Genomic DNA, 59,771 nt, shown 5'->3' on the forward strand with positions numbered 1-59,771 from the left:
GTTATTTCTCGTATTTATAAAAAATCTTTTATAAATATATGTCTAGAAATACTTCGACTCAAAGTTACAAACACTAAAAGTCACAAGAATTTTATTATTTAAAATTATTACATATCAATGAAACGAGCTCGAAAGAATTATTTGACACGCATTGATAATGTGAATCGCATATCGTTGCAGATGATAATGACAGTAAAAACATTTTATCGGTTAATTTTCGTCAAGTTTTGATATCGTAGAACATTATTATTCACTTTACGAGCACCCGTTATGTAACAATAATGTTCGAATTTAATCGCTGGAGTCGTAAAAAATGTTGCCAAGTTTTAGACTGACTACTTTTATACTACAGTCATTCGTGCATATAACTTTTACCATTGTAATAATAACAGCTGGATAAAGCAACGTTAAAGTAACATTTATTCTTTTTAATATCAAATATATACGTAGTAATCTTTTAAATGCATAATTTAATGCAAACAATGAAATTTAAATTTGTTAGAAAGAAATTTCCACAATACCAAATAATATTTGGTACAGTACCAAACATTTTTTAAAATATTATAACATAATTGTTATTATTTCCTCGTAAATTCAAAGCACAGTTATCTCTATAGCTGTATATTTCCCTATAAGAAAACCACTACTATTCCTCTACGTATTATAATACATGCTAATCGATTACGTATCCTAACCTCTAAATGCGCCATTTTGGTTTCAAAAAACGTCCTTCCATTACGAAATTAATCGTGGCATATTTATGTTTACGTTTATATAACTGCAAATTTACGTACAAACACTAAATTATTTTCATTTTGTACTATGCACAAATAATTAGCCAATAAATGTAAGAAAACCACCGTATGCTGTCTTCTACAATGTTTTATGGTTTCTCAATCGCACCAAATAGTGCACTCCGCAATTTTATAAGACTCACGAGATGGACCCGAGGGATACCATGGATTAAGGGCGAATGCTTCTCGATTCCGTTTGTAGACTATGTAGTAAAAAGTCTGACCAATAGTCCGAACATTTCTTATCCAAGCCCATTCTCGTAAACTTCTAAACGTATCTACGGTCGTAACTTCGTAATCGTGTGCCCTGAGCTCTATTCGAAGGTTTCGAGGTACATTTTCTTTTATTGCACTCCATTCAAAGTTACAGAGGAAAAAACGAATATATTTCTTGCGAATGGTATTCGTCGTAAAAAAATTTTAAAATATTTCGTAAATCGATATTTAACGTAAGCAAGTATAAAATTTGATTCTTATTGTTAAATATCTTTGAAACTATTGAGTGGACCAAGAATGAGCTGAATATAATCTTTATTGTTAAATATCTTTTAAACTATTTAGTGGACCAAGAATGAGCTGAATATGATCTTTATTGTTAAATATTTTTTAAACGATTAAGTGAACCAAGAATAAGCTGAATATAATCTTTATTGTTAAATATCTTTTAAACTATTGAGTGGACTAAGAATGGGCTTAGAGTGATCTTTATTATTAAACATCTTTTAAATTATTGAGTAGACCAAAACCTTAATATTTTTCTCTATAGGCCCCCTACAAAGTTTTGTTAAAATCAATGCGTGATACTATACAAGGTTTGCTATTTAGTAAATTGTTAATAATATTTCATCAAAACTGGTATTACACGAGGGTATTGCCAAAAAATGGTATTACAGGTACTATTTCACAATGAGTAAAACAATCGAGTAGATCAGTGACTCTATGTGAAAAACCGAATCGAAAACGTAGAATGAAATTTTTCTCTATCGAGCTTTGTTAGTAAGAAAATTAATTATGAAAATACTCGAGGCATTCACGTACCTGACTCGTACTTATAAAAGAACTCTCTCGTTGCAAATTACTTCCATTGTTTGCACACAAAATGCATCTACATCGAGAACTCTTAACCCTTACCACTCCTATGTCGAGTGTGGCTCGACATCACATTTCTTACACCAACTCGAATGTCGAGCCAGACTCGACATTATCCAACTACTTAAAATAAATGAAAAATATATTAGTTACACGCTCTATACTGTTACAATACATTTTATCGAGACTCCCTTTTCTTATCTATTTTATAAATTAATTAAGTAGTTGTTGGTAGGTTAAAAAAAAAGATTTAAAGAGTGCAAAAGGTTAATTCGAATTTTGATAAAACAGGTACACGTCCTGCGATTTTATGTTCCTGAAATTTTGATTTCAGTGTTCGAAATGAATTTTCTCAAAAACGAAACCTCGTTCGAAAACAATATATCCCACGTTTTTTGTTTAGTTTTTTTCGTGGAATACTTTCTCGATCGCGAAACATTTCATTTTGACGTTCCAGGATCATAGGGGTGCAGGAATATTCACCTGCTACGAAATTTATAGCACGAAGGTATATCCCGAGTTATCTGTCGATTTCCCTGCATTTAACTGTCAGTTTGTTATTGAGTAAAGCATTGAATCTCCCAAAAGGATCGTAACGCGCGACCCTAAGTTTTCTGGCTCTGGAAAAAGCTTTCGGAGATAAATTTCGCGTGTGGTATCAGCGCGTTCGAGGTCTTAATAAATTTCGTGTTAAAGGACACGATAGAATGCATTTCACGTGCTCAAATATTTGCACGAACGTAAAGTATCTAAATATTCACTCTGGTGGACGTCTCGCTTGAAAAAACACGAATTTATACCAAACGTAAACATCTCGACCTCCTAGCGAGTAAAATTGGTAAGTAATTGGTAGGTAGGGAAAAGATCAAAGGTAATCCCCCAGAACAAAATATTTATTTACAAAGCAATAATAAAACCGATATAGACCTATGGGATACAGCTATGGGGATCCACCAGCAATTTAGACATCGAGATACTCCAAAACGCAAAATGCATTCGCAAATACACTCTGATACGTGCACAAATGAAACATATCGTCGAGACTTTAAAATACAAACTATGAAAATTGAAATTATGAGAATTAGTAATCTGTTCAACTATATGAACAGATTAGAAGTTCATACGAATGTTCAGTCCTTTGGACACCAGACAACAAATACACAGATTCAAGAGATATCACCTGGAGGATTTACCTCATCGTTTTTCCAATAGCACAAACCCATAGTAATAGGTTGCTCAATAAGTTTTGTCGTTCTTCATAAGAGACAATTTTTTGTTTATTAAAATTGATTATATTCGTTGTTAATATCTCAGATAAACATGTTCTTGTTCACTAATTAATAAGTGCTTCTTGCACAATAAACTCTAAACTCTGAAGCACAAACTCAACATGTGCACACTCTTGGCGATAATAATAGATTGCTCGATAAATTTTGTCGTTCTATAAGAAATGGAGCTATTAGATTCATCGTTTTATTTTTCTAAAGATGGTATTACTGTTCGATGAACATGCGTGAAGTTTCACGTAGATCTGTCGACTCGTTCGTATATTTACAATTGTGCAAAGTTGAAGCGTCATAGTATTTTTTTTACAATGGAAAAAACGACAAAATTTATTGTACAATTTAATATAAAGAGAAACACATGAATTGTTAAGCCTTTGGCCTACAATGTAACGTAAGACTCGTAGTAAATAAATCGAATCAAACGAACCATAAATGAGTTTTGTCCACATTCGTACGTTCAAATACATTTTCTTAAAAAATATTAAAAAAGCATCCTTGTATAATGTCTTCGAAAAGAAAATTTAACGTTCACGAGGACAGTGAGAGTCGTGACTTACCTTCTTATTGATTAATGACACGTATTGTCGAAACTTAGGACAAATTATTGATCTCGTTAAAAGCCTGAACTTACAGCACATTTACTTATAATCTAAAAACAGGTTCATTGCAAATACTCTTGGAATTTACAAAAAACAAAAAATATATATATATATTTAGACGATGATCCTTTACGTTTCCATGGCAAATTAGTTCTTTAAAACTGGTTCGTTAAGTTTCACGAAGTCGAATGGAAATCATAGTGAAACACACGTACCCCTCTGGGAGGAGTTAATTGAAATCGAACGGATTTAATGAGATTCGTCTATAAACGTTAGATTTTATTCGATCGATAGAATAGCTTGAAACTCATTTAGTTTGGATTTAATTGATATTCGCACGGAATGGAAATGAACCAGAGCCGATTATACGAACGACTGAAACTGAACGTGCCACGATTAATAACCCGATGCGAAGTTAAGTAGTCATTGTTTTAAAAGTTGATAACTGCACGAATGTACGCGATTCGTAGGTAAAGGTATAGAAAAGTTGCGTTGAATTACGAAATATTTATCGGGCGCTTTGAATTTGAAAACAAATACACGAGTGATTAACGAGGATAATAACGATCATTTAACGTTAAAGGTTAAAACAAATGTGTATTGCGCAGGGTGTTGTTAAAATGGTGGTAAAAATCTTTTCGATTCTACATTTTGAAGGTTGGAATAAATTCTAATTAACGTAGATTCGAAAATTTCTTATTTCTGATATACAACTGGTTCGAGTTTCAATACGTGCGTAATTGCACGAGTAATCGTCAGAGATGTTCGTTATTTTGCAATATTTTCCATTGGGCTGGAACACCATATCGATTTGTCGCGAAGTAAAGAAAAACAAATCAAGAGGATTTAAATCGGACTATGGAGTGGCACGTTATTGGTCTACCGTGACCTAACCACAGCGACTGACGCAAATGTACCTAGATATACCGATATACAAACCCGATGAAACTTATTTCTCCAATTACTATGGAAATTAATGATAATTATTAGCCAAACATCGCTGCGCACACAGTGGTCGCACAGAAACGTTGAGTGTATTAGAATAATATTTATCTACCGACTAATTATACTGTACATTCTATCCCTAGCAAATAATTAACGAACAAATAACACGGGATAATGTTAGCGTATTATTTTTTAACTTATTAAAATTTAGAAACGAGATATTTGTAAACTATATGTTTATTAAGATTCTTTTCTAAGGTGTGAGGTGTAAAATAGAATTGTATATTCTAAATTTATTAAAATTTAGAAACGAGATATTTGTAAACTCTCGTTTACAATATGTTTATTAAGATTCTTTTCTAAGATGTGAGGTGCAAAATGGAATTATATATTTTAAATTTATTAAAATTTTGAAACGAGAAGTTTGTAAACTACATGCTTATTAGTAAAATAGAATTATTTTGTTAGACTACTTTAGAAACACCCTATATATGTTCTACAAAGTTAGATATCACTTGAAATATGCAGACCTTTGATGTTTGTTCAGTTCTAAACGTTTAATATAATATAAAATTGTAATTTTACTCGCTTAAATTAACGAGAAGGAATGACAATTTATTGTTCATCTATTTGTACTTAAATCTGAATTAAGTTTGCATAATGGACTTTAATCTCGAGAAAGAATTTTCGTGTCACTGAAAATGACCGTAGAAAGCGTTCAGAAGGCAATAATGTCTCCTGGCAGATTACTTTACTGAAATCTCTGCTGTTAAGAAGAATTATCGAAAAATAAATGACAAGGGTCCGAAACAATATTGGCCTTAACTGTAATAATGTTTTCACGAATAAACACAAAGAAAAATATTTTAAAATACGTCGATTAGATCCGAATTATAATTCGAGAAGGTTATAATCTAACCCAAACCTAATTCTTTAAAGTACTAATCAATAAATAGTTGGTAGGGTTTGGATCATAATACAAAAAACATATAATTAAAACAATAAGTAATTTATCAGGTTTGAATTATAATCGAAAAAGGTTACAACTTAAGACATATTTAACTAACTATTTATTATTTAGTACTTTAAAATATTCGTTTAAACCAAGAAATTTAACCCAGACCTAACCCAAACCTAAATTTTTATTTACGAATGAATTCTCTTTTCAGTAATTTCTTTTTTATGTAGAAGTCTTGGCCATTTTTCAAAGTTGCAGCGATACAAACCATTAAACATACAATAAAGCTCGTGTTGGGATCGTTTCAATCCCTGAAGCTTCGACACGTTGTACGCGTTTACTTGTATTTTAAATGTGCCACGGACGATTAAATTATATGACCGTGATTTGTTAGCCCCATGAAAAAGTTTCACCGTGAATGTACTACGTGAATACTTCGAGAGAATAACGATCCAAAACATCGAAGTTTCTTCGTTGAAATCTCGTTAAAATTAATTACAACCTATTATAATTAATTTTGAATATTTTCATGCATAAAATTTAATCGATCGTGTTATTCGTCGCATTTTAACTACATTTTATACTCTCCAAACGCATGTGTCGGTTGTTTAATATCAATTGAGTAAAAAATGTACTGACCTTTGTAAAGTAAATGTTGCGAGAACAAATGGCGGATCCTTCTGACCTCTTGCGCGAAAAATCCTATGGAAAGTATGGATGATGCTTGCAAAACGATGATGCTTGGCTGTAATCAATAACATTAAGAATTATACACATTATGTACGTGTAATAGTATTTTGTATATATTTGAAATCTTTGCAGAAAATAATGTGAGTGACAAAATTGCAAAATTTTATGTGTAATAGTATTTTATATATATTTGAAATATTTGCAGAAAATAATGTAAGTGACAAAATTGCAAAATTTTATGTGCACTAGTTTTTTGTATATATTTGAAGTCTTTGGAGAAAACAATGTAAGTGACAAAATTGCAAAATTTTATGTGTAATAGTATTTTGTATATATTCGAAATCTTTGGAGAAAATAATGTAAGTGACAAAATTGCAAAATTGTATGTGTAATAGTATTTTATATATATTTGAAATATTTGCAGAAAATAATGTAAGTGACAAAATTGCAAAATTTTATGTGTAATAGTATTTTATATATATTTGAAATATTTGCAGAAAATAATGTAAGTGACAAAATTGCAAAATTTTATGTGCACTAGTTTTTTGTATATATTTGAAGTCTTTGGAGAAAACAATGTAAGTGACAAAATTGCAAAATTTTATGTGTAATAGTATTTTGTATATATTCGAAATCTTTGGAGAAAATAATGTAAGTGACAAAATTGCAAAATTGTATGTGTAATAGTATTTTATATATATTTGAAATATTTGCAGAAAATAATGTAAGTGACAAAATTGCAAAATTTTATGTGCACTAGTTGTTTGTATATATTTGAAGACTTTGGAGAAAATAATGTAAGTGACAAAATTGCAAAATTTTATGTCAGTAAAAATATCATGGTACAGAATGTAAGAACAATTTCATTAATAAATTTCACTTTACGAACCAGTAATGCTAAAAGATTGTATCACTAGTATAGCCAACGTCGTGTCTGTAGAAAACAATCTAAGCACCAAAGCGGGCATTGCTCGATTATTACTGTTCCGTGACTCCTCCCTATGCCGTGTAATACAGTACTGCCGGGTTTACGGTCCCTCTTTATCCCCACCAATTCTATAACTTAGCCCTGCGACGTGCGCCGCTTCGACATTGCCTACCTGAATTAAATAAACATATTCGAGTCAAGGATACCACTGTCTCACTCGCACACGATATTTCTTACTTCAACCGTTTACCAAACCCGAAGCGATCGAGAACTTTTGTCCAGTTATATAAAATAATAAGAACATGTAATAAAACTATATTTTTGATTTTCTATATTTTCTATATTCTGGTATCTTAAATAATTTTGAAATAGAATTGACACTTAACGCTTGCAGATTCAAATTAATGGCACCCATAAACTTTTCTACAAATACAATTTTCTTTTTCACAGATTAACATATTACCGCGACAAAATTTACAATTTTGCAACGCGTTAAAATTGCAAAATTCTAGGTTACTGCAGTCGCGATAAAAAATTAATGAGATTTTGGAAGCGATCTAAAATCGGATAAGTTTCTTCCTTTTTATAAAGAATTGAGTTTTTACCACCTATATTGTTTTCTAGAAATACAATTTTCTTTTTCGCAAATTAGCATATTATTTCAACAAAATTAAAAATATTTACAACGCGTCTGGGTTATCACAACCGCGACGAAAATAAATCAGATTTTAAAAGTAATCTAATGTCCTTCCTCTAAAGAATTGAATTTCTGCCACCTACATGGTTTTCCACAAATACAATTTTCTTTTTCGCAAATTGGCATATTATTCCAACAAAATTAAAAACTTTCCAACGCGTTTGGGTTATCACAATCGCGATAAAAATGAACGAGATTTCGAAAGTAATCTAAAGTCGACGAAGTTTCTACCTCTTTTTACAAAATGAAATTTTTACCACCTCTACAATTTCCTACAGACTCGTTCATTTTTACATTCCGATTCACTGAGAGGTACCAGTGCCACGCTCCTGCACGACTAATTACCTGTCGTAGTTTTCCCTCTGACTGGCATCAAAGTTATCCTCAACAGCCACGGGTAATACGTTTTTTTGATAAAGTGTGTCTGGGATGTTTCGAGCGAAAGCTCTCCGATTATGCTGCTACAATAACACAGTTCTGTAGATGATAACACCCCCGACGTGGCCCTTCGAGGGGAAAAAGGTCGCCGCAGAGGGTAGGAGAAGCAAAACCGGCGAGGATGCGCAAGTTCGTGAACCGGACCAGCTCGCAGTCCTCACGCGACTCTCGTGCTGCAAGCGTCGTGTGGATGCGTGTTTTCGTCTCGAGGGAGAAAATAAATAGGAAAGGTTCCTTGTTCTCGTGTTATGCACCCCCGAGTAGAGACTCGGTGGGTCCATTTTCATCGGACCGTGGTTCGCGCGAACCAACGTTCACCAATGAGAAACTATTGTTCTCGAGAAACGAGCTTCGTGTGCACGTGTTCGATTCTATCCTGAATAAAAACATGAGAAACGAAAAGACAAAAAAAAATTAGTTCGAAGAAACCTACGCGCGCGCGCGCGCACGATGTGCAATGAAAACTATCCGGTCAGTTTGAAGTGAAACGTAAACAAATAAATATCGTGCAAAAGATACGCATACGTAACGCAACGTATTTGACAACGATGGATTGAATAATTTTAAGAAAGATAATTGCCAATCGTTGAGTACGACAATATTTATCGAGCCGAAGAATAATTTAAAACTGTTCGCATACATTTTTTCAGCACATTCGTATATTTCAATATCGAGTCGATATACTTTTTTATTCTTTTAAACAGCTAGTGTTCGTACGCATTGTGTGTTCTTATTGCTAGAAAAAATATAGTAAAAATAGACTCACCGTATTGTAAGTACCGCTTACGTTGAAAGAGAACGTAGATTCATCTCGAGTAACCTTCAGGGGACCCTTCCATCGTATTCTAGAAAAGAATGAAACGTCTATTTATAAAGCGATTCGTGGATAATATATGGGAAATCTAACAGGGTTCACGTTGGATTCGAAATAGTTACGATAAATCACCTCTGTGACAGTGTCTTCAATTGTAATTTCCTTCGAAACCAAAGTTCGAAGGCTCTGTGCGGAAAAGCCGAAATTGCACGTATTGAGGGTACGCGTTCAACGCCTATGGGCGTTCAACGCACGTGCCGATCGGTCGAGCGCCTCTGAAACTTGTAAAGCCTGCAACGGTAAAAGAATTACAGCGAAACGTCTAGCAGTGAACCTAAATAAACGTTAAAACGTCACTGTCGACGTTCACAACCCGCCATGGAAAGAAAATAAAGGCTGAAAGAGGAATGTGAGCAGAAGCTGTCGAGTAGCGTGCAGGCTTACCGTATTTCAATGACTCTCGCGAATTTATACGCGAATTTCCTTTGCTGTTACGACGTCTCTTCGTGGAGAACATTTATATGGAAATTGGCGTCGCATTCGTCGGATAGAAGAAATCATTTTTCATCAGCTCGGAGCACAACGAATGGGACGGAGAAAACTATTGCTGATCTATACGGATCAAATTTTATGCGGTGAGTTATCGCTGCAAAAGGATCAAGCGTGTTCCGGATGAAGGGTGAGAATCGTTCGAGCGAATCTCTCCTGGACTGGAATGGCCGACGTTTGCGGGGACAATCAGAATTTTGATCGGGGAATTTATGTCAGCGTTGATGATATGGAAACGTTCGCGAATGTAAGCTAAAATTAATGCACATATGTATATGCGGCTTAGACAGAGAAATAAATGTTATAGATGTTATAAGAATGCAAATGTGTTCGGCAAAGCTGAAACTGAATATCCTCGAAAATATTAACGATAGAAAGAAATGCAATTGGACAAATTTTAAGTATTTTAGAAAGGAAATTTTGTTTATCTGCTTCACTTTTTTGTAATCGAAGGTATCGAGGAGATTTTAAGGTCGAAAAATTTTTTTCCTGACGAAACTGTATGCTATTTAGTGGAATATTGTTGCCAATTGTAAATTTATCGGCCTTCGAACAATTGCAAAACGTACTCGTCGTTTCTAAATTAATCGATTCTTCATCTTCCATCAATTCTGATTGCGCAATCGACTCGATAATTTCGTCATCTATTAACATTTCATTCTCTAAAATATTGTTGTTTACAACCCATTCGTCATCGTATCGTTTTCTTCTGAGTTTTTGCATCCAGTCGAACACGTTAACACAAACTTGTTCATAACATGGAAAATGAGAGAAAGTACTCAGAAATTTATTACGAATGGAAAAAAATTAATAAAAGGAAGACTATTTACACAATAATAACAATAGGTAGAACAAACATTACGCAAGAAAGTGAATAATTACGTAATATGTGAATAATTTTTCCTGCGATCAATAGTATTTCTTTTATTTATTTATCTTTATTATTCACTTTATGTCCCCTGTAGAATACAAACGAGAAACAATTTATCCTATACAAATATGAAACTTTCCTAACAATGCAACTTATTTGGAATAAATAATTCAAAAAAAGAAAACGAATCATCTTTGAAGCTTATAATTCGCAAAGGAGTATTTCAGCAAATGTAATGGATCGTTTTTTGTTGAAAATGGTGTCGACAGAGGGATCATTTGACGTCAAATTAAGCGGCAAAAATATTTCACGTTTCGCGGAAAGGGAAATAAAAATGCACGCTGATGAAATAAGAACATTGCAAAAGCGGAACAAAGAAGATTTTATCTGCGCGTAGTATTAAGTTACGCGACGCACTTCTGGCGCTATTACTCTTGTTCTTTTCTTTCTTTTTTTTTCTTCTTTTTCGTATCAAGAGCGCCACGGTGAAATATGAGAGTAAAGTATCGCCTCTTTTTTACATCATTGAAGTCTACGTAGCGTTATTCGCCAATCAAACGAATTTAATTATTTGCGAAAAATTCATTGCTACGCGGAAAATTCGCTGGAACTTTTCCTCGATGAAGGGAATTTTTTATATTACTCGAACTTTGCGATAGAAGTTCATAGCAAATAACACTCTCTTCCATTATATGTACAGTAATACTTTCTTTGACTGCAATTCGATCACCAAAGGAACTTCGATAACGTTAAGATCTTTGATACGTAAGTCTGGTGCGTCAAACGTTTCGTTTCAGAAACGTTATACAGGAAATTACCTTTCTTGCCCGGAAACGTACCAACAAAGTCGGTAGAAATGTGCACAAGAACTTACACTTATTGACAAATTTAAATTACATTAGTACCGGTCAAAAGAAAACTATTACACAGTCGATTGAATTTTAAATACTCGCAATATTCATGGATAAATATTTATAAATATTTGTAATTAAATTTCGCGAATACGATAATGTAATATTGTCAATATTGATAGATAATGACGCGATGAATGATTTCAATTTCAATATACGGAGTTAATCATTGAATTATTAAAATGGATTGATAAATCCACAATCAAGTTTTGACCTTTTATAAATATTGAACTTTCTTAGCATTTTTTTTAGCTTGAACCTACTACTAAAATTTAACATCTTATTAAACTTTTATTCGACATTTTCCTCGCTTTGATTATTTTCCTTTCGTATATTTTTTTTAAGGTCTCCGATCGATTAATTTTATTCAGTGTCTCCATTGCGCAAAGTTTGCGGTACTATACATGTAAAGCAAACATTCATTTACTGCGAGACACGAGGTGGGAGAAAATGAAGTGTGTGAAGAGGGTGCAGCTGAAGCGATGTTTCTAAGCCTAACCTCGAGAAATAATATTACACCAAAGGTCATTCAAAATGGAGTCAAAGATTCTATACGTAACAAATCGATCGAACTGTCTAATTTATCAATTTTTTAATTTGAAGCGAAATAACTTATCCTAAATAATCCAAATAATTTTATAGAATGAACTTTGTTTATCCCAACAAACTACGATACTTAAAATTTAACCTCGAAAAATAATACTACACCAAAGGTCACTCAAAATGGAGTCAAAGATTCTATACGTAACAAATTCGAGCAATTGATCGAACTGTCTAATTTAACAATTTCTTAATTTGGTGCGAAATAATTTGTCCCATATAATTCGAATAATTTTCTAATGTAAACATTGATTATCTAAACAGAGTACGATGGTTAAAATCTAACCTCGAAAAATAATGTTACACCAAAAGTGACTCAAAATGAAGTCAAAGATTCTATACAAATTTATCAATTTCTTAACTTGGGGCGAAATAATTTGTCCCAAGTAATCCGAATAATTTTACAGAATAAACATTGATAACGCTCGAGGATTATCGAGACCGAGTACGATCGTTGAGAAACTGGTACGAAATGCGTGTGTCTCGAAATCTTCCAGTCAATTTATCATAGTACGTTTTCCAGAGAATGAACTGTCGAGTCAGCTATTTCTTTCTTGTTCGGAAATATAACTTCCTTTACTCCTCGTCTTAGCTACGCCCTATCTTTCCCCGCGATTCTTTCCACCCCTGTTCGTTCCTTCGATTAAATTTCCGTGTTTATTGCGCGTCGCGCAATTTCAGTTCGCAGCGGATGCCAATTTTCGAGTAATCTTCCAACACCAGCCTCGCAATTTCACACGAACGAACAGTTCCCTGGTGAATCCTTTGTGTCTCATGGGTACGGCTAATGAGACATGACGGTAATTCCGTGGGTTAGATTCCCTATCTGCGATTCGAACGCAGAAACACAAGCTGCGATTATAAACCCTCCTGATTAATTAAAACGGCATTTAGCTATAACGTCGAGTCGAAGGTAAACTTTGGCCCCGCGAAGGGAAAACAACATCTATTCGAATTGGAATCGAATTTATCGAACACACCCGATGTACTTGGTTCGCGAGCACGTGGAAATATTTGAATAGGATCGAATTTAAATGAGAATTAAACAAATTTCGAACAACTATTGACCGTTCTTCGCGGTAATATTTTTGGTAATTTATATTTTAACCCCTCGAGGGCTGTAGAAAATGTTTGTAATAGAATTTATAATAATAATAATAATTTTGAGAAACTTGTGTCGATGGATGTTATATAGATGTGAATTAGTTTCTGTTAATTAGACGAACGTTTACCTATTATTATTCGAACGAAGAATATTATTTCAAGAGAATAATGTTCCATAATAATATAATTTTCATGATTCCAAAATAATTTAACGCCTTCAGGAATGTATAATATTATTTGATAAATAATATGTAATCCGAAACGAGTTGTTTCTGGGTACTTTCGTTATTTTCTACGACCACATTTATTCCAGAATAAACTTTGTTACGAAATAATGAAGCTTTTATAAAGATCAATTATTTTTCGAACACCGTGTATAGCACGTGAGATACAGAGTTTGTGTGTCAGATATTAATGGACATTTTTGATAAGAACAAGAAATACGCTGGTGTAAAGGAATCTAGCAGAGATTATTCATTACGAAGGTTCTTTTTCTGGAGTCTTGATCCAGAAGATAACCTCAATTCGCGGCAACATCTCGTGGAAAGAGATTAGTGTACACGACCGTCGAAATCGATAAAGCATCGACACTTACTCAAACTAGAATGCAAATCAATATACTGACAAACAACCAAGCTGTGTCAATACCTAAGCTATTTACAGTTACGATAGAACCTCGATACTTGCACGCTAACCTCGTCCATTTAGGACAACGAGAAGTTGATAAGAAATTACGTAAAAATGAATTAACAAATCGTTAGTTCTGATTCGTGACTTCAAATTAATATTTTTCTACTACTAATCATTTATTCTTCGTATATTTTCTTTCAAATCTCTGACAAATGATACTGTACCGAACGATGATTCAAAAAATTGAATCGAGAAGATTTTACAACGATACATATTTGATTTGACAAAGTATATATTTTTTTTCAATAACATTTAAAGTCCCACCGATACAACATAAATTGGATATTTAGCAAAAATTCTTTAGTAACAATTTTCATAAAAATTGAATATACAATATTATATTTTAATTTTAATTCTGATTTTTTGGTACATGCGATAAAATAAGATATCCGGTTCATTCTCAAAATTCTCTACTTATTTCGAGCAGTGTATCGTTTACATAAGATCTAGTAGAAAATTAGTAATAAACCTTTAAGACTATGAATCACTTTATAAAATAATAAATTCATCTATCACGAATTTCCCATAAAATGGACAATGCATGTTTACACAATAGGAAGTAATTGGTACGTGGTTAGTTAACAAGAGGCCATAATGGTCTCCATTGAAAATTGTGGTAACTATTATGGACAACCAAAGCCATACTGAAATCTACATAATCGCTGAGAACCGATAGCATGTTTTCCCTTCTACATCGATTATTGGGTGAATTTCCCACACAAACATACGCACAATGACAGAAACATTGAAATAACTAAAATACTAAAAATACAAAATGTACATTAATTACAGACTCAAACTTTAAGGGTGGCTTTAGCTTATTAAAATGGAGAAATAATTTGTAATAAGCATATATATAGAAACTAATTTTTCAAAGATACACGGTTTCCTAATTTGCAAGCATCAAATTTCTGAATAATCCACAAAAATGAAACCATATTTAAGAGACGAATAATATTCAAACTTTTTCATTGTTTCTATACATCGCGCACACATATCCAATTACTAACTAAATATTTATATAAAACAATTTTCTGAGTTTTATGCAATAATAATTTATAATACCTTTTACTTTTAACGAATATCTACCTCGCGATGCATCTTTTATCTGACCTACATGTGTAAGCCTTCAATTGAAGCATTTAATATTTTTCAATGAATTGTTATAATAGGATGAGACAAATTATTCTGAGAAGTATGTTAACATAGCTTATTTTGCTGAAACAACTTGATAATATTGATAGTTTAGACTCTTTTGACATATAATGTTTCTCAATATTGAATATCAAAATTCCAACCGAAAACAAAGATGATAGAAAGTTTTCAAACTTCTTGAAGCGGAAGGAAACTCAGATTCCCAAACACTGAAACCACATTACGGAAAAGAAGTATGAATAAATTGTTGTATGGCTCGAAAAGTGTGGTGTAGGATAGAAAAATTAAAATTGTTTCTGTGCTCTATTTTATCCAGAAAATAAAACATGACCGATCAGTTTATCTAAATAAAATTGTATTTGAAAAAACATCCAAATAGTCTTCAAATTACACAGGAAATTAAAGCACAAGAATTTCTTATAAAACGCAGATGCAAATTATTGTTCTGAACAGTTTTCACAAGCAGACCCTCCTTTCGACAAAAAAAAGAAAAAAAAATGCGAGAACTGGATAATTGAATCAAAAAGTCGTTCCAGAGAGATTTATATTTTTTTTCATTTTTCTCTCCTTTCGTTGACGAATGTAAACAAACGTACTTTTACTCCATTTATATTGCACTGAAGCTCATTGTAAATAAAAATACATTTAATGACCAGAGTTTTCTAAAGTAAAATGTTGTACATTGTATAAAACACGAGTTGTGCAACATTTAGCTCGTCGAATTACCATTTTTTTTCATATTCAATAAATTCTTTCGAAAGCAGTAAATTTTCAAGAATATTATTGAATAAGGGCAAAAGTTTCGCCATAAAACCAGTTCCTTGTTACAAGAACATATGGCAAAACTTTCTTATAGATGTTGATCGTTTTTTCTCAATCTCATTAATAATGAAACGTAGAATATTGTTTCATTCACGAAATATTTAAACCTAAGTTATTCTAAACATGTAGTACAATATATGGCAATTTAATACGGAATATTCTCGAGCAATTCAACGATCGTCGCCCGTACGTAACTATTGACGTCTAAATTGAATTTCGGAAATAGCAGATCCTCCAATCAAAGAAATTTTCGTTTCAGAGAAACCGTGGTTCTTTATACGAGATACAACGATATTTCTTTACTGCTCATTCTTTGTTTTGAAATTGCAGTAAACGATTACCAATTTTCATGTAAAGTGATCACTAGAAACTTAACACCTGCATATCTTAGATACAGAAATGAAAAAGAAAATTAATTTTCTTCTGTATTAAAGCTTTTTTTTGTGTAAGTGAAACGTTCGATAATGATGGAATCTATAGAAGAATTGAACTTTTGGTAACTATGACGAGAAAACTTCAATAAATTTGGAGAAAGAAATTGTTTCGTGTTTTATTGTATATTAAATTTGTACTCTTTTGGTTAATTTAAATAATGAATTTCGTATCTTTCTGTGCTCGTTTAATCTTTTTTCTGCACAATCTTCTTTTAAAGTAACGATTGAAAGAACAAGAAATCACATTTAATAATGTTTAATGTTTTATCGCCGTTTTTTCGAAAGAAATCCTACTGAATGATTTACGAAGGAAAAGAATGTAATAACGTGAAATAAATAAATACTTTCCTTTCAATAACCATTGTAGAAACCTTTTCAAGGTTCGGTGGACTGAATACTGAATACATCGATGATACATGGTACAGAATGAAAAGCTATTCAACTCACGTTCTTTCTGCATAAAGCTGTAATGTATTCAAACACTGTACCACACTTGCTTTCACTGAAAATGAGAGTTGTAAGAAATATGCTTGCTTTTTTGTGTAGATAAACTGGAATATTGTAGCTTCTTAAAAGAATAAAATCGAACATTAAAAAATAACTATTGGTATAGGCAGTGAAAGAGCACTTAAAAATTTCATCTTTCATAAACATTTTTATCTTCTGATACACAGCAGTATATACAATATTAAATACACAATAAATTTTCAGTCGTCGATATAACGAAAAAACATGTTAAATATGTGTATATTCAATAACTTAAAAAAAAATTTGTATTCATACTCCATATTGATGTATTGACCTTTGTGTTGCAGATGGTTTAAACATTGACTAGGAAGATTATCTGGAAAATAATGTATCATGGGTGACGAAATATCAATCTTTTTGGTAGTCATCCTCGCTATTAGCGGTTTAACGATGATGAGTGCACTATTGGCCTGTTATGCCTGTATCTTTCGGGACCTATGCTGTAGACCCGAAGACAGAACAAAAAGAAGGCGTCCGCATAGTCCTCACCATGAACCTGACGATCCTAACAGACCTAGACAGGATGCAATACTCTTGAATGATATTACACAAGGAGAAAGTATGCCCACAGAATCTGAGAAAATTTAATTACAAAAAAACTTAAATAAGAAATTATTATTACGGTGTGAACTTTTGAATAAGAATTGACAATAGTAGGAGAAAATGAATTAGAAATGAAATTAATAGTTTCAAAGAATATGTCTTTTGCTGTTGATAATTATAATCATGGAACATAAACAGAGATTGTTGGACTTTTATTTCCAGCTGCTATATTGCAGTTAATATATTATGTACATACTCGAATATATTCATACATATATGTACATACGCTGTATATCGTATATATGTGACAAAATGTATGTAATAAAAAATTTCTGATAAAAATATATAACATCCTCCAGTCGCCAATAACGACATGGAGGGAATTCTACACCACATTAAATGGTTATATCTACATCTTTATTAATATATAAAATAAATTTCTATTTATATTTCTCAGGCAATCATTATGCTACCCGTATTGCATATAAAACACATACTCCTATCCTTTCTGGTAACTCTACAGACTATTGATCTAAGTACCAGCGAAAAATTTGTATAAACATCGTCTTGTGCAATTATCAATTCTAGTAATATATTCAACTAGCTGATTTGGCTGTTAAGCTGTTGAAGTACAGAGAGTACAACTTCTCGCAAAGTCTGAAACATTTGTTATTTATTTATTAAGCATTATGTGTTGATTCATAAACGGAATACGTGTAATAATTTGGAGAATAATTTGTTTACCTGAGGTTTGCAATGTTCCTCCAACCAACTAAACACACATCCAGATAATTCTGCAAAATTTGCTACAGAAATGTTATTAAATGTTTGAAACAACCGATCCATAATTGCCTGGAACTATAATAAATTTTAAATTATAAAATATTTCCAAACTAATTTAATTGTAATCTTAATATTTATGCAATAGTACAAAACATATTTTAAACTTACCACTTGAAATTTAGTTTCATCGGATATTCGCATTTCTGCCTGTCCTGGTTGAGTTTGATGTGCTTTAACAATTTGCTCATAATTAGCTTGCATTATACGTAAAGCAACAACTTCTTTTCTTAATGCATTACGTTCTTCTTCTTGTTTCTTTTTCTGTTGCAATAAAAATTGTATATAATCAATTGATTTCTGAAGTACAGTAGCCTTGGAAAGCTTATAACCCGATGAATCAGTATGCTGACAAGCAGGAACCAAATCTTGAAGAGAATCGTATCCTTTTTTAATGGCATCTCTTCGTTTTTGTTCAGCTTGAGTATGTGCTTCTCTCCTGCGTTCTTTATAACTTATCGTCGAATTCTTATTATCGCTGTCCTCATCCTCTATAAATAATTAGTTTCACAACATTCTATTTGAAATGTAATTATTCTCTTTTACTTTGAAAAATTCTTATATAATAAATTACCGTGTAAATCAATTATTTTATTTAATTGCATTATTTACCTGTATTATGAGCAGAAGAAGATGGTGTATTTACTGAGCCAGTACTACTACAACGAGAGAACGTGAATTTCTCTGTAGGGCTAGACGGCTCTAGCTTCATGTCACTATCCGTTGCCATATTACCACCTCCACCACGCATTGCTATGTTTGCTACTTACACAAAATAATAAATATTCAATACAATTGATAATATTGTACCTAATACCTTAAATATAATAAAAACTATTGAAAGAATATCAAATTATATTCATATTACAATATTAAGCGTCGATTATTTGAAAATCACTTGGTATGAAATATATAAACTTTGTACCAAGGAACATTTGATAACAACGGGGAAATGAACTCATAAAATTAGGATCGTAAAGTTCGTTTTCACTCACACATTTCATATCCATCTTTATGCAACGTATCAGCCATTACGTCAATGATTTATTTGTCAAAGATCAACGCGAGGAAGATACAAAGTAATATTAAAACACGCACGTGGGAAGGATACAACAGAATTGCAACAAGTAAGATTAACACCGAAAGTGGAAAATAACAGAACACAGTAATCCATAAAGATTTGATTGACAAAGTGTTACGTTAATAAACACACATTAGCCCTGAAAAATTTCCTCGATCTGTATCGAGTACAAATACGATATCATATTTGCGATAAATAAACAATCCCAAAAATTATTTTGCGATATTACTATATGTGGACACAGCCATCTTCGACAGAAATGTAACTGTTGAGCATGGTCGACGCTTTGACGAAGCAGGGTCGCCACCTATCGAAACAAAAGAGGTTTAAGCTGTCAAACGAAGCCACGTGCTCGGCTAGCAGACGAAAGTGAAAGTCAAGGTCATAGTAAGTTAAGAACAGTAAATCAGTTAACCACTTTTAACCGCAGAGAATTTAGTGCATCTGCGTTCTTTTTTAATGTAATGCAAACATAAAAGGCATCCAAGGGTACGATTTATGTTAAATTACGTTTATTATAAGGTGTATCTAATATATTATAATATAATATATATTACATACACATATCATATATATATATATATATATATATAATATATATTATAATATATATTTACAATCGCTTTAATACATGTAAAACCATTTAAGATAACTTATATTTTTCGGCGGTACGACGTTTCGGGTCGTAACGCTGGCAATTGTATTCCTATATTCCTTCTCGTGTCTGTAATTCCCAAAGTACACGCGTATGGTATTTTCTTTGTAATTGCTTATTGTGTACCTGATCCGGAGACCATTACTTGCTAGTATATACATACTGCGAACGAACATGGTCCTCGGATTAATTCGTGATGAATCGAAATTCAAAATTATCGTTTTGTGCTCGCAATCTTAACACACGGCACTACTAATTAGGAAATTAGTCTACCTCTAATTGTGTATTCATTGTTATATTCGATTAATCTTAGTAGATTCATATACGTAGTACACAACGCTACATTTGTATCGTTCGGGGACGGATAATGTCGGAAAGCCGAGGACTGTAAACTATTTTAAGACAATAAACTGGCAACGTGTATCGTCGAAAGAGTAAATATTTCAGTAGAAGTACATGAGGTACATTCAGTTATTGATTCGTAAATACAATTCTTCGAAGATTGTATACAGGATGCTGTTACATCAGGGGCCTAGATATATTCGTGTAGAAAGAGTCTTTGTTACACGACTTATTCGATGTTTTTAAATTTTCTTTTTCTTTCTCCTCTTTTTTTTTTTTAATCTGTCAGAACGTACCGCTATTTGCGACATAAGCATACAATGCAAGCATTTCGAAATTTCCGACACGGCGATTTAATTACGCCCGCCCCCGCAATCCTAATCAACATAACATTAGGTAAAATTCACACATATCTTTTGTAGCCAGAAACACCCCACGTGTATTTTATTTGAATAAAGGTCACTTTCCCGCAGTTAAATCGATAAAGCATCACATCGTAAATTCTTATTAAGTTTGAATTTAGTATTTTCATATATCACACGCTCTTATTCTCTCGCTCAAATTATCTCACACATGCGTGTTATGACATACACGTTTTCCCGTCTGCTCACTAGGTTTATTTTTCCTAATTAATTTTCGACATCGATAAAAAATTATATATATATATGTATATATATATGTATATATATATACATATTTCGATAATTATTTCATCATTAATTAATTATTATATCTTATTGTTCCATTAAAGTTTAAACTAAAGTGCTCTATGTGGTATGCATACCTGGCAAATACCGCACTCGTATATATATACATGTATATGTATGTGTGTATATATATATGTGTATATATACATGTATACACACATACATATACATATATACATATATACATATATATGTAATAAAGTATCATTTACTTATTATCAGTATCCTTTATATTTATTACTAGAATCATGAATAATAATAACTCACAATATTTCGAACTACGCATCTTTAAGATTAATTAGGATCGGTGCAAATAAAATAATTGAATCTACACAGACCGATCAACGAGAATCGCGCAGGGTAACCCGTCCGATTTAAAAAGAAATTACGTAAACGCGAAATTTCGATTGATTTAAATAATCATTCAGTGCTTCCTACTTTTCCTTCTTCTTCCCTTTCCTTACGAATGTGGTGTGGATTTAGTAAATTTTAATCAACGTGATTGATAAATTAAAAAATCACTTTTTTTTTTAAATTTTTTAAATAATTTGACAATCATTGTCCTATAAATAATTGATCCTATAAATAATTTCCTAGCACTATAAATATTGCAATATACACCATCCTGCGAAATAATCGCTTATTCAAAAGATGGCGTGTTAAAAACAAAATATACCTTTCAAGGTATTTAGCATGTTTTACTCACGTTTACAATTCACTTTCTCCCCAACATCGCATTTTTAAGGCTCACAAAATTTTATATCAATAAGTGATTTTGATTTCATCGTGGTGAGCTGCTCTATTAAATTTTTTTTTATTACAAGTTCACTTGTCGATATTCAGAAAAATAAACTGATATCACATGAGATTATGCAAAAGCAATTCAGTTCTCAAAGCCTTTGACTTTCACTATTCATTTTATGGTTAATCATAATAACGTAAGTGGTATACACAAATCATATTGAAGAGAAATTATTTCATTTTCAATTGAGCAGACTTAGATAAATTAGAAAATTGATATGAATATTGATGAACTTGGAGTACCTGCGCGAACCAGTCCACTCAGTCCTCTCAGGTACTTATTTATTGATACTGCAAAATAAAATTTGCTAGAATCATATCCAATGTCCACTCGAAATTTTATATAAAAATTTCTATAAAGACAAGAACATCCCCCTGCCTACACGGAACAAAATTCATTGCGTCTAGTGATTTTTGTTTGATTAACACTGTACTAAACAGTAAAATATATAAGCGGAAATTTTTCGTAAGTGTTAAACATCAAACACTGATTTGTAGTGACTAATACAAAGAATCTCTTTTTTGTGAGACTACTAAAAATTGCATTATGTATTTGTTCCTGTATTGTCTGGTGGGTATTTAATTAAATTGTCGAGGATAAAGTGTTTAGGAGAAAAGTATCGTTACAATAAAGAGAAAAAAAATCAGAAACGTATAGCGAATAAATCAGTGCATTATTTCTAGTCAAGGAATACAGAAGGTGAACTCTTATTCATCACCTTATGCACGAGCAAGATATTACTATAAAATGAACATTTCACATAAGATTCAACGCTTCCGTTATCCTTGTGTATACCATCGCGAAAAAATAACAATGAAAAGGGTCCGAAGAAGTTGCTCTGCGTTGCTTTACGAACGACGCGAATGATCAGCTATCATTTAGAATATTTGTAGATGCCACCGTGTGTGACAAATCCGTCCGTAATAAAATAGGAAAATTAATCGCGTCAATTCCTTTCACGCGGCAACTGACGTGGCTATAATTTTCAAAATGAGGTTCGTTGCGCGAAATGTAGGACGTTCAGGAAAGAATTTTGTACTTTTCTAAGATCATTCGTTCGCTGGCGTAAAGAAACATATTTACTTTAAATAGAAAGACCTCTTCCGAAAACCCAGTAAGGATGTTAGATATTTTTGTACCATGATCAGAATCGATTTACATCTTCGAACGTTTGACCTGACGTGATTTGGTAGTACGACGAGGTTTCTTTCCAGCATCATTTGGTGTTTCCTCTGTAGTAGATTTCCGTTTCGTAGATAGTGAAGGCACAGGAGCCTTTGGTGGTGCCATTTCCACAGTCGGTGGTGGCGATGAAGGCTGTGTAACTACTGGCGGTGGAGCCACTTCAGTCGGACTTTGCGCGTCTGCTATAGGAATGAAGTCCAATCCTTCATCAAGCGTCTCTGGTAGTACACCTTGATTGGTTAAAACTTGTATATCTTCTGATGGTACCAACATAGACTGACCACAAACTACACACACTGGTATCGCTGGAGATTTGGATCGCCAATACTGAAGCTCTGTTTTACATTTGTTCAATTCCTACAAAATATATGTATCTAATTTTGTAAGCTACAAAGAATTGAGAAAATATTAAGATGCTTAACAATATTACCACAAAATATTTAACCAACCAAACGCTTTTTAAACATACATTATACTTATGAGTACTAAGTGTACCTTAGTAAATACCTGTAGGAGTGTGCTAAATTTGCGGGAGGTCTCCTCGTTCTTCTTATCATTGTCATCAAGACGTGTAGCATATTCGACTATCTGTTTTTGTTGTTCAGCTATTTTTGCTTTGCAACTTCTTAAATCTTTACGCATTAATGTTAACTGACTATTGTATCGCTTCATGCCTTGTTTGATCTTACGAATCCGTTTTCGTAATACCATGTTTGATTGTGGAGGTGATACATTGGATTCTAAGAGAACAGGATCATCCGAAGAATGTGGTGGAGATCCTTCTTCTCCGCTATTGCTTCCTGCCTTGCCGCTTCCTGCATTCAGGGGCGTAGAGTCCAAACATATAAACGGCTTACTCACATTACTAGAAGCTGTAACATTTGAATAAAATATACATGTGTGCGTGCGTGCGTGCGTGCGTGCGTGCGTGCATGTATGTATGTATGTATGTATATAATGGAAAGTATATCAAATTATACAACAAAATAATAAATTAATTCAAGGTTTGAAAGAAGTATAAGACTTTAAATTTTCTGCTCACAGGAGAATGTCCCAGCAAGATCTAAGAAATCGGCTCCGAAATAAGGAATTTCTGGTAGTGTTGGTTCAATGCGTTCTTTAAAGTACTCCATAGCCATAGTACTTAAATCAAATAGCTCATCTGTTACTTTATATGGTCTGGCTAATTTTGGAGTCACTTTTATATAATGTAAAATACGATAAACTTCGTCTAATATCTGAAATATAATTAAAATTAGAAATATTCAAATATTTGATAGCAGACCCTTTTAATTTTATAATCTATAAAAAACAGTTAAATTACCTCCCCTGGAAAAAAACAACAATGTTTACGTTCAATGTGCTTGCCAAAACTCATTTGAAGTAAAGTAAGTCGCATGTGAAGGGTTTCAATTATATCTGATTCACAGGCTAATGGATGATTACGACGTGCAGATTCACGTCTTGGCATTTGCGCTTTAATTGCTTGAAAACGACTTAACATTTGTGCTTGAAGTTTCTGAAATGTGGAATTTAATATTGATCCGCAAACACGATCCATCTGGTGACAAACCTGCAAAACATAAGTGATATATGGAGTTAAATATACTACTTTACATTATTTAAAAAATTTCATAAATAATCCATACTATGTGTAAAATACATGTTTTAATTGTAACTATAATTTCCACTTACTGGACGTAAATGAGCTACAGTGTTATAGTCCAAATAGCTGAAAATCTTTTCAAGAATTTCAACTGGTAAGGCAATAAGATTCAAGTTACTAAAGAAAGGTGGATCCGATACTGATGCCCCACTATAAGAACTAGCCATTGCTACAGACTGTTGTCTCCTGGATGGACTCACATCTGCAACTTCAGCAACAGGCCCACCCGCATTACTTCCTCCCATATTACTCGATTGACGAGTTGATACCATATTTTTAATGTGGTTAGGTAATCAGCTTTACCAGAAACCTAAAAATACAATATATTGTAAATAGAAGTAATTTATGTATAATAATTTCAACAAAAGAACTAAGAACATCAACTGCCGCACAATAAAAATAAAGAAAATGTAAATTGGTTTCATTAGACTCAATAAAAACTATACTGTATTATCATAAAACTATTGTTTCCACATTCTATATACCTGTAAAATCAAATTATACCTGAAAAACTTTTAACTAAGATCTTTGAAAAATGTTACTATACACCAATTATATATGTATTTATAAAAATTATAATTGTATGCATATACATACACATCTTCATACTACTTAAAACATTCAGAATCACAAACTGTTTTGTTATGAAAGAAATAATTAAAACTGTCAATCCGATGTACCAATTTATTTTCACACAACATATGTACAATAATTTCAGCTTTTATAAAAAGCTATTTATCTGAATTATATTACAAATAACATTACAAAAAGACAGAGACTTTTACTTTCATTGACGGTAAATGTAACAAAATTTCCCGCTATTGTAGTCTTACACTTTTTTAGGACATATTACACTTAAAAACGAACTACTGACAAAAACCGTACTGAAGAATCGGAGTATCGACGGAAAACAAATCCGCAATGTAACCTACAGAGATTTGCGACAATCTTCACATACGTTTCGATTCTTCTAATTGGTTGTCGAAAAGCAAAAAAAAATGGTAAATATTAACAGTAGTGCGAACAAAAAGTCAAAGAAAATGTTGTCGCGAGACGGAAGCTAAATTTTCCGATATTTAGTTAGTTTCAAACTTCGATACGAGTATCAAAATCTTGGATTAAAAAAAATACCCTAGCGGTACAATTGATGGTTAGTTTCGGCGACGACGAATATTTGTATCATCAGCACTGTAAGCGCAATCACCGACTGTCTTTGTCAATGATGTACGTACGTTAACCAAGAAATAAAAACCACAAAGAATACGAACAGATGCGTATAAATATATTTACCCGCCACTGTAAGGAAATGGCCGTGATGTGTTGTGCACACAACACGTAAGACAAAGTTATACAAAACTGATGCAAATCGAAACCGGGTAAAATTCGAAATAAATAGTATTTATAATACTATGTTAGATAGTACATCCTAATGTGGATACAAGTTACAGAGTATTTCAAATATAAAAACATATAAAAAAAAACAGATTTATTTGAATATTCGAAAAATTAAATAAAAATATTTTATTTTGGTTTACAATTTCAGTGTCAAATAAAACACGTGTTTAGTCTTGAAATATTTAATATATTTGAAATATATTAGTTAGTAAGTTAAAATAGACTGTGAACTGAAGTTGGGTAATAGCTGCACTATCACTTTAAATAGCAAGCATCAAAGTCAATCAAATAAAATAACATTTCAAACATAATGTAAAAACTTGAGAAATAAAATAGTTCTATTTGAGGAGTTTATTTTAAAACTTGAAATCTTTCATAAAGATAAAAACAATCTAAAGAAAATATCAGAAAGGTAATACATTGATGATTAGAGACATAGTCCCTGAACTTATACTTACATTTAACTAAACAATTCTTCCTACATTTATGATGTCCTCAAAAGTGCATAACTAAAAGACAGTCGTGCATTTTGTAATGCTCTTGCAACAAGCCACAAAGCGTAATGAATTGGGACTCGGGATCAGGCCCTCGACATCCTAATGTGAAACTCAAAACAGATTTTCCAAGTTGATGGTCTATAAAATATTTCTTATTTAAAATTACCCAACTATAGTACACAATCTATTTTAGACTAATTTTTACTTTCACAAAACATTTCAAATATTTCAAATACTTTATGATTAAAGATAAGGTATTTTCTTTGTCACATTGAATTTATCTTTCAAAATAAAATATTTTCACTTTATCCTTTGACTATTCAAATAACGTTTTCATGTCACATTTGAAATACTGTTTCATTTACACTACCTTTGGGATCCATTATTTAAAACAGTACCTCAAGTACTCCAATTTTAAATAGTTAAATAGCATATCTGGATACATTTATTCAAAACAAATTAATTTAAAAAATACCGTACTTCTATTTTCACGGCATTGCGAGTAAAATGTTAATGATGCAAGTAAAACAGTACTTTATTTCAATAACGATGAATCAGCTTGAATACAAAATATCCTATTTCCTATTTATTGTTTGAAAGGTATATTTTACCCAAAGGTGTATTTGATGGAAACAGTGGAAAACCGGGTGACCGTGCGCAATCGATGCACCTATGACTTTTTCTCTGTATATGCTTCGAAGAAGCTGCGTACGTTTCGGACGCTAAGTAACGAGAACATTTCTCGCGAGAACGATGAAACAAAGAAAAAAAAAGGCGCGAGGATATCGAGAAAGAGCACATACCCCCTGTTAAATGACGAAAAGCAATCAATGCATCCGCGTTGGTGTTTTCAGCGACATTTTGACGGAGATCCCTTCCTTCTCCTCACGACCCTTGCTAACGCAATCGTTCTCACTCCGTTTCACTATCGAAGCTTCTCTCGTTTCTTCTCGAGTAGCCCTATCGCTCTCGTTCGTGGCTCCTTTTCTAAGTCTTTCTCTTTTTCTCCTAGTGCAATATACTCGTGTAACTATGGCGCACTCACACGCGTAAATCGTACCCGGAAAAAAGCCCGCGCGTGCAGCATCGAAATGGTTCTTTTTCGTTACCTATCCCGAGACCTGTTTCTCTCCCCTTCAGAAAATCGCTGTCGAGTGCATCAGCTTCGGCTCTATAAATACCAGAATGAAGGATAACGATGTCACTATCTAACGCAGCCTGTTCGCTCGTAAACAGAAGATCAACTGTGAGAATAATTTATTCTGTACTTTGTGCGGTTCGCTTTAACGGCGAATCGTTGTTTTCGGAGCCAGAATCGAGATCGGCGCACAAACAACGCCGACGTCGACGATGACGACTATCGCGACGAAATTGTACATACATACATATGTGTATCTGTAGTATCGTCACTTTGCTCAACGGTTTTATCACATTCTGTGAAAACGTACCCACCGACTCACAAACGATTCTCGATTGGTCGACTCGCGCGGGCCAGTTCGCAACGCACGCTATTCTGACAGCATTTTAATAACTATCCCACAATCCGTGTAGGAAGAGATCATCTCTGTCCTCTGAAGATGTGAGTCCGTTACCACAGTAGCATCGTGTACAGGAGAGAAACTCGTAAAAATTTTGATCTTCGAGTGCCCGCTAGCGACATCTATAGATTGCGCTAATCAATAGGAAGAGCGTGTAATTCGAATTAAAAGACGATACAAAGGTTTTATGTATTATTTTACAATAATCTAGTAACGATAATAATCTGGAAACAGAAATCATTAAGAATTTAATGCTAATTTAAGCCAAAGTAGAGAAAATCATTTTCGATCGTCTCTTTTACGAAAATACGTGTACGTATAAAAACTTACAAAATGTATATTGTTATTGTTATCATTAATTTCACATATTCCAGTTACTTTTTTTAACAATAATAAGACAATTAATAAATTGTTATTACTAACGAATACAATTTCAATAACGAACAAAAATTTCAATAATGAATAAGAAATTAATCACGAAGTAAATAAATTTTCCTAATGAATATTTTCATTTATTTAAAAATGTTTTACAATAAAATAGTAAATAATTTGTTTCTCTGTACGTTCTTAGATTATTATTACAAAAGAAAGAAGAAGAATATGTGACAATAAAACGTTAATAGAGCAGAGAACTGTAAAGAAAAACGTGTACTTTGTATTTTTAGCAATACCCGTACAAGGAACAAGGCCTGCAATTAATGTTTATCGAACCATGTTTCGTAATGTTCAATTGGAAGCATATTCTATTTATGTAAATAGTGTTTTATTTCAAATATTTTAATATGTAAAATTAAAAATTTATATAAAATATTTTGTTCCTTCAACATCTAATAATAGTCCACGTTACAAAGTAGTATTGTCTTAACAACTGTACGATTTTTCATACGGGTCTAAATATACACAATGTCTCAAGAGTATAAAAATATCCTCAATGTTGCTTGATACCAGAGAGAAGATATAACATGGTTTTATCTCTGCCGTTAATAAAAATAATCCAATATTGATAGAAACCTTAGATAAGATGAAAATTAAATTTAATGGTGTGACTATAAATTCCTTGGCAAGTTCGCATGTAATTAAAATAACAATACATTTTAAAAATAAAAATTTAATTTCAATATTAGATATAAAAATAGCTTCTTGATTCACTTTTGACACCGATGATATTGCGAAACTCTAAAGATTTTTAAGTGTCACCCACGACCACTAAAAAAAAATAACAAATCATTATCGAAGTATTTCATTTGATTTTCAATATCTTTTCGGTTGTAACGGAATACAAGAAATTATCGATAATAAAATATTTTTGTTGAAATAGCATTTAATATAAAAAAGGCCATAAAGTTCCGTATTCCATACCCTTTGAATACACCGATTTTATCATTTGATTTCACGAGTTGTTTCGACCTATATACACTTTTACAAGACAATCGGAACAAGCCAAATTCTTGGCAATTACGAATGTTTAAACCACCGACACGTGGAAGATCGTAAACGTTTATTGTGCCTGTAATATTTGATTTTTAAACCGGATCAATGAATATTTGCCCTCTTTTCAGGCAGGTAGTATAATAGATCATACAACTTGCGCGACAGACTATCAAAATGACCAAAAATATAATCGTGAGAGACCTGTCACCGTCGTACAAAAATGATTATCTTGTTGACCTTTCTCGAATGAATCCGCCTTTATCCTAACCTTCTTTCCAAATATATTGCCACGAAAATTAACTTTTACACAACCTAGCAATTTCTGTAGCCGTTGCCCAATACTTGCGAAATTGGGTCTAACAATCTACCAGCGGTTGTATGAAATCTTTATTCCGAAACCTATCAAACAAGACGACCTTCATAAAATATTTCAGGAGCTCGTTGAAGCAGCTGCAGCCAGTGTGGATATTTCGTATTACTCATAGGAATGCAACTATGTATAATAATAATACATCCTGAAGCGTTTATTCCGCATAAGTGTTTCAGAGAATCGATCCAATAAGCTTTACTTAAAATGTGTGTAAGGATTTTTAATTAATCGTTACGGTCAGAGTAATAAGAGAAGAACAATTTCATTTCGTAGATGGGCACGATGCTTTAACGAAGAATTCATTTGGAGGGTATATTTGTCGAAAAAATTAATCAAACGAATATGTAAACAATTTAAAAAAAATTATTACTAGGAATTGTAATACATGTATACGGTCCAAGTTCGGAAACCTAAAAAAAGAATATAAAAATAAAAATTAAATGCATGATCGGTGAATTAAAATAAGTAAAATCATATGTAAATGACGATAATTCGTAAAACACTTATTCTTACCTGAGTAGAATTTGTGCAAGTTGTTAGAGTTAGAATTCAAGAGACGTAGATATTACCACACTCATTGTACGAAGGTCGATATGAAAAATGTGCGTGTTATAATTTAGAATTTCTATTTTGTCGAAAATTATTATCTATGTCTGCTCATATTTCACCCATAAAAGTTTATGTAGATTCGAAATAATTTTGAATGTTTACCGTCAATATAATATAACACTCGTGTAATTATCTGTCTATAGAACAAAGAAACTTGGTAATTACTTAGGCAAATCAAAGCTTCGAATAATACCCTTCAATTTAATACTCAGATGTTGATTTTTGCCTTTTTATCTAATGTTAATCTTTACGACATTAATCAATTTTAATTTCTTATTTCGCGTAACACGTTTAACGTACACCGTGACCTGTTACTTATTCAATTTTAATTTTCGATATCAAAGTTCATATCTCTAGACTATATATTATTCTATTTTATTCAATTCTAAAAATGACCTACATCGGGTCGAAAGCATTCGATAATTTGTTCGATGCTCGTAATCTTAACATTGAAGATTATTATCCGCGAAACTTCGTCGATTGTTTATTGTCCGAAGTTACGAATGATGTCACTAACGATCATAAGTGTTTAATAATCTTGCTACGAATCAATTACATATCGTGTCTGATCTATAAAACAAAGAACCATTTATTGTGTTATCTTAGATTTGATACTACCCATTTTTTAAAGAGCCCTCAAACAAGAAAAGTTAATATATCGAACAAGTTCGGAAAGTTTATTATTATTAAAAATAAATCGATCGAAAATTATCGTTCGAAAGATTAAAAATGCCATCGTACACATTTCGCTCCATTGTTACAATTTCTATCCGCGTGTAGTGTACAGAAATTCGTCTATTGTTGCGTAGTTGAGAAACAAATCGTTGAAAAAAAAAAAAAAAAATGCGAAATGTGTAACACGTAACGTTCGGCAGCGACTTCTTGACAGTAATCGGTATCTCGTTCACAAAAAACAGGATACCATTAGGTATTGATGCAATAATGCCGAACACGGCGATTGGGTAATGGAGCTCCGTAAATCCGTATTCGATGGAGAAAATCACCTAGCGGAAGAGAGTCTTGCGAAACGGAAGCTGACACATCCAGTACAAGTCACCGCTCACGTCTCGCGAACTTCCTGAATATGAGGCTACCGTGATGTCGCTACAAATTAAAAAGGACCGAGATAAAAAAAAAAAAAAAAGAAAAAAAAAAGAAAAGAGAGAACGAGTCAAAATTCATTACACGGTTCACAAAAATGTACCGTGGCGCGTTTACATTGTTAACGAGCGATTCGATCGTCCTTTCGATCCGTTGTTTCCACGTCCGCGGAATATTCGAGACGTGACTCGTTCGTCGGGACGACCGTGTTGGCAATTTATTGTTGCAACAGACCGAGCCTCAAAATCCGATACGCGAGCCGAGAGATAATAAATAAAGTATTAAACGATGCAACGGAGCTGCACGTCGATCACAGAATCATAAAATGCGAATACGGATCCGATTATTTCATAGGGACGCGTATCGGGTGGTGATCGTTGCTAATGTGTACTTGGAAGCATTCCGTGTTTTCACGAAGACACGATTTTTTTCCCTCGACTTGTTCCTCCGGATGGTTTCCAAACGAAAACTCGCCACGATAAACAAAAACGAAGTTATCGAACCGCCACCGCCGATGCCGGAATACAAATGAAGTTTTCAAAGTCCACGGTGTCGGTTTTCACGCAACGCGAATTTCGTGACACGTTACCGGATAGACCCGGTGCGTATATGTGAGTCATCGGAAAACACTAGAGAGATACACCTCCCCTTCGATGACTTTCACAATACCGCTTTCAGGCTGGCCATCGCGAGCTTCTTCGCTCGCTATGAAATTTGTGAAGGAGTCGATAGGCTATCGCGAAATAAAAGCGGTGGACTCTTATTTAACATAGCCGACAGGCCGACAGTGCTCAGTCGACCACCGACCGTAACAGAGTATTCGCATTTCAAAGACAGCGTATCGGGGATCAGTGACGGGTAGTGTTCAGAAGTTCCACGCCGTATGAAAAGTGATAGCTGCTTTCGATCATGACTCTCTTGATCTTCACGGTTGGACCGCTTTTACTGTCGAGTAAGTTTCTTTGTTTTCTTTTCCACTTGGATTTCAAGCTCGATTTCGAACAACGTCTCGCATGTTTTTGGCGCCCTACGCGGTGCAACGGTGTTCATCGTCGGGACGTCCCTGAAACTTATTTCAACGAAACGAATTTCGGTATATATCGTATTTTTATCGTATCGTCCCAAGGTGAATCGTGACGCGAATATTCGAGAAAATAATTCTCGTTCAATTCTCGTTACAATTGCGAACGAGAGGTAATGCGAATTTCACGATTTTTGGAACACTTCGAGCGTTCGTTCGAACGTGACGTTTTTTTGAATTATTGTTTTGGCGGTAGGGCGCGAATTTTGAGCCGGTGACTCGATTCGTTGCTCGATTCCGATTGGCCGAAAAGGATACGATCGATTACGATACAGTGTATATTTCCGATAACCGTTATTACCATGCACGCTCGTGAGTTAATAACGCTTATTATTAATATCACGGAACTGCTTAAAATTCATGGAGAGATCGTCGACGTGGTCGATGCATATACAACTCGGTCACCCCTTGCATTGTAGAACCGGTATGTAAACGACAATTAGAACATTGTCGAAGATTTCCATTTACGGTAGAAACGCGTACGCGTAGCGAGAAACTGAAATTGTTACATAAAATTTGCGAAATGGAAAAACTGGGCACCGCTAACAGAGTGCATTTGTCGTTACCGTGGATACTGTGATAAATGTAATAGGAAGGAACTGCATAATTTACCAACTTGAGTCCTCTTCGGTGTATCGAAATTGTTTAAACCTAGAAAATAAACGTACAAACATGTAAACATATAAAGTTCAAATTATATTTGTTACATTTGTTTCGAATACGACACGTGTGGTATCACCGTAAATAAAAATGAAATTCAATCATTGACGAATGTAAAATCGTTAAACGGTATTATTAATCTAGTTTTAAACAAGCTTACTTAAAGCTTACATTGTTTCCTTTTATGAACTATATAATTTTACTGGGTTTTTTTCTTTCAAACGATAACTCGAAAAATATGCAAAAACACGTGTTCAAGACCGCACTATCGGTCTCAATTTGCATTACGTTGATATTACTTTTTACGGAAACCCATGTAAAATTTATATTCCAGTTTTCGCGCGCAGTTACGTCGCGCAATTATTTCGCGCAATATTTCACAAATATTTTCGTATCACGATTTAGTATTAAATCGATACTCCAATACCATTTCGACTCGCTCTAGACCAATCGTTTGTATTTTCTGTTGCGCTGAAATTAGAAAGTGTAAAACATTATGAAATTATTAACATACTTTTACTTTTACTTCAATATCATTTTCACTCGCTGCGAACCAATCTCGTTCGTATTTTCTATCGCATTGAAATTAAAAAATCGAAAACCTCGCGAAGACCAATATATACTAAGGTTAAATAGATCTTCGCATACAAAGGTGCGCCTATATCGATCAACCAATCCACACTGGCGTACCCTGTGAAATAAGAATAACAATTCCTATTTTTGTTCCGCAAACGCATACGCGATTTCACTTCGCGTTTAGAATACCTAGAAAATTTTCAAAAGAAATTTCAAATTTCTGTCCAACGAACTGCGTCCAACTATTCCCCCAAGTACAAACATTGATTATTCGGTGGACAGATTACGTTAGATTAATTACACTAATGTATCCGTGGAGGGCAAATCTAATCAGCTTTCGACAACAGTGTCACAAATGTGAACCTTACGTAACGAGCGTTGCACGTGTCTACGCGAATGTACGGGGATCGAGCACCCAATTCGATATACGTTAATAAATCTTACCACGGTATAAATAAGTTTTGGCCGTTCGGTAAGGATGATCGCATTTACGTAACGTTTACGCGCGAATTTCAACGCGCGTCGCTTCGAAGTATGCTTTCTTCTTCTGATTGGTGACACGAAGAGGAGACGGGGCGTTTCGGTACCCCATGGAACAAGATGATCGCATCTAAACCAACGATTAGAATAAAATGAGATAATACGATCTTCCTCGAGCAAGGTTGAGGTTAATTAACGCAATTTACCAGTTAAGAAATCGAAACTGTCCGCCGCCCGTTTTTGTCGGTGCCTCCAGGCGGTCGTATTTCTCTGCTCGCTCGGTTCGCGAAAATTGCTCTCGAATTGAAGTCCACGTTCCCGATACTTGCACGCGGTGCACGCGGTGCACGCGGTGCACGCGGTGCACGCGGCTGCGAATGGATGCATTTATCTCTGTTGGCTTAACCCCTTCGTTCACAGTGTCGCGCGAGGCGAAGAAAATTGAGCCAAATGCAAGAACCACGGACGAATCTTGTCCACATTTGTACGTTTAAATAAAATTTCTTGAAAATATTGAAAAAGAAACTCTTGCGTAATATCTACGAAAAGAAAATTCAACGTTCGCGCGGACAGCGAGTTGGCTTGAATCGCAGACCGAGGGGTTGAAATACTTTTTGGATTTGTGTTTTTTGGAACAGTACAACGTTCTGGAATTTCACGACCATCGATGGTGCAACAATAACGTGACGTAAGGAAGCGGTGAACTATGTTAGCCTCGTGGTTACCGTAAAGCTTCGCGTGGCTTCTCGAATCCTACGCGCGACATTTCCTGTATTCCCATTTACTGATAAATATCACGCCACGAACATTGGGTTTTTGCGCCGGATAAGCACATCGTCGTGCACTTTGCACCAGAAGTGAACAATAACGTTCACGGTGCATCGTGTTCAACGTTTCGCTTTTCTCGATAGAGCAGACCCTATTGGAAATTGCATTTTAAATGTAATGCAATTTACTAATTGCACGCCGAGCGTATAAATTGCATCGTTGCAAGGAGTTTGTTTAATCTCCTCGAGGATAAGCGAGTGTTCGATATTTGTATTATTTTTAATTTATCGCGAAATAATGGTAACTGGTACGGCTGGAAAGAGATATTCGTAAGCGAATTTTCTAGTGACGTAACGGAGTAACATTGCCGGAACAAGTAATTCCTTCGTGAAGAGGTTAATTAGATTCCACGAATCTTGAATTAGAGTTTTATTTTATATTTTTGATTATTTTCTCGAAAAAGTCTCGTAATTAGGTTCGAACCATTGGATCGGTAAATGTATATACGATCGTGTGGTCTTGACGATTAATTCTTGTGACGCTTATTTTCATTCGGTAGATAAAAAGCAAATATTGGACACGCGTTTGTACCGAGAATCCCTGAAATAAGTGGTCAAATATTGGGAATATATTTTACTCATTGTAGTGGTAAAAATAGACAAATTTACCAAGAAGTGTTTTCTTTTCGAGTTATAGCCTGTCACAATTGTACGTTAGAGGAAGTGGAGTCTTCAATTTGACCGATAATATCATTCTTATTATTATTCGGTATTTAACGATGGCGATGAAATATTCCATTACGCAGGTTGAACAATATCGAATAACCCTCGCATTCTTGACGGTTTATTTAAATGCTGGAATTGTTTCGATAATGTACAATTTTTAAATCTAGTAACTTGGGAAAGGTAACATTTGTTTCTATGCGATATTTTTTACCATTATAGATAGTAAGATATACTTAAGCTTGGACAATTACTTTGAAACACTTCGTAGATACTTAGCTTTTATGCAACACGGTGTTCGTACAATTTAATGAAAATGAGATGAGTGCAATAACCCACCTTCGATCAAGTGAAAGGAGGAATATTGTTAACTTATCCAACACCTTATAACTTTTATTAATAAAATGATACCCACTTTCAGTAACGTCAAAAAAAAAAAAAAAAAAAAAAAAAAAAAAAACAAAACAATTTTTTCATTAGACTTTTACCAATTATTTGTTGAACAGTCGTAAAAACGTTTTACTCCCCAAATTTCAGGAGTAAAGAATATATCATACTTCGACACTAAACTAAAATTATAATACACTTGGAAACACTTATATTATTTTTACACGAGTGTTCAACTTTATGACTAATAAGTAAATAATCGTTCAAAGGTATCCAACGAAGAAATTGCTCTTTTTATTATTTATAGTTAAGCACTACATGGGAATAATTATGTAATGTCAAAAAAATAAAAGAAGATCAAGTATAGTCACGATTTACAACATTCGAAATGTGTAAAATTTGTTTCCAGACTTTTCAAAAGAATCGCTATCTTTCGACAGGACAAAGTCTTCGAATGCACTTTCCGGTGCACTTTCATTGCTAAAGATTTTTCCCAGCCAAAAAGCGATCTAAATGTTCAAAGATACAATGAAACTTTTCCCATTGTTGGCATTAACGCTGACTTTCGACTGGAAAAGAAAACGAGGGAAAACAAATGAACGGTGAGACAAAGAGACACTACGATTAGACGACCAATTCATCGTCAGAAGGAGATGTATTCTTCAAGGAAACATTATGTGCAATTTCGCGTCGGAAGGACGTCCGCAGGACAAACGGAGTAAAGAATCGCGGCAGTAGACCGCTCCCGCTTCATTATCGCAGCGGTTACGTGCTCCGGAAAGATATGCGATGTCTATAAACATTTTGCACAATTTGCTGCATGCCACGTGTTGCGCAATCCATATACGGGGGGAAAAAATCGCGCCAAAACCGAGTAGTGCTCGCGTGGAGGGCGTACCATTGGCTGGAACGGGCGATCGAATCAATTCGTATACGAAACGCCGTTACACGAAAATTTCGTTGGAATCGCGCGAGATTACCGCGCGTGCGCAGTACGGGGCGCGCTCGATTCTTTCGGAGCACCGTAATTTCAATACTGTCAGGGTCTCGCGGTACCGATCCGTTGGTCTACGACCATCGAAGATTAATACTGGACTACCAACCGGTCAAAACAATTGATTGCAATTACCTTTACGAATAAATTTACTTCAAATCCCAAAGCGCGTTTCCCGAAGACACTGTAACTTTTTCTAATCTATACGCGTGACCAATTTTATACATTTCTCTTTTTCCCTCGTCCATCGGTTTTCCCGAAATATTAGGTTGTTCGAAAAGTCATTTCGTTTCTTTTTTTTTTTTTTTTGGTGAAAATGAAACACGATTTTTTTAGAGCGTATAAACATTTGATTGAGTTATACATTCTCCATTTTGAAACGATTTTCCGAACAACCCAATAGTTTCAATCGTTTTTATGAATAAATTTACTTTAAATTCCAAAGCGTGTTTCCCGAAGACATTGTGATTTTTTCTATTTCATAGACGCGACCAAATTTCTTTTTCTTCGCGTAATTGCTTTTCTTGAAATAGATACGAAGTGTATACTTCAATATATACGGTGGTTCTAGTGTTAACGAGTGTCAAAGTCTGAAATCGTACGGTGTGCAACGGATTTACGACGCGCAACAAATGGCCCACACGTGTAATCGCTAATGCGTTACGAGTACCTTTTTGCACCGCATTAGCGTCAATACGGTGTACGCGAAACGTTGTAAATGCAGTATAGGGTATTTCAGGACGAGGATACGGAGCATTGATAAATCACAGGGAGCGGTCGTTTTGAGTAAGCAACGGTTGTATGAGCACTGGCGATATTTTAAATATTTACTTACAGTCGATGAGAGAGTCTACACACGCCTTATGAATTGCAACATTATGATCGATATAGAAGCGATAGAGCTGTAGGTAATACGTTGTTGGAGATTACAAAGGCTGGATATACTGTGAGAAAGTAAGTTGTTTTGGACGGTAGTAAAATACTGGCAAAATTGTAGCTATACCAAAACGTGGAAAAATTGTATTTGTCGTTACATATTTTGATAGTTTCCTGATGTATTATCGTTTGGTTAATTTTAGCCACCTCGAGACAAGTTTCTTTTTTTGCTAAATAATTATTATTCGAACGAAACGAGATAATACCAAGTGTTTGTGTTGAAAAAGAATTCTATTCTCGGAGAAGGTGATAAATAGTAAATAAATTAACCGGGTAACTTCGCGATAATATTAAGAAAATGTTCAAATAAGACGTTTCTCGTTCAAAATGATCAAACCAATTATGCAAAATTTCACACTTATTCCGAGACACCTTATATACATCTGGACGTGTAACTTAACTCCTGCCTTTGTAAATAATAAATGAAACTGTATACTGCCACTAGATGATGAAAGCAGCATTCGAAGAACGAATACTGTTCTTCGGAAGTAACTTCATTCTTCGCTCTTTCGTAAATCAAACAAATGAGTTTAGAATTTAACCGAATTAAAAATAAAAATTCCAAAAATGCGAACAAATTTGAAAATATTAAAAAAAGTCGCGGCAGAGAAATGTGCACGAAAGAGAAAAATATACCTACTTATTTCGAATTCTATATTCTTTGCATCGTAATCAAATGTTCTTCGAGATAAAAAAATTCCCAAAACTTTACAACTGAAATTTTTCAACAAAGCACCCATAAATCTAACCCTCTCTAATGTAAGTAGTTTAAAACTACGATCAATTGTAAAATCTATTTAAATGAACGATCAACGATCCAGAAATGTCGAAGCTCGACGTTTGTTTAAACAAGTTTTACGTCAACGGGAAAAATGGTTCCTCGAGTCAAAATCCTCCCGTCATTAAAACTAATCGCTCAACCTGTACAACGAGAGACAATTATTGGGCCATAAAAGATACCAAAAGGTCATCAAACTCTGCTTGCGCAACTGTAAAGTCATCACAAACCTGAAACGTATAATTTCTTGGAACTACACCCGAACTATGTACACAGCAACACAGCGGTAGAAATAATGGACGATCATCGACTCAAATGACTTCGTCATACAACATCCAACCGGGATATTCGATACTTGGAAAAAGGAACACCGGAACGGTACACGCGTACGGACGAGAAAAATATTCCTACATCGAATACTTACACGTGTCCCTTCATCCTTGATGGTTCGTGCATTATACCTGGCCAGGAACTGGACTTTGTCGTACTGTGTAATGGCGCACTAAAGACCGTGCGTTTCAAGTACCCGCCGTGAATAAAGAAATTCGTAATATGGTACCCGGATCGTTTTGCGGCGCACGTGCCCTCGTTCTGATCGTCATCCTTGGAGACCACGATGTAAACTGTACGAGCGTTCGTCGTGTATTTGCGACGATAAGCGTTTCGTGGTACGTTTAAAGGACAACCATGACGTCAGACGTTCATCGCGGCGATATTTGGTTTAAATTCTCTGTTTACGGTCCTCGAAACACCGCTGAAAGGACCACCTACTGGGCCTAACCCGTTCGCCTGGAAATAATGTTTCTGTCCTAAGCAAATCGTCGTCATTCGGCGCACGTGTCGAGCATATGCGTAGGACCTGGTGAGCACGGACACGCGCGATTTATCTTCGTAGATAGAGGAAGGGAACTTACCATGCTGACTCATTAACCGGTAATCGTGAAGCGTCTTTACTGTGCGTAAGGAAGTGGTCAGTTTCGTTTTCCTACTGGACACCACAGATTTATCACTGGATCATGAATTATCCATACTGTGACGTTTGACCAATTACAGCAATTGTTCACGGTATTCCGACAGCGTTGAGTCTTCTTTTTTTTCTGGCAAAGCTTCGAATTTCAATACTTTTTCGCTGCTGTTTGTAACCTGCCTTCAGTTTATCGGGATCTACAATTTCAATGGATTGTATATATTAGTACATACTTGATGTGTGATTTAAATATATAGATATATGTATAAATATATCAATGTGTAATTATGTATATTATACATGTAATGTACAATTTCAATGTATTGTCCAAAGTAACAAATATATGATTTAAGTATTTACATTTATATAATATGTAGTTTCCATATATTGGACAAAACATTTGTATAGATTTATATAATATATATTTATATAATATGTATTTGTATACATTTGTATAATATGTATTTGTACACATTTATATAATATAACATGTAGTTTCAATATATTCGACAAAACAACTTACAATGTAAATATACACAATTATATGTTTTCGATCTTATTAGTATATTTTAAATTATTACTTTATTGGTGTTAGTATTACAATTAGTACGTTTTTAATCGTATTAAATCCGAGTTTAATAACAGTAAAAATATACCATTATTATTTTAGTAATATTAATCATTTCTTTTTCGGAAAAAACATTAAATTTAAATATACTTTCGCAGCTGGAAAGTTTTTAATTCGCGAATACTATCACTATTGAAATTAACACCAATAATTATGGCCAATAGCATTTTCTGTTTTTCGTTCATTAACACACGAATAAAAACATTAATATTGTGAACATTTTCGATCTAAAAAGGTCATCTTTAGACAATCACTTGTCTTTTTGTATAATTGACCTATTTTTGTACAAGTAACCACTACTATTGTTTGTCATTTACTACGTTTTGCAAATTTATAATTTTTCTCTAACGCGAACAACTAATGTGCGATATTATCTTGTTACGTTTTCATTTCTTAAAGGTCAATTCAAATCAAACAAGTACTTTAGCAGGGTATACCCGTATTAAATTGGTGTATGTGCATTTGTGTGACTGACTGTAGGTATGTAGTAAGAATGCTATAAACTTTCGTTACTGACATAAAAAAATTACCAACTTCATAGGAAATGACCTTTAAGAAATGAAAACGAAACATCAATTGCGTGCGTAAAAGTTACAAGGTTCAATATGAATACGTACAATTACATGTTTGCAATCTTATTCACATATTTTGTAGTATTAATTAGTACTGCTACTAAGTTATAATCGATGTGCTTTCAATCTTATTAAATACGTATTTAATGATATTAAAAATGTATAAAAATCACAGTACTTCTACAATGTTGAGTATTGTTTTTAAAAACTTGGAACTTTAATTTTTCACATAGGTATTTATAAATTTATAAACCTTTCATCCTCGTGGAATTTCATTCTTTTTTCTTGAATGTAATGATACTCGACACGATTTTTTTTTCAATGGAAAGATTTTATTTTATGAGTAATCAGATTTTAACTACACGAGAGAAGTGGGTCTTATTATCAGATCATCTGACTGTACACTCTCAAGGACCATCGTCTTTGTTGAAGTGAACAGAAGAATAATAAATAAAAAGAATAACGCGTTATGAAATCAACGATAACTATGTCCTCTTACAAACAAAATGAGATCAAGACGTGGAAAACAGATTAAGATTTGTTATTTCATAAGTAAATTTAGATCGCTTCAACATACCTCCCAACTTTTAATAAGAAAAACACTCTCTGCTTTGTCATCGATCTGCTCACAGTAATTAAAGATTCTGAAATCTAGAGAACGCGTCAGAAAACAGATACTGAAGAATGAATCAAACGTCAGGAATGAAATACTACACAATCAATAATATAAATTATTTCTTGAGTATCAACATCTAAATTGCTCGGTATCATAAAAAAAAATATTCGTCAAACGTTTCGATCCTGGTTCTGGTCTCGGTAAAAACAAGCAATAATCAAGAAAGTTGAATATGTGAGAAATTTTATATTCGTTAATTTATATTATATAACCAGAATTTTTATCTTTAAAAATTCTACATTTAACAATGTCTTTTTCTTTAGTTATTTTCTCTGTACAATGTTCTCAACTGTAACTAAAAATATATTCTTTTTAAGTTCTTCTGTTAAAAGTAATAAGAAAATCTTCGATCGGATTTTCTATTCCAGCACTATACGAATATATTACCGGATAGGACACGAAACCAAAGTCGAAACGTTTAATAAATGTTTCGCACTTCGTACACTATGAGCATCGTACGAGGTTTCGATAATGTGCACGTATTGCACGTAACAGTATTGTATACATACTTCATAACCGATTTTCGTGGATAAAAATACTTTCTCCTTATTGCGTGCATCCCGTTCACATTTTATTATTTACAAGAACGTCGTGTATCCATGTATTATTTAAAACTGTCGATAATCGATGCAGCAATGGAGGTAACGGTATGTAAAGACCGCAATCGAAATCGTGGTTACAAATCGATATTGTTCTTCGAAAGCCGACTTAAACTACGACAACAACCTCTAATAAGGAGGCTAGAATAATTCATCTGTGACGAGTTGAATGCAATGCCGCGGCCAGCTTGTATCTTTGAATCGACTTTCACTGGAGTGTCAAGAGACGCTTCTCGCGTAGCGTGAAACTATTGTTAGACCTATCATCGTATTTACAGCTTCGAGTGAACACAAGCATTGTTCATGTCCCCGTCGTAATTTTCGTTCCACGTTTAATTTAATTGTCTTCCACCTTAACGAACGTTAACTTCGTCAACGGTTCCTGAGAATTCTTTTCCTTCTTCTTTTTTTTTTTTTTCTTGTTTTCTTTATCTCGTGTTACCCGTGCTTTTCATAATCGCTCAGGATTCAATTGCGACAGGATAATGAGATTCACACGATTCCGCGGTAAATTACACGTGGACACACGGTTAATTAGTAAGAGGATTTCGATTCAACGGGAAAATTTATAGAACGCGCGATAATGCGCAAAGTTGCCCGGTATCGTAAATTTGTTTGCTTTTCTTTCAGGTTTCGTCCTCGGCAATTTTAGCTACAACGGAGATAACGGTGAGTGAATCACGAATCTTCGTGCAGTTACTAAATTACCCGAACGTATTTGCGGGAATCGATTTATCCTGAAATTGCAAAAACTAGTTTGTAATCTCAAACGCGGTCGATTCGTTATACGTATACAGGGTGTTTCCGAGCGAAACGTTCGAGCTTCACCAATACGCTCCACGGACGAAGAACTTTCACATGGGTTCGCAGAAACTTTATTAGAAAGTTATAACAAAAGAGTAAAATGTAATTTGTCAACGATGACAGGCTTATATCGATAAGAATGGCCGACGTTTCGAAATGGAACACGGGTAGTGATTAATAGAACTTATATTGATCATCTTCAACGACAAATAATGAACACAATTCGCGTAAACAAATTAGAGAAATATCGTCGACGCGCTCGTAATGTAACAATAACGACCCTGTTTTCGTTTAAACTTTCTTATCGTTTCTTTGATCGATTAATTTGGAAGCACCCTGTATGTTAATTTTAATGCCTATTCCTTGAATGTTACTGGACTCGTTGTTATACTTTTTTCCCCTAGTAATTCACAAAACATTTTTTCAAGAAATATATAGCAAAATGGTTCTGTTTCAATAATGTATACACCAGTTGGCAATTATTCACGATACTGACGATCTTATCGATTTCAATTACCTAAAATTATGTTAAAGTACTAGTTTTAATGTTACGGGCATTAGAGAGGAGAAAAGTACACTAAATTCCGCTTTCAAGTGACAATTTTTACATCCGATTCAAGTAACAGACTACATATGTTTATATAATGCAAACGACCTCAATTTGAGAAAAAAAAAATTGCCTAGCTACACCGTTTTGCATTTGAAAACGAGATTTACTTTAATAGATTATTACAATTTATTTTGAAGTTATTATTTCCAAATGATTTTTAGACACATACCTAAACCAGATCATTACTTTTCGCTCTACAAAACTTATACACCTCTTCTCTTTAACACACTGTAAGACGATTAAAATCGACGAAGAGATTACTAATGTAAATAATTACTGTTATTATTAAACAAGATTTATGATTGTTCTGGAGCGAACTGTAACGACCTAAATTTCCCTTAGGTCTCGGAAAAGTATCAAAGAAGTATACATACTATAACCCAGTTTCCAGTAATTATATCTTGAAAACTAACAGTGAGCAACCATTATTTTTCGCTTTGAAATATTTAAAAATTTTTTAACACACTTTAAGGTTCATTGTAATTGGTAAGATCGTTGGTAAATAATTAAATTAATTATTAAATAAACGATTGTCTCGTTATATACCTTCTTGAGGTCTTCTGTGATAAGAAAAGACTTTTCAGAAGAATTCTGTTGAAAAACTATTTATGAATTTTTCTTTGTAGGACCAGCGCATTGGGGTAACCAGTTTAAACAATGTTTGGGGAAATACCAGTCCCCCATTGACATATCAATGAAAGATGTCACAGTCGCCACCTATCCACCTCTAGAATTTTCTAATATCCAGAGTCCTCACAAGGCTAATATGACAAACAATGGGCACACAGGTACGAGTTGGCAAGGTTAAAATATTGACACGCACAAGCATGACAGCGATTGTCGCGTTTGTGAAAATGTAAGGTCAGGCGCAATTGCATTCGTGAAATGAACAAAATGATAATTTTTCAAAACGTACGATCTTTGCAACGAACAATCTATCCGTTGGATCAAGACTAATGACAAATTGTCTTTTTGGTAAAAGTTTGCAAATGGAGTTAAACGATAACCGTGATATATGAAACAAATATATCCGCGCCGGATATTGGATGAGTCAACAACGATTGCCATTTGTCATAACTTGTTATTTATTGATTTTAGAAAATACTGTTTTGTCAACTTGAATTTTTAAAAATTTAAGTATTTTTTTTGCCAATACTGTGTATAAATGAGAAAACATGTTCAATGGTCTGTAACGAAGTGACCGTAAATTAACTTCGATAAACTACAATGAACGATAAACACAGGAAGTTAACCACTTGCAGATTGTTAATTTAAAAAAAAAAAAGAAATAATGCAAGAGTGCAGATCATTTTAAAGTCTATTTGTTACGGGTCATTCGATTTGTTTTTTTCATCGATTACAACGCAACTATTAAAAAATAAGGGTTGTCGTTAGAAAATTCACTATCACCTTAACAAGTCAAACACTTATGTTCGACGAACTTCATAGAATACAATACATATATGTGTTAAATACTAGTCAATTTATTCTAAATTCGTAGTAAGCAACAAGTTATTCGAAATAACAATTGCTGTTGATTCACCTGTATATATATTATATGTTTATACTACGAGTGGACGTTAAAATAACCAAGTAATCGAGAGTTTTAGCATAATTATCGCGAATAAATTAAAAGGTAGTTACTCATACGATTCAAGAAAAACGTCAAACGTCAGTACCTTTCCGTTTCAAAATATTGTCATGATACATTTACATAATATACTTTCAAGTTTTCGTAGTGTACGTTACCTGCGTCATTGTTAAATTATACAAAAGTGACTGCAATTTTCTTGTTTTTCTTTTTCTTTTTTTCGATAAAAGTAGATTACCAACAAACGTACTTCAAGTAAAACGAACGTTCCACGGAAGGAAATGGAAATGGTTTTATGCATGAGGTTTTCATGCTTTTCGCACCGGAGGAATTTAGAATTTTCAATCATTCCTTACGTTTCCGGGAAACTAACGAATTTTAAGGTCCAATTAGCCCATATTGGTATTAATCACATCAATTGTTTTAAGCGTACTTCACACGTGACTCTTATCCTTGAACAGCTGCAAATTAGCGATGATTATTGCACGTCGTAGACGTTGTCTCGTCGTAATTAAGATAAACCTTCGAGGAATTCTGTGTATTGGGAAAAAATGGCGTTTGATGAACGAGGCTGTTTGATAAATAAACAAAATTTAACAAATGTAATTCGTCCCTTTAGTGATGATAAATAGTATGGATTCTGATATGCCCATGGTATCGGGAGGACCTCTCAATGATACGTACGTTTTTCAACAATTGCATTTCCACTGGGGTGAAAACGATAAAATCGGCTCCGAGGATCTTATTAACAATCATTCGTTTTCGATGGAGCTTCACGCCGTTTTCTGGAAGAAATCGTACAACTCGTCGGAGGAGGCTATGAAACATTCTGACGGTCTCACCGTCTTAGCATATCTATATCAGGTAACAATAAAATTGAACACTGTCACAGGTCGTTATGTAAATATTCAAATCACTTGATACCAGTGTAAACTTTCAACTAACGATAAAAATAGCTTACCCTTGTGTTCGTGTATTTGAAAGTATGTCATTTTAAAAATAGTAGCACAGTACTTGGTCACCAAGAGCGTAAATAAACATTTTTAAATCCAACGTTCCGGCCCCCTCAAGGGTACGACTGAAACTACGAGATCAAAATTCAATTACATATTGGTAAGAGAAATGGGAAAGTGGGGAATAACAAATATTTTTTATACCACAATATGCTTAGAAAAATATAAATAATTGGGGTAACGTATGAGAACGTGTAAAGTGACGTTTTTATGCATTGATACAAGACCAAACTTGGTCAAATGTATAACGTTCTTTGACAATAAAGTTCAAAAGAATATTATAGTTTTGTTGTGAAGTTATGTATTTGTGGTATTATGAAATATGTATTTGAAAATATTCAGAGGATACAGACGCAAAAGAATAATGTGAGAAGAGGAATTTCCTTCTTCACGTTACGTCTTCTGTGCTTTTTTTATACATACTGCTCTGTATATATGAATGTACGTAGCTTACACGGTAAATCAGCAATGTTAATCACATTTGGCATGATATGTAAAACGCTTGTATAACATCTTTACAATGCTCTAATGTTTCTGAATACTTTGAATCTATTTTAAACTATTTTAGAAAACTTGAATAAATTTCAGGTAGAGCACGATTGTAACTGTACAAAAATAAATGAATGAAGAATAGGAAGATCTGTGTGTATTAGTGATCTTGTTTCGTAAAAATAGAAAGATTTATACAGGTTCCGTTTCGTACGATTATATTTCAGCAAATGTGTTTGATCGTGCTTGATGTTTGCTTAGAAATGAAAAACATAGCTTGGCTTTAGGTTCGCTGAAGTTTTGATGCTTATGAAGATCTTTCTTAGAAAAACATACATGTTACAGGCCAAGGATGAGCCGAATCCAATTTTTGATTCGATCGTGCCCCAAATACCAGAAATAGCAACAGTTGGCAGTTCAATATCAGTAAATGATCCTACTGTCTTGAACAAATTGATTGCACCTGATAGCATATCGATAGACAATTATTTCACGTACAGAGGATCGTTGACCACACCTCCTTGTCTCGAGATTGTTCAGTGGATCGACTTCACAGACCCGCAATCCTTATCCCATGAACAGGTATCTCGAAAGTTGTTAGATTTAATATACCTATAGAGTGTTCCTAAAATGTTGGCTTAAATTTTAACATTTATCGACTGTAAACATAAAAAAAGATACGAACATAATTTACAAACGCTATACTTTGGAGTTACGGTAATTCAAACTTGGACGTTAGAATACACGTCGTGGTAGGCTCGTAATTTCGTTTGAAGAATTGTTGAATATATTCGAATATTTCTGCAATAAAGGATTATAGTTTTCAATTGAAATATTTGTAAGAAGCATCATGTTATGTTTAACCAAGCAATTTAGAAACATTCTGTACCAAAATCTTTTGTGTTAAAGATACTTAACGAATTACCTAAGAACTTGTTTTAACTTTATAAAACTTTTTTCTTAGCAATTCAATTAATAAGAAGAATATTATCTGTATTTGCCTTATTTATTTTTCAGTTGGCAGCTTTCCGCGGTATTCAATCCCCAGATGGTTCAAATTTAACACATAATTTCCGCCCAGTGCAACCATTAGATGGTAGAATGATTTATCGTAACAGTATTGGTAGTACCATAGGGACATCCAAATCAACAAGTGCTTCGGTAACTCCTGGAACAACCATTAGTACAACCATTGCTACAACCGTTGCTACTACAGTCTCTGTAGAAAAAGTTAAAAATGTGTCTACAGTAACGGTTCCTACAACTACTTCAACCACAATGTCGCCGACTTTAATGAATAATAAAAACGGAAGTCAACATTCTGGACAAGAAAGAACGTGGATCATATCATGTTTGTATAGTTTCTGTGTTATTTTACAAATTTTATCACCTTTATAGTACTACTATACTTTGTGCATCAAATTATAATATGTTACATACATAATGCTTCAACCAATTGTAATTTATTTCATCATTAGAATGTTAAGCTAGTGCCAATTGAATTTTTTACTCTAAAAAATTCAAACATATTGACTTGTATTTGGAATTTTTTTTCTTACTCTCATGTAATTTATATTCTCTTCAACTTTTGTTACAGATATCACAATCATTTTTCAAATGATTGTCCTTCTGCCGTACCAATAATTCCGACTACACTAGAAGCTCTAGTCAATTAATTTTAACTATACATATAGACAATTTAAAGTAAGAAGTAAACAAGATTTAAGTGATTATTTACATAATACCTATCGTTAAAAAAGAGGTATTATTTGTATTTCCAAAGGCATTCGTATTTAAATAAAATGTCTATAGTGACATTTTATAGAATAAATATCACCTCAAGGTTATGCAATACTAGGATACATATAATAGTTAAAATCGAAACAAAACATTTTCATCATTATTGACTGTAATTTATGTACTACTAATAATTAAGTATACAAGTATTTTAGATATTGTATATACATACACTTCAGTAAAGAGTTGATTCTTACACTGAATGAGAATAAGGACCAGTGACGCAAGATTGTCAATTTACAGTCTTCGTTTCTTCACGATACGACATTTGAAGCAATAGAGTTATAAGTTCTAAAAAAATCAGGCCAGATGTTCTTTCGTAAATCATGAAAGTAAAATTATTCTATAAAATAGAACCTTTGATATTGGCATATGTCCATTTAACAGTTCCTATGGCTGCCATAATGATTTATTATATGCAATCACATAGCTTATAAGTTTTCTTCACAAATGTATATGTATATGTATATGAAATACATTAAACTGAAACAAATCATGATTTCCATTATAATAAATATAACTATTATAAATAATATTTTATTATTATTTTACATGTACAAAATTATTTAAATCTTATAGTACAAAAATTAATAGAGTACTATCAGGTAGGTGATTCCTCTTGTTCTCTAGTTGCCATATTCACTACAGCAGCCAAGTCATGCTGTCCTTGCTTGAGGCGATCTCTTATAAGTTCTGCTATTGCTTTCTGTGTTCTCCTTTCCAATTTTTCTAATTTTTTACCAACATCTCGTTTTAAATCCCAATCTGGTTTTCTAGGAGCTAGATTACTAATATCCTAAAAAATTAGAATAATGTAGACATCAAGTGATCAATTGATATTTCAATGATACAAACAACAACTTACAAGTTCTTCAATAACAACTTTGGTAGTTGCTGCACTTAACTGATCGTGTACTTCCGCTTCTACATTTCCCGGTTTCGCATCGTCTAATACTTTGCCTTTAAGACTTTCGTCTTGTGGTTTGTAACTTCGAAACTTTGGCCTGTTAAAATTACACAGATAAACGTCACCAAGTCATCTTCTTTGAGGTTAAGTTGAGAAATGTTTATAAAAAATACAAAAACTCACTTTGGCAATTTAGCACTAATTTCATTCTTGTTTTCCTTGTTATCTTCAGTTTTTCTTTTTAGAGCTTGTAAACGTTCTTTTCTTTTCAAAGCTTCTCCTTCTAACGAACCTATGTTATTATCTGCCATGTTTGTTTCAGCTTCACGTTGTACGTTATCGTAGAGTGCTGCAGATGGCGCCTCTACATTATTCAAACTTCCAATCCTCGCGGTAAATTTGAGTATTACAATATCATCATTATTAAAGAAGAATATAATTGAACACTACGAGATTATGTATAAAACTTTATATTAAAACGAAAATAAAAAACATTGTGATTACCTTTGAACAATAATATCTATAAGCTTGTTAGTGAATCCATTCAAATAGATACAGAAATATATTTGCAAATTTTGTGCATAATATTTTAATTTAATATAGTATAATAATGAAATTATTATTTTAATGACATTGAAAGGTTATTTTTCACCCTTTAAGGTCATAGTTCTTGGTAACTGTCGCAGGTTCGATCAAAATCCTGTTTGCGCAATACTTAATTTTACGCTACTATTTTTACAAAATTAGTTTAATACCGTTATTATTACTCAATACATCTAAACATCTGGAGATTCTTCACAAGTTAAAAGTAATTACGACTATTGATCAACTTGTTGCTGACTACAGTTTCCACATGACTATACAACAGCACCGGAAGAACGCGGTATCCATTCGACAATTCTCTAACGCTATGCTATACATGTGGATTTTAGAAAAACGAATGTTCTAACCGATAATTATCTTTAGAAGAAACCAAGAGAGCTGCACAAACAATTTACTGGTCCATTGAATTTTACGATGAACCGTGGTTGGCTCAGGCAGTTCAAAAATAGACGCGACACATGCTTTGGAAGCAATTGACAATAAATTGGCTATTAAAAAGTTTTTAACGATTTCTCTGAAATATTAGTCGAACACATCGATGAAGAACGTGTAACAATATTGATGAGCTAAACTTACTGTGAAAAGCAATCTTGCTCCCGCAAGGATCACTGGTCCACCTAGAAGACCAATGGGTGGAAGGTGAACAAATTGTTAAAGATGAAAAAAAATCGTATCACTGACATTCTGCCCCCATAGCACTAGCCTGCACAAACTGCCACCACCTGTCATTAACAAATACTACAACCCAAGTACACTGAAACACTGCAGACACAGCCTATCAATGGCGTACAAAAGCAAAAAAGCATCGTCCAATAATAATTGGACGAACGAAGACGTTTTCAGCTAGTGGTATACCGATCGTTTCAAGCTCACTGTAGAAGAGCATCGAGGGAATGTTTTGATGTTGTATCGGAGAAAAAGATTCCCAGTTTGAACTGATATTTTTGCCTCTTAATGCGATTTCGAGCCTTCAGCTGATGAACCAAAGTGTCGTTGCTAAGTGCACAGTCCTTTCGATGTGACGGAGTAATTTTACATTGATTACGATTTAGAAGACTGTCGTAGCGAGGTGACTGTATCAAGCATTGGAAACTAACTGAAGAAACGTATCGAGGGACCACCTGCTGAATGTCCTGAAACGCAAATTTCCACGGTTAATGTACAACGCGAGTAAACAAGATCGACCGTCGTAGAAGGTCAACGTTCAATAGGAATGAAAAACACGAGGCAAGCGTTTCGTGTGACGCAATAACAGATTTGATTTTGGAATGCGAGTAAACAGAATCGATCGTCGTAGAAGAGGAAGAAACCGCTACGCGACCTCGTAGTCGAATAAAGGAACAGGATATTGAACCTACTTTTTTAATCATTTGGCGTTGTCTAGGTGGAACCAGAATCCACAAAATTAAGCATTGTTATAAAGATGAAATTGCTATAAAGATGAAATTGCTATAAAGATGAAATTGCTATAAAGATGAAATTGCTGTAAAGATTTCTCAAAATAATAGTTGTTTGTTGCATATTATTTTGAGGACTATTTCTTTTGTCGTACTTGAAATAAAGAGATGACGAAATAACAGGGAGTGGTGGGAATAATTCCGCGACAATTATCGAGGTACTGGTACCTAATTTTACCATCATTGTAGTCGCAAGTGATAAATAACAAATGCTATTGTATTATGATATGATACATTGATGGGTTTAGCAGAACGATATTTGAATATTGACTGCTCAATTCGGTAATTAATCGTGAGTAAAACCACGTGGTTGCGATAGCGTCGCACTGGTAATAGTTTCTCCGTGAATAAATACGTACACAATAGAATCTACCCGAGTTACATCTGCATACACAAATGGAAATAATAATACCCTATTAAAGCTACGAGATAAAGCGTACAAATAGTATTTTGATCGCGCAACTATTGTTTTCATTCACTTAAACGAATAATAGACTTAAGTGCCCCATCTTTCGCCTCGTAATAATTTCGACCAATAAGATACCCACGCTAAACCACGATGAGACCGCAAAGGGTGAATACCGGCCGAATAGCATTTTGCAATAATGATGCAAGCCGCGAACGGTCAAAAAATGAATCAATAATGATTATATTCCGAGTTAAAAATATCAAAATCGTTCGAACCTGTACCACGTATTTGATACAAAGTGACAAAAATATCCTACGGATCGATTATTTTGTATTTCTTTTTTTTTCACAACGAATCGATTTATTAACATTTTTACAAAAGTTCATACAGTTTGGCGTCAGATAAATAACAAGCGAAACTTGTCGATTACGTCTAACATATAATCTACGTACCCTAGGTGTTATATTAATTTGTAACGTAAGTTTAAGTCTTAATATACATATTTAGAAATCGCCGGCGCGTGTTGGCTATTGTATTACAACTTTCCCAGGTCTTCTCGCCTAAAGTGCATCCCACGCACGTTAATTTATGCGCTTACGAAAATATCCGCGCGATTTTGCTGCACGGAGAGATACGACTACGGGGATGGTCTCGTAACGAAAAGAACTTAACGTTCGAATTGATATTAAGATACTGTACCCATCGATATCGATTCACCGCTACCCTCTGACGAGATTCGTTCGCGGAGAGAAATCAGGAATCTATGCCAAACGTTTCGTGAAATTGAGGACGTGCACGCGCGCACGCGCTCGTGCAACCTTCCCCGGTGGCATTGTGAGGTATCCTCGTGGCGAAAGTTTATTTACAGTCGACGAGGTATTTTCAATCCCGAAGCGTTGCCGGATACACGATTTTGCGAGACCCTTGATCCCAGGAGAGTTGAATTCCTCGTAGCGCGACGTCTGGTAGCTAGGCTCGTTCTACACGTACATCTAGATAAATAATTAATAGTCAGCGTTAAGGCTGGTCCAGGCACCGGGAGTACCATGGCGCTTTCGTCCGTGACGTCGCTGTCTTTCGATGTAAGAACGTTTTCGATCCGACTACCAGTCAGAAACAGGCGTGGGCCTCGACGCAATACTCTGAAATGATTCGATTGGACTTGGACAGGTATACTGACTTTGGTTCCGATACTATGGTTCGCCCAAACACTCGCCGTAATCCTCATTCGCTACGAGGCGCTGAGAAAAGTTTGGGTCAGATATTCCAAGAAACGTACCATCGACCGAAATATGTCTCAACGCGTTTAACATCGCGTCAAATTTTCCATACTCAAAGATCCCATCGACACTTGTTCGAATTGTAGCGCGCCAAGTAGATATACTCGATAGTTTATCGGTGTATTTGATATTTTATGGTGTAATTAGTGTAACGTAGTGGTATTTTGTAGCTTCGATAAGGACAGTAACTTTACTTTAAAGTTACCAAATGTAACGATAGTAACGTTACTTAAAAGTTACTAAAAGTAACGACAGTAACTTAAACGTTACCAAAAGTAACAGCAGTAGCTTAAAAGTTACTAAAAGTAACGATAGTAATATTACTTAAGAGTTACTAAAAGTAACAACAGTAACATTGCTTAAAAGTTACTAAAATTAACAACAGTAACGTTATTTAGAAGTTACAAAAAGTAGCGATAGTAACGTTACTTAAAAGCTACTAAAAGTAACGATAGTAACGTTCATTAGGTTACTAAGGGTAACGTTACTTAAGTTACTAAGAATAACGATAGTACTATTACTAAAAAATACCATCGACCAAAATATGTCTCAACACGTTGACTGCCACGTAGGTTTTCGATATTTAAGAATGTCCTCGATATTTGTTCAAATTGTAGCGCGAAAAGTAAAAACACTCGCTAATGACAGTAATGTCACTTAAAAGTTTACAAAATACCGTCGTCACGAATATTAGGGTTCGTTCCTTAGAAACACTTCAAAGAAACTGAGTTTTAAGAAGTCTATCGAGACTTTTGTATTACTCGAGTATTCTGGTAGTAAGACTTTCCTTAGAAATTAAATAATTACGATAAAATAATTTTCACTCGAAATATGCAAGATCGAATTACGGGTCTGTCTTGACCCATGTGTGGTCTTTCTAATATCGCGAGGGTTAAAACTTTACCGACCATTAAATGTAGCAGGAAATACGATATATTTTCAACGATTGATATCTTTGTGAAAAGGAAAAGGAGGAATATTAATGAGATAAGAAATAAATCATTACACGACGACCACTATTTGTATAACTTTCTGGTCGAGGTTAAGATCTTGAAAAGATATTAACGATTAGTTTATAGATGTCTGTCGTTATAGCGCCGGTAAACGTAGAGTGAAAAATTTTTGTTTAATTTACAAAACGTAAATTATATTGTAATTTCAACATATAATTATAATGTCTTTTTAATTTGGTGCCACAACTTGTATTACCTTGAGTAGTTGACAGCGATTTTGTCCAGAAATTTCTCGTCTCGATATACTCCAACGAAAAGACTGAGATAGAGCGTTAATGACTGTAATTCACTTATCGAGGTGAGGATTCGGTCACTTAACGAGATAATACTGTACATGCTTTCGATTTAGCTCCAACTTTCCTCAACGCCCTGCGTATATCTTACAGTTACGAAAATTCTTGTAACAGTTGTTACAGATACCGGGAAACCTCTCTGTTAATCGTCTTCCATTGGCTGTAAATTGTTGGTAAAATTGCTTTTGGATCCCACCAGTTGCAGATTCGTTTCCGAGTCGAACAACGTATCGCTATAAAAATTTATCTGTATTATTGAGCACGTTCCATGGGTACCGATGAGGCTGATAACGCGGATAACACGTAAAATAAAGGGGGAAAAAAAAACAAACGAAAGTGCAATTGAAGATAGGAAGCAGGGATCGCGCTATTATATACAGAATCTGTGTTGCAATACGATTCAGCGTTACGTAATTCAAAGACACAGGCTAGATGCAAACTGTGAACTCCAGTTTCGAATGCTCTGTATCGTAATTAATATGATTACGACCTCTTAAGGACTTCCTCGTTGCGAGGACTGCGTGGAAAGTTGATGTACTTCTTCGGGAGTCGTAACGATCCCACGCACGAGCGAAACGCAAATTCTACCGAGTTGCGCGAAGATTTCGGTTCGATTTCACTTGGAATTGTTCGAGATTACCGTGGCTACTGATTACAATGCCATCATGTTGCGTTGCATCGAGTCGTTCGACTGTGAGCAGCAAACTGCCGTTTAAACATCCACGATCGCGATAATGGACCCGAGCCGGTAACTGAATTAATAATTAGAAGAGATTAAACATCTCTTCTGTCTTTTCCATTCAATGGTAAATGGAGCTATATAAATACAAATAACATCGATATCATTGTGTTGGCTGTAGAAATAAGTAATCCGATATCTTTTCATAAAAGTACTTCTGGAATTACTTTCTCGCCATTTTGTGTCCCGATGGTGCTGATACAGATTCATTAAAGATCTAGATTCAAAATAATATCGACAGAAATGGCTGCGAGTAGGGAGTGTCGTATGACAGATTTTTTAAACAATTAGAAGAGGATGCATACTCGAGAATTCAAACAACATTGCTTTGGACCACTGAACGATACGATCGATGCAAAATGTATCGTTTAACAAATATTTCAGAAACGTAGACTGAGAAAATTACTCGATGGCTCGGACCAATATTGTTTCGACATGTGTTTGATAAAAAATAGTGACCTACTTATTTTTGCGCCGAATAATTAATCAAACGAGAAAGTGCATTACCGGAAATCATTGAATGCTGAACGTGAAATATAATTGTGAGATAATGAAGCTTTGAGCCGTTTTCTTCTAAGATTATAAATAGCTTCCAGATTGTGGATATTCGTGTAGGTAACATGGTACACTTTTGTAATCCTTTAACGACAAAACAAATTTCTATCTAGGTCACCTCTTCTTCGTTCAAGTTTCAAACGATTCGAGACTCATTGTTATTTTTAAACTCCCTTTAAAACTATAATTCACCCTACGTGTACTCCAAAATTTGTTCCACGAAACTGGCACTCTTTCGAGCAATGGCGTAGGAGATGATTCGACGACGTCGAACACGAACGTGCCAATCTTTTTGTATCCAATGAACCGAATAGCAAAAGACCGTAGACCGATTATAATTCAATATGTCGAAGTTTCAAAACTGTGAATGTAAAATGAATTAACGAGAAATATTATCCGAAATATCTCTTTCGTCGTTAAGTGGATTTTCGTACGAAATACATTGTACACTGTAAACCGGTTGAATGAATGCCTTTTTAATTTTTCATGTCCTATATTCTCAGAAGATCTTTGCAAAACTGTATATTTCATTTCGGTCGACTCAAGGTTATTTGATTAGCATTGAAAGAAAACGAAGCAATGTCGTTAAAAGAAAAAGGTCACCTTAACGAATCTCTGAAAATACAAAATATAAATAAAGAAGAAGGCATTCGATGAACTCCCACGAATACAATGTATCTAAATCGAAAGGTTTTCCAATCAAATCGATAGATACCGAGATATTTCGAACAATAGTTCTTATCAACTCACCTTGTACACTCTGGACTACCCTAACAATCCTCTGCACGGACACCCGCAGTCGTTTCTGCAAGTATAGCCACGTAAGAGACGCGTCGAATCCAAGTTGTGGAAGACGAATAGAGAAGCGAAGGAGGAAAAAGTGAGAGCTCGATTTCACCTGACTAATATCGTCCTGCATTTACATGACTCGTCTATCTCCGGTCGCGCTTCTTTCTTCACGCCGATGCTTTCCCGAACGGGATGGTCCCCTGGTTTGGCTTATACTGCAAGCTCTTGTTTGGCACGTGGCCCACGTTCAGGGCCAGTACCTTGGAGACGATGTTCAGATCCTCGTGGTTACCAGTTCCCTGCACGTTGCTCAGATCCCCAGCGATGCCAGACTGATAGAGGAGGTGTTGGATCTGCTTGGCCGGTGTCGTCGGTTTCGTCTGTCTGTACTGCGCGTAGGGATTGTAATAGTTCACCGTGCTCCGTTGGGGCACATTGAAGCCAAAGTTACTTCTACTGGGTGCTGTTTTATGATCCGCGTTGAATCCGAAGTTACCAACCGCGTTGAAGGCCTCCTGTCTGTTGAATCTCGTCGTGGAGGGCAACGAAGGCTGAAAATCAACGGGGAAAGCGGCGAAACTCTGTTGCAGTCTCTGATGATGCACCTGTTGCTGCGACTGTTGCAATTGCTGCGATTGTTGCAACTGTTGCGGCTGTTGGGGCTGCTGTAGCTGTTGTTGGTAGTGGTGGGGTTGCTGTTGACGAAACGGTTGCAAACGCAACTGTTCCTGATACGTCGATTGAAAAGACGGAGGCGCAGCGACATTTGGTACCTCCAGTGCTAAACTAGGTTGGAGATGAACGTTCGAATCGACGGGCGGTTGGAACGACAAGAGATTGTTGCTCTGTTCGAAGAAAAATTGCTTTTGGGGCGGGGGACGTTGATGCGGAAACCGGTGCAGCCTCTGTTCCTCGAGTTGCTTGAAACGTTGCTCCTCAAGATCCTTGATCCTTTGCTCCTCGAGCCGCTTTAGTTTACTTTGCTCCTCAAGCTGTTTGATTCTAGCTTGCTCCTGAAGGTAGTACTGCTGTTGTTGCTTCTGTCTGAGCTGTTGCTCGTAGAGTTGCTGCTGCCTTACCAGGAACTGAGTCTGTTGAAGCTGTTGCTGCTGCAGCTCGGCCAGTTGCTTCTCCAGCAGCTGTTGTTTGAATTCCAGTTGCTCCTGGAGGGTTAAAGCTTGCCCGTCGTTGGGCGAGCGGAAAATCGGCACAACGCTCTTCGGTACACCGAGTTCGTCTTGTTGAACGGTGAACGCTGCCACCAATGGCGCCTGGAAGATCTTCACCTCCTCTGTTTTGTCCTTAGAGTCGCTGGAAGCTGTTACGTTGCCGTTGATCGCGATCTTCGGCACCGATTCGACCGATTTCTTAGTGACCAACGCGTTCGCGGATGCGATCCCATTGCTCGCGCTACTCGCGAGATTCTCGGAGATCTCGGTAACTGGCTTCGACGTGAGACTCTCCACCTTGCTCACGGTGAAAGTCTTCGGTGTCTGGGGACCTTTCGTCGTTTTCTGTTCCAGTTTCGGCTCGGTTTTGGCACCGAACGTCGGGACACTTTTGCCGGGTAATATCACGTTCTGCACGTGAAAGCTTCTGGTATCGTCCTGCGTGGCCTTCTCGATGTTCATCACGGGTGTCTTCAGGGTTACGTACTGAACAGCATCGATGAAGCTCGAGTTCTGGAGCTTGTCCTCGGACGGTAACTCCTCGTCACGTGGGAACCCGTGGAACGAGTACATGGACTTTTGCACGCCAAGCTCTTCGTTCAGGTTCTTTTTCGACACGCCATCGACGCTAGACACATCTCTCTGGGAGATGGTTTCCTTCTCGTTTCTGTGCTGTTCGGCAGGCTCGGCCTCCAGGTCGGACAGTGCCTTTAGAAGGGCTTGGCGGAGATTTTTGTCCAGTTTCAGCGGTGGTTGCGTCACGACTAAACCCTTGGCAGAGATCTCGGTCTCCTGAGATCTCGTTAGGGTGATCGACACGGTAGCCAAGAGAAACGCTAATGTTACCTGCGAAATTACACCGAAACGATTACTATCGATTCGCTCGAAACGAGCTTTTGCGAGCGATTAGAATACAAGGTGTGGAAAATAAGAGATAGAGACGAGATGAAACGAATAACGACACTTTTGTTCAGGACTATGTAATAAGAATACCGAACGACAATTCTGGTTCTAATTTATATAATTAGAAATATCAGTTATTTCACTATAATAATGTACAATACAAATAAATTTCTCTTTAGATTCACTGATTGATTCATTATTTTTACTATTTAAACAAGTGTATTTTGTTCGATTCATAAATTCATTGTATTTAACGAGACATGGTTTACGAATGGGACAATGTGATAAAACAAGATAATATTGGTATTAATTGTATAATTAATGTTTCTTTAAGCTTTGAAATTATAATATTATAGATTTTCTTATTAAATTGCATATATCGTATATCACCATCTTACTACACCACATACTAAACTTATAAATTTGGAGAATAAACAGCGATTGTTCAAAAAACAAATGATAATCTTTTTAATGAGATACAGTCTAATAATCTGACAATATTAATAACTGAAGTAGACAAATAATTCAATTTAAGTAACAATATTTCAATAACCATTATATTGTCTAATGAGATTATGAACAAAAGAAAAAGGTTGTGCCATCGGTGAGTGAAAACGACTGTCGTGTTTGCTAACGTATCACGTGATCGTTCGTGGATGGAAGACATGTCCTATACGTAAATTTCTTATGTCTTATTCATAAATATAGCAACACATTGAAACTTTAAATTATTTAATTACCGCGTTAGAGAAAGGGTATCTGATATCTTATGTTCTTAATTCTTGATGAAATAACGAATCAAATGTGATCATTAGGAAATAAACCAAAGGTAATAGTTCCTCAGAAAACATTTCGAAAAGGT

At 34.5% G+C, this 59,771-nt stretch overlaps 6 protein-coding genes and 1 long non-coding RNA gene across 35 annotated transcripts; 2 read left to right on the forward strand and 5 right to left on the reverse strand.

Annotated features, from left to right (window-relative positions):
- Positions 1–8,670: 8,670 nt before the first annotated feature.
- LOC143150503 (uncharacterized) lies at positions 8,671–17,625 on the forward strand. 3 transcript variants are annotated; one of them, XM_076318823.1, is made up of 3 exons: positions 9,186–9,196; positions 9,274–9,873; positions 17,190–17,625. In XM_076318823.1, exon 3 carries the CDS (start codon positions 17,236–17,238, stop codon positions 17,488–17,490), a length of 255 nt encoding a protein of 84 aa, XP_076174938.1. In that variant the 5' UTR covers positions 9,186–9,196; positions 9,274–9,873; positions 17,190–17,235; the 3' UTR covers positions 17,491–17,625. The 3 variants fall into 3 exon arrangements, with proteins under 3 accessions (XP_076174935.1, XP_076174938.1, XP_076174937.1); XM_076318820.1 differs by having other exon boundaries at positions 8,671–9,873; XM_076318822.1 differs by lacking the exons at positions 9,186–9,196; positions 9,274–9,873 and adding an exon at positions 9,880–10,034.
- Positions 17,626–17,641: 16 nt separating this feature from the next.
- Positions 17,642–19,864, reverse strand: Bigmax (helix-loop-helix-leucine zipper transcription factor bigmax). Its single transcript, XM_076318810.1, has 5 exons — positions 19,281–19,864; positions 18,898–19,047; positions 18,397–18,776; positions 18,190–18,303; positions 17,642–18,102 (listed from the first exon to the last, which is right to left on the reverse strand). Exons 1-5 carry the CDS (start codon positions 19,315–19,317, stop codon positions 18,046–18,048), a joined length of 738 nt encoding a protein of 245 aa, XP_076174925.1. The 5' UTR covers positions 19,318–19,864; the 3' UTR covers positions 17,642–18,045.
- A 2,660-nt stretch (positions 19,865–22,524) lies between these two features.
- On the reverse strand, positions 22,525–28,214 carry Dmpd (F-box protein dampened). Of its 8 annotated transcripts, none has more exons than XM_076318804.1 (7): positions 28,064–28,214; positions 27,419–27,859; positions 24,753–25,033; positions 24,382–24,630; positions 24,100–24,295; positions 23,553–23,929; positions 22,525–23,414 (listed from the first exon to the last, which is right to left on the reverse strand). In XM_076318804.1, exons 3-7 carry the CDS (start codon positions 24,993–24,995, stop codon positions 23,028–23,030), a joined length of 1,452 nt encoding a protein of 483 aa, XP_076174919.1. In that variant the 5' UTR covers positions 24,996–25,033; positions 27,419–27,859; positions 28,064–28,214; the 3' UTR covers positions 22,525–23,027. The 8 variants fall into 8 exon arrangements, with proteins under 8 accessions (XP_076174919.1, XP_076174917.1, XP_076174916.1 ...); XM_076318802.1 differs by adding an exon at positions 26,577–26,714 and having other exon boundaries at positions 27,419–28,211; XM_076318801.1 differs by adding an exon at positions 26,577–26,725 and having other exon boundaries at positions 27,419–28,211.
- A 491-nt stretch (positions 28,215–28,705) lies between these two features.
- On the reverse strand, positions 28,706–46,766 carry LOC143150501 (uncharacterized). 13 transcript variants are annotated; one of them, XR_012993077.1, is made up of 9 exons: positions 46,455–46,766; positions 44,449–46,376; positions 41,791–43,225; positions 39,961–40,210; positions 39,471–39,835; positions 34,668–36,083; positions 33,577–34,591; positions 33,358–33,396; positions 33,153–33,241 (listed from the first exon to the last, which is right to left on the reverse strand). It is a non-coding gene; the product is annotated as an uncharacterized LOC143150501 (long non-coding RNA). The 13 variants fall into 13 exon arrangements; XR_012993084.1 differs by lacking the exons at positions 33,577–34,591; positions 34,668–36,083 and adding an exon at positions 28,706–30,364 and having other exon boundaries at positions 30,468–33,241; XR_012993074.1 differs by having other exon boundaries at positions 33,099–34,591; positions 34,668–35,829; positions 35,898–36,083.
- LOC143150498 (carbonic anhydrase 1) lies at positions 32,351–49,307 on the forward strand. The gene is made up of 7 exons (XM_076318809.1): positions 32,351–32,616; positions 43,119–43,157; positions 44,529–44,690; positions 46,113–46,357; positions 47,341–47,577; positions 48,013–48,346; positions 48,593–49,307. The coding sequence occupies exons 1-7, from the start codon at positions 32,574–32,576 to the stop codon at positions 48,637–48,639; spliced, it is 1,107 nt and encodes a 368-aa protein (XP_076174924.1). The 5' UTR covers positions 32,351–32,573; the 3' UTR covers positions 48,640–49,307.
- LOC143150500 (coiled-coil domain-containing protein 12) lies at positions 48,969–51,421 on the reverse strand. Of its 8 annotated transcripts, none has more exons than XM_076318812.1 (5): positions 51,158–51,421; positions 49,883–50,048; positions 49,658–49,796; positions 49,392–49,588; positions 48,969–49,275 (listed from the first exon to the last, which is right to left on the reverse strand). In XM_076318812.1, the coding sequence occupies exons 1-4, from the start codon at positions 51,186–51,188 to the stop codon at positions 49,394–49,396; spliced, it is 531 nt and encodes a 176-aa protein (XP_076174927.1). In that variant the 5' UTR covers positions 51,189–51,421; the 3' UTR covers positions 48,969–49,275; positions 49,392–49,393. The 8 variants fall into 8 exon arrangements, with proteins under 8 accessions (XP_076174927.1, XP_076174926.1, XP_076174928.1 ...); XM_076318819.1 differs by lacking the exon at positions 48,969–49,275 and adding an exon at positions 50,879–50,919 and having other exon boundaries at positions 49,299–49,588; positions 51,176–51,419; XM_076318818.1 differs by lacking the exon at positions 48,969–49,275 and adding an exon at positions 50,879–50,919 and having other exon boundaries at positions 49,299–49,588; positions 51,158–51,419.
- Positions 51,422–52,525: 1,104 nt separating this feature from the next.
- LOC143150350 (uncharacterized) lies at positions 52,526–59,106 on the reverse strand. The gene is made up of 2 exons (XM_076318544.1): positions 59,053–59,106; positions 52,526–58,852 (listed from the first exon to the last, which is right to left on the reverse strand). The coding sequence occupies exons 1-2, from the start codon at positions 59,104–59,106 to the stop codon at positions 57,005–57,007; spliced, it is 1,902 nt and encodes a 633-aa protein (XP_076174659.1). The 3' UTR covers positions 52,526–57,004.
- Between the last annotated feature and the right edge of the window lie 665 nt (positions 59,107–59,771).

The sequence above is a fragment of the Ptiloglossa arizonensis genome, chromosome 8 (genome assembly GCF_051014685.1).
Source record: "Ptiloglossa arizonensis isolate GNS036 chromosome 8, iyPtiAriz1_principal, whole genome shotgun sequence".
NCBI lineage: Eukaryota > Metazoa > Arthropoda > Insecta > Hymenoptera > Colletidae > Ptiloglossa > Ptiloglossa arizonensis.

What these genes read in the sequence shown, in the direction of transcription:
- LOC143150503 (XM_076318820.1), top strand. Translation starts at nt 17,236, where the DNA reads ATGGGTGACGAAATATCAATCTTTTTGGTAGTCATCCTCGCTATTAGC.
- Bigmax (XM_076318810.1), bottom strand. Translation starts at nt 19,317, where the DNA reads ATGGCTGATACGTTGCATAAAGATGGATATGAAATGT. An exon ending in TAAAGATGGATATGAAATGT is followed by an intron (nt 19,048 to 19,280) that starts GTGAGTGAAAAC and finishes TTGTGTAAGTAG; the next exon opens with CAAACATAGCAATGCGTGGT. An exon ending in AGGAACATTGCAAACCTCAG is followed by an intron (nt 18,103 to 18,189) that starts GTAAACAAATTA and finishes CAAATGTTTCAG; the next exon opens with ACTTTGCGAGAAGTTGTACT.
- Dmpd (XM_076318804.1), bottom strand. Translation starts at nt 24,995, where the DNA reads ATGGTATCAACTCGTCAATCGAGTAATATGGGAGGAAGTAATGCGGGT. An exon ending in CTGTAGCTCATTTACGTCCA is followed by an intron (nt 24,631 to 24,752) that starts GTAAGTGGAAAT and finishes TATGTTTTGCAG; the next exon opens with GTTTGTCACCAGATGGATCG. An exon ending in TCTTGCTGGGACATTCTCCT is followed by an intron (nt 23,930 to 24,099) that starts GTGAGCAGAAAA and finishes CAAATGTTACAG; the next exon opens with CTTCTAGTAATGTGAGTAAG.
- LOC143150498 (XM_076318809.1), top strand. Translation starts at nt 32,574, where the DNA reads ATGACTCTCTTGATCTTCACGGTTGGACCGCTTTTACTGTCGA. An exon ending in TGGACCGCTTTTACTGTCGA is followed by an intron (nt 32,617 to 43,118) that starts GTAAGTTTCTTT and finishes CTTTTCTTTCAG; the next exon opens with GTTTCGTCCTCGGCAATTTT. An exon ending in AATCCTTATCCCATGAACAG is followed by an intron (nt 47,578 to 48,012) that starts GTATCTCGAAAG and finishes TTTATTTTTCAG; the next exon opens with TTGGCAGCTTTCCGCGGTAT.
- LOC143150500 (XM_076318812.1), bottom strand. Translation starts at nt 51,188, where the DNA reads ATGCTCTTCTACAGTGAGCTTGAAACGATCG. An exon ending in CAGTGAGCTTGAAACGATCG is followed by an intron (nt 50,049 to 51,157) that starts GTATACCACTAG and finishes CGCCATCTGCAG; the next exon opens with CACTCTACGATAACGTACAA. An exon ending in AAGTTGTTATTGAAGAACTT is followed by an intron (nt 49,589 to 49,657) that starts GTAAGTTGTTGT and finishes CTAATTTTTTAG; the next exon opens with GATATTAGTAATCTAGCTCC.
- LOC143150350 (XM_076318544.1), bottom strand. Translation starts at nt 59,106, where the DNA reads ATGAATCAATCAGTGAATCTAAAGAGAAATTTATTTGTATTGTACATT. An exon ending in TTGTATTGTACATTATTATA is followed by an intron (nt 58,853 to 59,052) that starts GTGAAATAACTG and finishes GTAATTTCGCAG; the next exon opens with GTAACATTAGCGTTTCTCTT.